This window comes from Periplaneta americana, chromosome 16 (assembly GCF_040183065.1).
Source record: "Periplaneta americana isolate PAMFEO1 chromosome 16, P.americana_PAMFEO1_priV1, whole genome shotgun sequence".
NCBI classification, from domain to species: domain Eukaryota; kingdom Metazoa; phylum Arthropoda; class Insecta; order Blattodea; family Blattidae; genus Periplaneta; species Periplaneta americana.
In genome coordinates, this window is record NC_091132.1 from 166235462 (window position 1) to 166296409 (window position 60948).

At 35.3% G+C, this 60948-nt stretch overlaps 3 non-coding genes across 3 annotated transcripts; 2 read left to right on the forward strand and 1 right to left on the reverse strand.

Moving 5' to 3' along the window:
- The first annotated feature begins 38047 nt into the window (after positions 1 to 38047).
- TRNAC-GCA (transfer RNA cysteine (anticodon GCA)) lies at positions 38048 to 38119 on the forward strand. Its single transcript has one exon. It is a non-coding gene; the product is annotated as a tRNA-Cys (tRNA).
- A 311-nt stretch (positions 38120 to 38430) lies between these two features.
- On the forward strand, positions 38431 to 38502 carry TRNAC-GCA (transfer RNA cysteine (anticodon GCA)). Its single transcript has one exon. It is a non-coding gene; the product is annotated as a tRNA-Cys (tRNA).
- A 3388-nt stretch (positions 38503 to 41890) lies between these two features.
- Positions 41891 to 42053, reverse strand: LOC138692307 (U1 spliceosomal RNA). Its single transcript, XR_011330059.1, has one exon. It is a non-coding gene; the product is annotated as a U1 spliceosomal RNA (small nuclear RNA).
- Positions 42054 to 60948: the final 18895 nt, after the last annotated feature.

Below are 60948 nucleotides of genomic sequence, written 5' to 3' on the forward strand. Positions count from 1 at the left end.
ATTCTGATTGGTTGTACTGTACAAACTTGTGACGTCACATACTAGAAATGCTACGGCGCATATAGAAGCTAACCGCCTTCCGAAATGCCGCCTAGTCTAGTCGAAGAAAATAGTTGGTGTCTGACTTTGACCCTATTCATTATCCAGTTTAATAAATTCTGAGAGGCCAGGAGAATGGCCTACAAGGAGTCTGCTGTTTTTTATTCGAGCTAGGAATAACAGATCTATATCATTATGATGACAACAAATAATTTGTACGCTGCAAACAGGTAATTATTTTAATTTGTTGTATACAATATTAAATATACAAAAAATTAAATTTACCTTAATATTACGTACATTAGAAAGAATGACGAACACGTTGACAGCAGTACACTTCATCAACAATGTCCTTATGCTAACAGTGTATAGGGCGAAACCAACAACCAGTACTACCAATACCGCATAAGGGAAAGAGAATATCATTATACGCAGACTGCCCTGATGCTAATTCCTGAATGTCTACAAAACCACCATTATCTTCATCGGAATAATTACATAAATGCACTGAAGATGTCCTGCAATCTGACAGCAGTAAGGTCGGTGCCTGGTTGAACTTCCAGCATAACCTGTTGTCGCCAAATCGGCTGCAAAGAGACAGAAACCCTTGGACATGTGCTGGGGTTCTGCCGAAGCACCGAACTGCTGCGAAACAATTGTCACCAGAGTGCTGCATTGCAGTTAAATCGCTCGCTTGAACTCGGTCGAGTAAAGCACTCTCGAGTGAGATACGATCGGTCGTGATACGCTCGTAATAAATAGAAGTACAGTACAAGGTCATCTCACCGACATGTCTTATCTTGTATGGAAGGCGACAGATAAGATACACATATGTTTTGCTCACACGGTAAAAATAAGGCTTTATACTCTGCGTTTATGACAAACGTTTAATGGAACAGTCAATGGAACGTACCAAAACAGGAACATGAAGTTATAAAGAAAATAGTATGAAAAACTTCGATATACAGTTATTATTGCTAATTAATAATTATTCAATATTTGATTTACAACATATATAATATGATAGGTCCATACATAGTGTTCAGCCTATACATATACTGCGACAATGTAGAAACGTTTCACAAAATATTATTGATATAGCAGTAGATTAATAACAATATTAGTATAGAGATAACGTCACAGTAAATATAATAAAACGAATAATCATGCTGCACAACTGTTACAGACGCAAAGATTGATACACTAATTATTATTATTATTATTATTATTATTATTATTATTACTAGAAAACTTGATACAGTTCTTGCATTATCGTGATTGTCTTCTCCGTTTATAATAATTACATTTACATCCAATAACATCTATCAGATGTGGCAAAAACAAAATCACTCCTGTGTGGGGAAAAAAAAACATTTACCTACAACATTTATATTACATTTTAAAGCAAGTTTTGTAGTTGTACTATGGAGAGGTTAGTTAAGCACTGCAAAGTTTTGAAATGATAAACATCTAACATGGATGTATATACAGTGGGCGATCAAATTATTAGGGACACTTGGTAAAAGTAGGAATTTTATCTTCAAATTCACATAAAACACAAGTAATTCGGATTTTCTCAGCTGGAAAAGCTTTATTACTCTAAAAAGTGTTTTATAAACAATATTATTACATATTTAATGGTATAATAATGAATATGGAATGTTTATTTTATTTGTTTATTTTAGTAGGTTATTTTACGACGCTTTATCAACAGCTTAGGTTATGTAGCGTCTCAATGAGATGAAGGTGATAATGCCGGTGAAATGTGTCCGGGGTCCAACACCGAAAGTTACCCAGCATTTGCTCATATTGGGTTGAGGGAAACCCCCAGAAAAAACCTCAACCAGGTAATTTACCCCAACCGGGAATCGAACCCGGGCCACCTGGTTTCGCAGCTAAACGCGCTAACCGTTACTCCACAGGTGTGGACGAATATGGAATGAAATAAACAAGAAAACCAATATTTTGTCACACATCCCTTTTCAGCAATTATAGTTTTAATTCTCTTTGGCATACTAGAAATGCATTGAAGACAATTGTTTTTAATTTCTTGGCTGTGATGCCACACTTTGATCAGTTTTTCTATTAAAGATGGTTTATTTATAATAATTTCAGAATGAACTTACCTCTTCATTAGCTCCCTAATTTTGTTGTCACCTTATTTGCCTTGTGACAGGGCGCAGAGTCGTGCATGAACCCAAAATAACTATCTGGAAACCATTCACGGACTTTGAAAGAAGCCGTTCCTTCAGAACCTTTATGTATTGATATTGTCTCATCATTCCCTGAACAAAATACAGCCGACCAGTTCCATGACCACTAATCACAGACCACACCATGAGGCTTAGAGAATGTTTGACTGATTAATGTGTGGCATCACAGCGAAGAAATTAAAAACAATTGTATCCAATGCATTTCTAGTGTGTCAAATAGAGTTAAAGCTGTAATTGCTGCAAAGGGATGTGTGACAAAATATTATTTTCTTGTTTATTTCCTTCCATATTCCTTATTAAACAATTAAATATGTAATAATATTGTTTATAAAACACTATTTAGAGTAATAAAGCTTTTCCAGTTGAGAAAATCCGAATTACTTGTGTTTTATGTGGATTTGAAGATGAAATTCCTACTTTTACCAAGTGTTCCTAATAATTCAATCACCCACTGTATTTATCCATGCATCTATGGTGTTACTATACAGTTCATCGTAACAAGAACGAATGTCTAATGCTCGGCTTATACCGTTCGTGACAATTTTATCCATCATACATGTGCGCTACCTATCGGAATATGCTATGAACTACTTGGCGCTCGAGCGAAAACGTCCGATGCAGATCTCTGATTGTCACCATCGAGTCAGGGCATCTACAGCTCAAATCCTGCAAGAACATGGATGGGAAGTGCATGAGGAAGTTCATTCTCTTTCTGTAGAAGATTCCAATCGGAGAGCTGACATCATAGCACTTAAAAGGAATGAAAATATAGCATTGGTTTTAGATCTCATCATTCGTTTCGAAAGGAACACCACCCAGGCGGAGGAAGTAAATATTGAGAAACAGGATATCTACGAATCCTGCCTGCCATTCCTGTCAGAAAAATATAAAATTCCAATTAATCAATGGATTGTGAGAGGCCTCTTGTTTGGAGCAAGAGGTACCCTACCAAAATTCACCGGTGATGTCCTTAAAAGCAGGGGCGGCCCGTCCTTATGTGCTACAGTGCTACAGCACAATGACAATTTTTGCTCAAATAAAGTATTTGCAATACCATAGTATTTAATCTGTCATTTGACAATTTCTCATAGTTATGTTCATGACGCGTTATAGAGTGTTTCGTCTTCTCTCTTCGGTGCCTCAGGGGGTTCGTTGTGCTACTCAGAACTCCACATGAGAATGTAGACAGTTAATGCGCATGTGCGAAGCTGAAATAACTGCTCTGATTGGCTATTTTTACGCGGGGAAGTGTTGTAGTCAGCTTCAGCACAACATAGCTTGGAGATTGCAAAAGTAAAGCGTAACGAAAGAATGCTTGTTTGTGGAAGAATTCGGAACTATTTACATTGTATTTGGTAATTCAAATGTTCGACTGCTGCTGCCATCTACCAGTTTTTTTAGGTTCCTCCTGAATCAGTAGGCTAGCGACGGAAAATTGAATCCGAGAAAATTGATGCCAAGGAGGTATGTGACCGTATAATTCAGGAAACTACTCATCGTTTCCAATCTTTAAGCTACCTAGACGCAACAAAATTGTCAAACAGCGAATTTTTGACAATTTTTTGCTTAATTTTCCTGAACGCGGACTTGAAGTTGCTGTCAACAGCTATACTGTACTGAACAAAAGAATGTTAAAGACACAATTCTATACGGAAGACCCGACTTCCGAAATATAGATGGAGCTGTTTAATTGTTACAATACAGTCTCCAAGAATTCACAGGATCCATTCTGTGAAGTAACGAAGTTGTTAAATACTTTGACTACAACACCAATGACCACTGCTGAGCCAGAAATATGTTTTTCTTGCTTGAAACGCATAAAAACGTTTTTAAGGAACACTATGTCCCAGGATCGCCTCACTGCTCTTGCAATACTGTCAACAGAAAAGAGTATAATGTCCAGGATGGAGGGGTTTAACGTTTAACTCCAGGGTAATTGACAAGTTCTGCAGTAGGAAGGAACTCCATATTTCGTCACTAGGCGAGTCTCAAATTAAGATAAATACATATAAGTGTATATAGTAGGCAGATATAGAGATTGTAGCACACTCATTATTTTGACCACTGCTACTGCTTAAAAGTCTAAAAATTAATTTCTATGAAATTCTAATTGAAATTCTTAGAAATTCTCTCCAAATAATAAATTACCACTTATATGTTAAGTTAAATTAATTTTTCTTTCAGTGTTAACACTGTATTAATTTTAATTTTGATCTTCAATTTTGTAAATTCATAATTGCATTATTGCCTTCTGGATCCTTGTGGTCACCCTCAGTGGAAGGCAGACGATTTTTTTTTTTTTTCAAATATTTCTCTCTCTAAGATACAAAATAATGTTTCGTATTTTAAGGTGCTGCCATCTCTTACTTAACTCAGAAATTTCTTATTGCTAAAACAAACTCGCGCCAGGAGAATGACTGATTCAACTGGGAACAAATTTTACAACATAAAAAATTGTGTAAACATGGAGAAATTTATACATTGAATGATCCCAATGTAGAAACAGTTTATCAATAATTATGCTACAATAAATCTAATACAATTATTATATTCTATTCCCGGAACCATAAAATGTAAAGCAATCTGTGGACAGGGACAGCCAAAAGAATGACTTTCAAAGTGTTCCAGGTTTAATTCTTAGTAAACTGGAATACACTTATTAATTGCAACTATATTCTTACTCATAAACACACTTTAACTCACATTTTTAATATAAGTGAACAGCATAATTAGCATTTTTAGCAAATGGTTGTCTTGAGACCTCATTTTGACAAGTTACGTACAGTAACTGTAACCCATAATGTACTTTGAAAAATAGTGTTCTCCACTGTAAAGGATATTCAATAAAATAATAATAACAATCAGTGCTTTTTTTCTGGAAAAAAGTTTACCGGAACTCTATCACTCGATCACATTATACAATAAAAACCTAGGTTTAAAAATATTAGGCCTACATACCTTAAATTACAATAAGTTCCAAACGGAGCTCATCGATTTTAAGTATAACGTAAATTTTGCGATTTCGAGCTATAATTTCAGGATCAATAACGGAAGATGGCAGCACTAGATTGCATGAGTTACTTTTGCACCAACGTCAATAATGAGAAAATGTAAACTCTTGGACCTGGCAGTGGCGGCAATTTTAATTTTCAATTATTTCGCTTATAAAATATATCTCGTTGGAATTTGTAATGGAAAAAAGTTTACCGGAACGTGTTCCGGACCGTTCCGGGTGAAAAAAGCGCTGATAATAATAATAATAATAATAATAATAATAATAATAATAATAATAAGGAATTATTTACATTTGTATTTATTTATTTTATATTATTTACTTAATCATGTCACTTATTTGGTTCAATTACTTATATTTTATTTTCTCTTATTTAATTACCTAATTTACTTATCGGTAATTTGTTTTATTACCTGTGCATTGATTTGTTTTTAGTTATTTCTTCATTTATTCTATTTAATTGCTTTATTTTATTTTTAATTTATTTAAATTGTTGTAATTATTTATTTGAATGTTTATTTCTCAGTTAGTCTGTTATAGCGTAGCTGATTTATTTTCTGGTTTATTATTTGCACCTAAGGCCTATTTGTTTGATTTATTTATTTAACTTATTTATCTTATATAATAATAAGTCATTTATCTACTTATTTTATATTCCTTGAATATTTATTTGCTATTTCTATATTTCATTTTGTATTATAGTCATGTTTTGTTTTATTTATTTATTTATTTATTTATTTTATTCGTATACGTAATATATATTTACTTTATTGTATGCTTTTATTCATTTATGTATTTAATTGATTTAGTTTGTTTGAATTTGTAATAAATGTATTTATACATTATTATATTCGTTTTGTAGTTCATTTTATTTATTTTTTAGTTATTCATATTGTCATTTTAGATCTTTCATTTTATGTTACTTATTTTTTATATATGCTTAATTAGATAGTAGCAACGGGAAGCTACCGCATTTATCTTTCCCAAGAAAAACTGCAAATATGGCATGATGAGTCTTTCCACGGTAAAAGACCACAGAGAAAGCATTGATGATGTTATCAAGTCGATCTGACGAAGCATATCAGGTTCGTGGCAAAGAAATATATGCAAACTTATTCATTGTTGAAACAAAATTGATTTGTGAAAGGCAGGCTGTGGTTTATTTTTAGGCATTGGTTTTGCTGGTGGTATAATTATTACGAGTACTTCTTACTTCGATAGGAAGTATAAAGTAAATTGAAATATAAACTCCATCTTTTTGCGGAATAAACCTTTCATATCGAATTATATATTGCACATGCTGGAAAGTGATTACTGTCTTCGCGCTACGAGTTGGCGCGGAGAGTAGATAGGCGGGACGGGGGAATTTTACGCTACATTCTGACCTGAAAACTTCGGTCCGCTTACTTGGCTACAAGGGAACGGAGTCAGACATGAAAGATTCCGTATCTTCGGTGTTGTCGCTATGACTATCATCACATTTTTCAAAATTGCTAGAGTATGATCTGTCCATGACAATCGTCTGTTTATGTTCCAGCCGTGTATATTAATTCGAATCTCTCAACAAAGCCATTAGCCCCACCGCCCCCATCCTGATGGACAACAATGAGGGTTCTGGACACATTTATGGTAGTCAAAACTCCCGTAACATTTTTATCGTGCCAGCACTTGGGAAACGTTAAATTGGTAGACCTATCTATCCGCATTTCGTCCAGATACAAAATCGGTTTTTCCACTTTCCTAAGCTTTCTTATTTGCCGTAGATATCTTCACGTATTCTAATTTACAGTGTTTTCCTATTTTTTTTTCCTGCACACTTCTTCCACCTGAAATCCTTTTTCTTCAATATTCGTCTTAATGTCTTTCATTTCAAATCAATTTTCTCTTGTAAAAGGGTAGAAGTTTGTTGCAGCTTGGTGCTATTTTTTTTACTTGTTATTTAACGACACTGTAATAGCTACTAGCTTCTTCAGTGTCGATTGAATTGATGATGGCGAGATGGTATTTGGCGAAATGAAACCAAGGATTCGCCATAGATTATCTGACATTCGCTTGGGAAAACCTCGGAAAAAACCCAACCAGGTAGTCAGCGCAAGCGGGAATCGAACTCACTCCCGAGCGCAACTGCAGATCAGCAGGCATACGCGCTACCTCCTAAGCTACGCCGGTGGCCCTCTTTCTTTTTCAAATAAAAATTCTCAATTATATCTTTTTTGTCAATCTCCCGTCGAAGTCATCTCCATTTGCGTTTCGCTAGTCTGGACGTTTCCGTTTTTTTTTTCTCCCTCAGGTGTCGACAACGCACTTTCTTCTGTGCAGTCTTTCATTTCATTCCTTATACGCTGTATTGTTCTTGTGGATAGATTAGAGTACTTTTCTACCTTTGCTGTAGTTTTCGTAAGAGGAATGCAAAGGCACTGTTGTTCTTTTTCTTCATCGCAGAATTATTTTGTACTTCTAATAATATTCCTTTCTTCGCTATAGATTGGCAATCCTTGTTTTCTCTTTGTCGACATATTTACAATAAACAAAAAACTGCTATAAACCTAAATAACAGTATACAATAACATAAATTCTATTAACTATATTATTATCAACACTATTAACACGAAAAGCAAAGGATAACTAAAGCAATACAAGATCTGTGGTATACTGAAAACAATTGTCTTGTTGAAACTAATAAAACACTACAGTAACAACCCCACTATTATTTTCACAAAGTCGCAAAGACTCATAGACACGTGCAGTAGATGTTTGTGAAACAGGAATATTGCAGTGAACAGCGCGGTGCGCATGCGCGACTGTTTCCCCTCCGCCCCGTCTAAGTACTTCAGCCGCCTTCTCCTGGCGTGACAACAGTAAATAGTATTGTTGACGATATATGAGGCGTTCAGAAATAAAATGTATCAAGTCACAAATTTTCATAAATTGAGTTTAATTAATTTTCAGATTATTATCTGAAGTTCGATCTTTTCCGTACAGTAATGGATCGTCTTAATTCCAAGCATTTGCCGGTAGGTGACACCAGCCACTTTTGGCTCAGATTATTTGTTCACGATGTTCTGAGCCATAGTGGATCAAGTCACCAAAGCATTGCATCAATTAACATCACAATATTTTATAAATCTAGAATTTGAGAATGGAGCAATAAAATTATTGCTAGTGAAATTAGATAATCCACTAGAGCAAGTTATGGAATGGAATTTAACTGAGGGGGGCATAGATGGCCCAGCACTGCGACCTATTGCGCTAACCATCGATATGGAATGAGTTGCATGCCACAGATCTCCTACACGCACCGCCCTAACCCTTAACGACCGGTCCCTACAGCCGGCAGAATCCATATACTATTCCTGCTTCGGCAAATTCCCCCAAGGCCCCCTGTCGGTCCGAGGCGAAACTCCTCCCCGTAACTTTAAGTTCTATTATCTCAAAACTACGTCTCATGGACTTGATCCACTTTAGCTCTGAACGCCTCATACTGGAAATGTAACTGAGTTGTGGTTACTATTCATAGCGATAAATATAGTAGCGACGCCGTTATTTCCGGCGTGACTCCTTCTCTTTGCTTACGTCTTAGGAAGTGAAGGCTCTATAAAGTCTAGGTAGGTGGTATCGTTCGCCATTTTTGTTCTTTCGTTGCCGAGCTACCCTACGAGAAATCTATTTGCCACCGTTAAACATTATCACGTCGTAGCTCCTATGATAATAAATCAAACGCACTGTAATTCAGAAAATAATTGAGCGGCAAACAACGTCTTCGTGTGCTTTCTGCGAACGGCAACGAAAGAGGCAAAATGGCAGGCGATTATATTAAGTATTTATCCAGCCTTAAGAAATGAATCACGTCTTCATAAGCGAATCGCAAGACGCACACGTTTAAATGTAGCCGACCTGCAACGCGATTGGCTGCCGGAAATTAGAGCGACGGGACTATAATAAACACAATCCAGTCTGATTTTCAACAATGCATTCTTGTTTATACAAGCAGTTAAATTTAAGCAGTTTCATAAGCTATAATAACGTGATAACATACCGGCATTACAGTATAATTTATTATGCAGCTGCACACTTTCCTTTTACTTTCGCCGCTACCGGCAATGCGATAACAAAACAATATTCGACTTCCTCAAGGTGTTCAAGAACAAACAATAGAAAAGATTTACCAACAAGTGTTTTAAAAACAAATTTCACTGCAAAGTGAAAAAAAAAAGGAAGAGAGCGAGAGAGAAAATGCCGCCCCCGCCCCCCGGAAATTGCCGCCCTAGACAACTGTCTAGGTAAATCAAGACAGGATACGAGTGTTCGAACACAAGTGCACAATAGGTATAACAAAATTACACTTCCATTTTATTTTTAATAAAGTAACGGGTTACATCAGTTTCTTGTCTATGCGGATGACGTGAATATGTTAGGAGAAAATCCACAAAGATTAGGGAAAACGCGGAAATTCTAGTTGAAGCAAGTAAAGCGATAGGGTTGGAAGTAAATCCCGAAAAGACTAAGTATATGATTACCTCTCGTGACCAGAATATTGTACGACATGGAATTATAAAAATTGGAAATTAATCCTTCGAAGAGGTGGAAAAATTGAAATATCTTGGAGCAACAGTAACAAATATAAATGACACTCAGGAGGAAAGTAAACGCAGAATAAATATGGAAAATGCCTGTTATTATTCGGTTGAGAAGCTTTTGTCATCTAGTCTTCTGTCAAAAAATTTGAAAGTTAGAATTTATAAAACAGTTATATTGCCGGTTGTTCTGTATGGTTGTGAAACTTGGACTCTCACTTTGAGAGAGGAACAGAGATTAAGGGTGTTTGAGAATAAGGTTCTTAGAAAAATATATGGGACTAAGAGGGCTGTAGTTACAGGAGAATGGAAAAAGTTACACAACGCAGAGCTGCACGCATTGTATACTTCACCTGAAATAATTAGGAACATTAAATCCAGACGTTTGAGATGGGCAGGGCATGCAGCACGTATGGGCGAATCCAGAAATTCATATAGAGTGTTAGTTGGGAGGCCGAAGGGAAAAAGACCTTTGGGGAGGCCGAGACGTAGATGGGAAGATAATATTAAAATGGATTTGAGGGAGGTGGGATATGATAGTAGAGACTGGATTAATCTTGCTCAGGATAGGGACCAATGGCGGGCTTATGTGAGGGCGGTAATGAACCTCCGGGTTCCTTAAAAGCCAGTAAGTAAGTAATATAATAATTGCACAATAGTTCAAAACAATACAAAATTGTGTCGTAATAATGTAATTTCATATTGGAGAAGTGTCTTTCAAGCGCCTGGTGGATAAATAGATATCTTTAGATCTTATTTCTTCTCTTGATCACAGTAACATTGTAAACAGTGCTTGCCCATGAATAACTTCATTGCCTTTACGATCCGCCATAAGCACAGTGGACATACATAGAGTTCCATCCACACTAGTCCGAGACCATGCTGTAGTTCTGGTGTTCTATACGCCATCCTGATAGTTCACATTCCGTCCGCGGATTCATTCACCTCGGTGTGAATATTTCATTACGTCATTTTTTATTTACACACGACAATCGTGTCGATACCCCAACACCCAAAGGTACAGCATGAATATAATACTACCAAGAAGCCTTGTTTGACAGTTTTCCAGGATTCATCGGCATAAGTTTATTCACTTACCTTGCAAAAACAAGCCATAACACCCATACTTGAATATCCAAAACTACCATAACACAATAAAAAATAAATTATCACGTGTATCACAAACCACATATTGCGCGTAAAACACCACAGCCGCCAGCAGTATGCGAGTAAAATTCTCATATTATAGATGAAAATTTCCCACAGCCGGCCTAAAATTCCCACAATTAATAAGAGAAACTCGCACTCGAAATAGCACAGTTCAGAAATTTAATATTTGTATCTTATTCTATCCTAACATACCGTAAAATAATGGTCTATAAAGCGGGTATATTTATGTGCTATTGGCTACACTGACTGTTACCTTCGCCATCTATTCATAGAACTAAAGAAGACACATTTATACCAACAAATTATCGACCACTAGCGATTAGTTGGTGTCAGGTATCTTTGAACGCCAGCTCAGTCTAGTATATACAGTCACGAAGCTTGAGTTTACGAGGGAACTAGGAACAATAGACTGTGCCGGTACTATTTCGCATTGTCTGTAATGAGGCGATAGTAGCGGTCCTAGTGGTTAGCAACTATCTATGGATGCATATTTACTACGTATTTTATTTAATCAATCTTTGTTCACGTTATGGCGGATTAGATGTGTTCCAGTTCTTAATCCGCCATCACTCTCTATACAAACATTATAAGAACTATTGAACCTATGAGTATCTCTGTACACCATCATAATAAGTATAGCTTTTGTATTTAAACTCTTACTTTAACTTTCTCTCTTCTATACTCAATCTCTTAAAAATTATTCTGTTAACTTCATTGGCTACTTTTCGTAGTTTCCTATAGTGTCCGACTACTCAACATTTATAATTCCATCTCCGTTAGAGCTTTGACTTTCTCTTCCCATCTAATTTTAACTCTAAAAAGAAATTTTCCTAATTTATGCAGACTGCTGGAGTTAAGTGGGCCATTAATTTTTTTATAAGCTACTATATCATTTATTTGTAGAAATTTTTTTATTCATCCAACTGTTTCTCAAATCATTCGTTGCCCGACACTTTAACGCAATATTCGTTTTCATATTTGTCATCAAACGTCTTTCAGGTAATGGCTTCCCTCATTTACTACGTATTGAGCTTCATGGACTGTGACGCCAGCGTACTATTTCAAAGATTTCTGGTCTATTCGGTTAAAATTTGGGATACAAGTTATTTTTTCATCAGCTTTAAACACAGAAAATCTCGAAATTAAGATTTTGCAATCCATAAATTTTTAATAATCAAGAAGGACAAAGAAATAAAAAGTTTCCAAACCATAAAACCTATTTTTTATGAGAAAGAACAAAATGAAATGAGAGGGAAGTGGAAAGTATTTATGAAATGGTAGTATCCCCCCAAAAAAAAATCCTCTGCAAAATCTGCTTTGTCCACCACAAATTCCATGACGACCTGGCCGAGAATCGAACCCTAGCCGCCTGCATGGAAGACGAGGATACTGGCAACTTGAGCCACAGACCCATCACCACTTAAGGAACTTAAGTAATTTCTTTTGGTGGGGAAGCCAAAAGGATTGTCAACTAGTACAACGTTAAGTGGCTGTGCAGTTAACCCAGTCGGCACGAGTACCCAACGTACAACGCAGACGTGGATATTACCCTTACTAACTGAAGTGGAATTGATCTTACACAAACCAAGATAATCCCGCATTTCGTAATAGAACAGGAATTGTCTCTCTTTAGTCGAAGCTAAATCCAGATTCTGGAAAATCTCCGAGGTTTATTTTCTACTAGACACAAACTCATCTACAAGTGAAATAACAAACATGAACTCCTTTATTATCTTCAAATTACAATGTTCACATTGTACATGTAAATATTACAGCATTTCAAGTAGTTACATTACAGTTGCTTGCGCAATGCAATCTTATGTAACATTATTTAATTCCACAGAGTGGAAAGTTTTCATCGCCACAATAAAGAAGTACCCTGTGGTATAATGCTGGGTCTTCTTTCCACATCACGTGAATAACGTACGTGCTCATAGAACTGTGAACCTCCTGAAGTTAAGGCTATTAACTCCTGGTCGTTTAGAACCAGCAGCATCGAAAGTTACCTGAAATGGAGTAATATCAGATTACTAATTCGATATATTTCAGCAGTCATTTTCAGATCAAGAAAATATTATATACTAACATAACCTACAGAAAAACAAATTGTTACATTACGAAATTTCCTACAGCCCTGGCAAGTCCCTTTCCATTGAACTCCACACACATTAGTCTCCAAATTTAGAGTTCAGAGGCAATTTGACTGTTCATGACTGTTGGTTGCTGTATTTAATTTAAAATTCAGTTTTAAAATCTGGAAACGCATTCGAAGACGCAGAAAAATCTACGCGATAAGGGAGCAATTTTAGAAAGGATATGAATATGAACTGCTTCCCATGTACAAGTGTGATATTGGTTAGCCCTGTGAATCAGCGTTACATAGATATGTATTTCATGCTGGAGACATGTATAGCAACGTCGAAACAAAAGGTACTAATTTTATTAATATTAAAATATTCCTCAAGGAAATAAAAAGGATTTGCCTTCAATTTAGTCATGAGCGATCTTTTAAATATATTTTGAAAGGAAGATTCCTTTATATAAGAAGGTTATCTGTTATAAAGACTTATTGCAACCGTAACAAAACGGTTTTGAGTCATACTAAGTTCATTCTTATTAGGATAAGTATTTTTATTACAGGTAGAAAAATCATGAAGGTAACATTTAGCGGTTTAATTTAAAACTTCTTTGATGTAAAGGAAGCAGCTCGAAACTTGAGTATATGAATAGTTCGCGGGAAAAACGATGAATGTCACAGTTTTCTTAAGGTTGATGTCATTATCTAATTCAATGGATCACTGCGAAATTTAACGTTCTTATGAAAAATGGTAGAAAGAATTATCACCACGAATAATAATAATAATAATAATAATAATAATAATAATAACAACAATAATAATAACAATAATAACAATAATCTTTATTGTCATTGAATGAAAAACTTCACTATAGACATTGTCAAATGTTACAATCTTACTGCAGTACATTTCATAGATATACAAAATAAAAATTTAATTATAAAAACAATGTAGATATTTATCAAATTACATAATATAAAGTTAAAAGTACTATATTTATTAGATAAAAGACAGTATCAAGCACTAATTGTCATATGTTTAATAACTAATTAAGAATACTAACAAACAGAGGCTAATAATAAACTTTAAAAATGCAACATGAGGTAGTGCAATTTGCTCTGTTCATTAATACATTAAAATTTAAATTTAAATTGATTTACCACTAGGTTTCATTTAAAATCTCATTATTAAAAAAATTAAGAAACAACAACCATAACATTTAAAACTGCATTAATCCTTTCCTTTATTTTCTACAGAAACAGCACTACATCTTGCAGTTATAGACTCAATTAGATCATTATCTAATCATTAACAGAAATTGAGATTCATCGTTTTTCCCGCGAACACTTCATATCCAACCAGATAAAGTGGTTTACAATGCAATCTAAAAGGAGATCCACATATGATCCTTACAGCTCTTCTGCAAAATAAGTTCCTCAAGCAATGGTTCCCCATAACAGGGTCCCATAACTAAGGTGACTGAATAAAAGCATAGTGAATCGTCAATAAAAAGTTGAACCAAGACAGTGACTTAATGATCTTAAAATGAAAATACCTTTACTAATATTTTTAGCAATAGAATTTATGTGCGTACGCCATCCGAAATCAGGATCAATATGAATGCCGAGAAACTTAAAATATTTATCAAAATCATACCCTGGGCGATTAATGTTAAATTTAATATCAAAGGTTTTCTCATTTAATCCTAATGTATTAACATTGCACCACTGCAATATTTTACCAGTAGTTTCATCATGTTAGTGATATACCAGGTCTTTATAAAGAAATTCCTTATTCGCACTTCCTAAATTAAAAGTCGTCAATTTAAACACGATTAATGGAATTTTTTCTCATTTATTGATGCACTTTACAGATAAGTATCCTTACACGAGTTAAGCGTTAGGATAAATGGTAATCAAATATTGCATATAGAGCGAACAACTGCAGAGAAATTAACACGGCAACGTAGCCTCTCGGTAGGCCTATCGTAGACTACAGTTAGGCACTGCTTATCACCGCTAGCCAAGCAGCCTACCGACTACGAAGTGACGATCACACGAGTCTCCTTGGACCTAAGAAGCTTCACTTTTGCAATCTGTCTAATCTTACAATTTAGCTTAAAACACAAGATAGAGCAATGAACTGATACCACAGTCTACTATATACAATCACGAAGCTTGAGTTTTGAGGGTGCTAGAAACAATAGACTGTACCGGTATTATTTCGCATTGTCTGTAATGAGGCGATATTAGCGATCCTAGTGGTGAGCAACTATCTAATGTTTGCATATTTACTACGTATTGAGCTTCATGACTATATACTAGACTGTGCTGATACGCTGTTTGTGTAATGCGATTCCCGCAGCTAGACTTCGCAAGATATCAAATTGTCATGTTAGAAGTATTACGTTCTATGGCACGAATAAATTTTGCTAACGAACTTTGAAGATAAATGCAAAAGACTTTCTAAGCTCAACTAGTAAAATTAGACAGCTTGGAAATTCCCTAAACATTCGAGTCCTTTTCAGACAATGGATACGACCGTTCCAGGAATATGTTTTTGTCGTAACCAGAGAAATTTACAGTTTGTCAGGGATCAGAAATACAAAATAATTAAAAAATATAAATACAATTGATACTCTATATAAAACTCTAGTTAGGAGTAAGCTAGAGTCTGCGTCTGTAATATGATCTCGGTTCCAGTCCCATCAGATAAATAGAAAAGATACAGAAAAGATTTTTATGTTATTTATATTTAAAAAAAAACATCACGTGCAGTCTTATGACAAGCAAATTTCATATAATCAGTTACTTTTTAAATTTAATTATAATACTTTAAAATCTCGACGATTAATAAATACTCAAATTTTACTTTATAAGACTTAACGGTAATGATGAAAGAGTAATGGAACGGAGAAAAACTCTCCGGCGCCGGGATTTGAACCCGGGTTCAGCTCTACATGCTGATGCTTTATCCACTAAGCCACACCGGATACCCATACCGGCGTCTGACAAGCGTCTCAGATTAAGTTCCAATTCTTGGGTTCCCTCTAGTGGCCGCCCTCTGCACTACGTCATAGATGTCTATGAACGCAGGAATGAAGTCCACACATGTGCTGAGGTGCACTCGTTATGAATGAGTAGTTGGCCGGGATCCGACGGAATAAGCGCTGTCTTAAATCACGAAGTGGACAGTAAAATATATGTTAACGGTAAATTGAATAACTGATTTTCTTAAATTGCTTGAGTTCAATGTAAAAAAAAATAGAATTACGCCATAGGTAACCTTTTGTTACTCCCATTCCTAGAACTGTTTTCTTTAAGAACTCTCCATTGTTATGTGTAATACTTACAAAACTCTGTCTTTAAACTGTGATTCTCAATTAGATTTCAGTTTAACAGTTGAAAAATTTCATACAATATTAAAAAGAATTTTATTTCCTTAGATATTTAAATTATGAAGAAGTGTATTATAATGTTTTTACTCTAGATTTTAAATAATTTTGCATCATTATATTGATATTTGGCACTATATTAACTGCAATATTATATTCTAGCATCTATTACCGTTATGTATTTTTTTCCCTTTCGTTTGTGTTTTTTTTCTTAAGTATTTTGTGTATGTATCTGTGTAAGCTAACTGTAATTGGAAGCCTGCTTCTGTTGGTGGTGGATTTAAATTTACAATCGACTGACAAAAGTAATGAATTTTGTCAATTTATTTTGAATGCAGTGCATGATAAAAAATAACAGATGCGACAAACGTTAGGAACAAGGCAAACCGTTTCATATCTCAATTTTGCTGAAGTATGTCTACTCATGTTAGCTTATACTTAATGCTGTTGGTTTGCTGTGCGTCAAATTAGGGATATTGCATAGCTTGCCAGTTCTGTGTAACCGGAGATTACGAGCCACTCTACTGAAGGGTAAGTTTCTACGGTGCTGCTTCTACTATTCAATCTCTTAAAGGGAAGCTTTTATTAAAGATTTCAAACTACAAACGAAGAGGAGCTGCAAATGTGGGGATTTGAGCCTATTTCCTATACAAGACACTCATGTCAATCGTTCAGTTAAAAATTTATGGCTGAACCAGAGAAGTGGAGAAATATATTCCCCTAAAACTGGATCCATTGTAAGTGGAACCGTTTGAATTTAGCTTCATCCTGTCTACTTCACGAAATTTTTCCCCACTTGCAAGGAAATTTAAATTCAAGTTAATGAACTCAATGAGAGAGCATTTATCTTAGGTTGCTGCACAAATGTTACACTACCAATGAAGAGGGGATCAATCCAGTATGTGTGTATATAAGTCTGTTCAATTCCTTTAATTCTTACGTACTTTAAGAAACTTGAAAAATGTATTCCTTCATATAACGAACAAAAACGATACTGCTAATAGGAACCGAGAAAGCAAAATTGACTTAATTTAATAAAAAAAATTGTTTGACAAATTATCTATCAACGAAAATAAAACCGTAGTAATTCCATTCTCATTATCTGAAAAATGCAACAAACCTACATCTATATTAAGTATTAAATTACATAATTCTGATTGTCTTATACAGTGTAAATGTCCGATTATTAAAGAGTCTTCTGAAGTATTTAGGCATAATTTTCGATAACAATTTAAAATGGAACCAACACATTAATTACTTTTGTAATGTATGTAAAATAGTATATTATTTTGTTTTATTGAGAAATTACTTGTCAAGTTTATTACGTACAATATATTTAACTTTATTTCAATCGGTAATTATGTATGGAATTATAGGATGGGTTAGCTCATTTAAATCCAATTTTAATCCACTTTATTTATTACTGAAGAAAATAATTAAAATATGTCTTCATAAACCTATTGATTTTCCATCTCAAAATTTGTTTCTAGACTTTTAATGTACTTAACGTAAGACAAATTTATTGCATTGTATTAATAAAATTCATGCATAAAAATCTAAATAATTTTGAATTGTATTCTCACAGTTTTGAAACACAAGGTATGAATTCTTTAAGATTGTTTGAACCAAAATGCAACACTGTTACAGTATTTAATCAGTAATTTAGGCGCAAGAATATATATTTAAATATCCTAATCTCGTCAATTCTAATAGTTCTAGTATTAAATTTAAAAAGTTATGTATGGATTTTATAAAAATTGATAAACTGTAAATTTAAGTTTATATATTATAATTGCACAGTAGACATAAGACAAATTGTATTGTATAATTATTAATTTCAATTCAGGAATCCGCCCCTGAGCACGAGTTCTACTCTTTCAGGGGCGAGTTAGTGTTTCTGTATATATTATATTTTATGTTACAATTACTAGCGAAATAATAACTAAATAAAAATAAATAAACAGTATAGTAGTAGTGCAAGCCCTCTGAATTTGTGGAATGACGTAGTAGAAGCAGCTATATCGCACAATTGGAAGGACGAACAATGCCATAAACCAAGAGACAATTTTTAAAAAATTCGAATTCCCGAAGCACTAAGACTACTCTGTTGCAATGATTCAGAATTGAAAAATAAGGACATTGGTTTAAGCTAAGAATGCTGCATAAATAGGTACGTAGAGTTTCTTCACAACGCTGCGTTATTAGATGATTAATTATCGTTCGTCACTTCGAGTGTGCTTGTAAATGCGCATTTAAGTTTGCGAATTTAAAAAATTTTTGTATTTGTGGGTACGACTGAGTGCAATATGGAAAAAATGAACACTTCCAACGTATTTTACTGTGAGCTTAATAAATAACGGCAGCTAGAGAAGTTTTTGCCCTGAACAGAAAGAATCCCATCGAAAAGGATTGCAAGGAAATGGTTTTAAAACTACTTCGTGGAGTTACTGAACTCTTTGTTGCCTTTTAAGTGCATCAGTGAAAATATAACAGGTTTTCGTCATTTTTTTATCCTTAGAATACTTTTCGCTTTATTATTTTTTCAGTGTTAATCAGTGGCGTAGCGTCAATGTAAGCTAAAAAGCTTAGCTTCCCCAGTTATTAATAATTTCATAATAAACCTGCACTTTATGAAGAAAATTATTTATCAATTTTAATAGAATTTATATTTACGCATTAAATATTGTGATGCGGCAGCTCAGGATGATTTGTGATGCAGCAGTAAACAAGAAGCCTGCACACACCAGCTTCCAAGCAGACCGGTTTCTTCTGTGTAATCCACCCCGCAGATTTTCCATCCCTTCCTAAGCTACCCTAGTCGCAAGTCTCGCAAAGCTAGCTTTAACATTTAAAATAAGTAGTTTCCGAGTTATCCCTATTCGTCAGTTGTGTTCAGTTGAAGTGTTAGTGTGCATTGTGGCTGATATAATAAATAATGAGTGAAATAACAGTTCCTGACACTAATTTACTTGAATTTTTTAGGACAATTGTATTATCAAGACTGACTTACGAACAAAAGCGTGATTTAAAAAACAAATGACCGACTCCCTTGCTGTCAATGAAGGACACAACCAAAAGACAGAAGCATACTTACGTAATGATACTAATATTGTGATTTCTCTAAGTATGACAGGGAGTGAGCTAATGTTATACGTATACGTGTCTATTTGTTAAGAGATATGTGTAAACCGTGAAATCATATTTTATTAAGTATCATTTGAGATCATGCCTTATTGGTGTTACTTACGATGTTCCAACCAATCTTCGACTGCTGACTTGAAATTGACTACTATTTATTTTAAGACTGTACTTTTGTAATACGTTTTCTCATATTGCATGAAAGACAACTTGAGTTAGCTTCCCCTACTCAAAATTTCATGCTACGCCACTGGTGTTAATAGAAACTTTTGACACTAGATGGAAGTAACACTAAAGACAACAATTAGGGGGCTTTCACATTAAAATGCTGTGTTAATTTTATAAATCCCTGCTACTTTACACTATTGCCTAAGGAACATTCAGTAAACATATTGACGGTTAAATAATTTGCAATAATTAATTTGCAAGTTGTGCTACAGGGGATATTATTATTCAAACCTAAATCCGTGATCATCAGGGCCTAAACATAGTAATTGTAAACAAGAAGAACCATAATTCTGGTAACATATCCTGATTTTGGTATTTATGGGCTAAAGATGCAATGCAAAATGGAAAAAATGAACAGTTTCAACGTATTTTTCTATGAGCTTAATAAAGAAAGGCAGGTAGAAAAGTTTTTGCCCTGAACAGGAAGAATTCCATCGGAAAGGACTGCAAGAAAATGATTTTGCGTGGCTCTACTACTTTAACGTCAAACCAGTTGATTTTTTCAATCTGCCAAACTACCCAAGCGTTGGCAGAGTTATAGATAATGCTGAATAATATATTACCGATTAATTTCGGTCTCTTCATCTGGTAAATATTGTCGTTGCAAAAAAAAAAAACATAGGAACTTTTGCATCGACCAAATACATTAATAGTAGTCAACTCTTAGCTAAATGAATTTGGTGAATGAAGTGAACTACTAGATCGTGTCGGTATGAAACATTTTGATATAATAGCGTCTGAAGGAAAAACATTGCAAATGGGCAGTTGTAGTGCCTGAAATTAGATTTTTACAATGGGTCACACGTTCCAACCCAAAAAACGAGAAGCAAAGCCGAATACAAACAAGTGAAAAAGATTGCTTTCACTAGCATTGCATTGTAAACCACTTCAACTCGTTTGCTTACCTTCAATCATCGAGGATTAGTGAAGTCATTAGGAATGTTATTCAGTACTTAGGACAACAAATGTCAAATCACGATGTCCAGTACTCTCAAGCGGAGACTCCTGGGTAGAAATTTCATCTGCAAGTCATCCAAGTCGTTCAAGCAACACCGGTAACCGTCTTAGACACGGCCTGAAAAAAGGAACAATACAGATTAAAAATTAAGAAATTAATTCCAGTTTTGCAAATTCAAATCAAACTCAATTAGAAGGTGCTTAACCACGGACTAGACTACTACCATTTTAATGGTTCATTTTCCTGATCTATTGGCCATGCGCAGTAATCATTTAAACTGCAGTTTGTAATTTTTTTTTCACTATTCAAACAATCACGCTTCAAAAACTTTCTCGGGAAGCGTAATAATTCCTCTCGAAATGGATTACTAAATCTGAATGTCGTTATGAAAGTCAATTTGAATAACCTGTTCTTCAATAACACGGAGAGGAAAATTACTATATCAGAGTTTCTCAAACTAAGGTCCTTCAAAAAGGACAGAAGAAAAAATAAAATTCAAACGAATTGCGTATCACACTATAGCTGAAAATCTCAGAGTTTGGAAATGGCACATGGCAATCGCCTTTCACTTTTTCTCCCAGTACTGACATTTTATGAAATTTATTACCCTACCTGTCTACCTACTTCACACTCTACTCTCAGCAACAAAAGAGGGATTTAAAGCACTATGAACGTGTTTCTCGCCATCTTTTCCTTGCACATCAGCTGATGACATGTGGCTAAGTACATTGGCACATCTTTCAGATGTATTCTCACAAGTAAACTAACTAAATCTCTCTACAAGACAATTCTTTCACTGTTCTCAATGCGCATGAGAAAATAAAGATGTTCGAGAGGAAACTTGGTTTGCTGGTCAGTTCCGTAGGACAGAGCATTTTCTTCACTATTTCCAACCCTAGAATCCTTTTTTGGTTGAAAATGGTTTCGTTATTGTAAAATAATTGTGCAATGACACAAGTTCGCATCTCGAAACTCTGAGGTCACAATTTGAAACTTATTTTCCAAGTAAATACGACAAATTTTCATGGGTTCGTGATTGCGATATTGAAAATAAACTTTCATTTGAGTGAAAGAACAGTTAATTGAACTCTCGAATGACACCGGACTTAAAAAATGAAATTCCAAGCGGAAAGTATGGTTAATTTCTGGACCTCGTCACACGTGAAAAGAGTTTAGTGAATTGTACAATGGTGCTTTACAAGTTATAATTCAGTTTGCTTTTACGTATCTGTGTGAGAGTTTTCATCACTAACTAATAAAAACAAAGTAGGCTACCGAAATCTACTCTATGTATGTGACGATCTCCTATTTAAGCTTACCAGCATACGACCAAATATAGAACTGTGCAAGAATCGGCAGGCTCATCCATATCATTAATGTGAGTACTAACATTTATTTTGTTTAGTTAATAAGTTAAAGATTATCCAAACTCTAATAGCCTTGATTTATTAAAAACCGAAAATGATTTTTTTCCATTAACACTAACTTACTAGTTAATACTAATATAATGAACTAATAGTACATTATGCAACGAGCCTATAATGATAGTAATTAAGAAGCGAGGAGGTTTATGAAACGACCGCAAGCGAGTTTCATAATTTTCATACGAGCGTCTTAATTACAATTATCGGCAAGTTTCATACGACCTTTTATGCTAACTTGAAATTATTCATAAGTATTCATGTTATTCTTATGTGACTGGGGAGCGAACTGACCTTGTGCAATCTCGTAAATTGTGAGATGTGCGCAGACGCGAAAGTATTGATTTTTTCCGGGCAACGAATGTCGACGACTTTGATATAATCTAGAGAGTAAGATCAACGTTAAACTTGATATAACCTTGAAATTGAATTAGACATTGAAAAACGAGATGACAAATTGAATTTATTTGAATAATATTTACAATTAACGCTATTTATTATAGTAACAGAACACAACCTTCTGAGACAGTATTGGATTTCCAGCCTGCGTGACGTTTTGCTAGTTGTCTTTCGATTGCATATCCGAGAATAATCGAAAACCTGAACTTTAATGAATAGGTGTACTTTAATGACAAGCATTAAAGGACTGCTACCAGATGTATAAATACTACAATTCGGCATGGTCGAGCATAAAAGTTATTTTTCATGGTTTATGAATGTGATTACTTCGAGTCCCCAAAGTTGATCTACTGGAGGAGCTTTTTACGCTACCTCATATTTTTATAGGAACTTAATTAGAAGTTGGTCATTGCCCAGTTCATGCTTACATTTTGAGTGGTTTTCATGCGTGTCTAATGTTCCACAGCATTCTTCAGCTCAAGCTGTCTTCAATCTCGAACAAGACTCCAACACCTGAAATATCCAAATAAGACAAATTACCAATAAAATTCCGCAATGGTTAGACAGATCCTGTTTCGCCAAGAAAATGTGCCTCAGAACACGAACTTGAGAAGGTGAGTTGGTTGTACACAACCAGAATAAGGGGGTAACATTTTTCTTTAACAATTTCATACTGGGAATATTTCAAAGTACTAAGCACGTGGTTTTACTTACAGGCGCCCAAAATTTCCACAAAATAGCGCAGTAATATTCACCTTTTGTATTTAGTAATGAATGGATGTAACGCCGCCATATTGTAAGTTTTTCCTGTATTCAAATTTTCTGGACACTAATGTGACCTTACTTTTTTTTTAATTACCCTGTACAATACTTTGTTCCTTTATTTATAATTTGGCGCTGGGTTATAGTAAAATATTGCACAACAGTTCCTATTAATTTTGTTATTTTATCGCTGCGATTTTGATTTTGAAAATATTTTGACGTTTGTACTAATATTTCCCGACTCCTGTTTCATACTGAGTATATCATCGCCGCGGTCTCATACTTAACATGTCGGCACCATACAATAACGTGCGGTGTGCTTTTAAAACAATTTTGTCGACCGGTTGTTGCTCTGTAGGTTTCACTCTAAGCGTCACGTTGTCACGTCTACTTCCTCGATAAGAATAAGCACTAGTTTGTTACATCGTTAAATTATTATTATTATTATTATTATTATTATTATTATTATTATTATTATTATTATTATTACGTAAGGGCGAATCCAGAAATTCATATAGAGTGTTAGTTGGGAGGCCAGAGGGAAAAAGACCTTCAGGGAGGCCGAGATGTAGATGGGAAGATATTAAAATGGATTTGTGGGAGGTGGTATATGATAGAGCATAGGGACCGATGGCGGGCTTATGTGAGGGCATCATCATCATTATTATTATCATTATTATTATTATCATTATTATCATTATTATCATTATTATCATTATTATCATTATTATCATTATTATCATTATTATTATTATTATTAAAGGCTTTACAAACAACCAAAAATGTATTTAAAAATAGGCTTAAGGACTTTACTAATAGACGGTAATTATACACAGTACTTAAAGGGTGTAATTGATATTTTGTTATTGAAGTGTTGTATCGATGAAGAATTATGTTATGTCAGTGAAGTGTGCTGTGTAAGTGAAACGTGTTCCTGTCAGTGAAGCTTTATAGTTTATAGTGGCAGTGCAAAGTATCTGAACAGTGAAATGTTTTTGAAGTGTTAGTGAAATCAGGATAGAATCAGTGAAATGTGTTGTAGTTCCAGTGCAGTGAGTCAGTTGACAGCGAAATTAGTGCTGAAAGGTACTTGTGCAGATATGAACATATCATACTCGTGTGTTTTAGTTCGAACTTAGGTTTAAGATACAAATTAGATTTATTTAAATGTTATTTTAAGTGATCGTGCTTCATTTAATTTAGGATGTTCCCTATTAATATTATTATTATTATTATTATTATTATTATGAAAAAAATAAAATAATCCGTGGCGCTACAGCCCGTGAAGGGCCCAGAACGACCAGCCGGCTGCTGGCCTCACGCCCACATGTCGAAGCAGAGGTGGACGATCATCCAACCAGAATGCAGGTATCTTGTGGTTAGCACGATGATTCCCCTAGCCGTTATAGCTGGCATTCGCAACCGGATTTCGCTACCTATCGTAGCTCCCCAAGTGCATCACGATGCTGGGTGTGCACTGGTCCCATACACTGGCCGAAATTTCATGAGAAAATTTATTCCCCATGAGAACTCGAACCAGCGCGCATTCCGTAACAGAAAGTGACAGTATAGTACAATGGTTGTATGTGAAATCCTTTAATATGCAATTTTTCAAATGGAAATTGAGAAAGCATGAATCACTAAGAAATAGCATAAACATTGTCCAGAAATTTGTACCTCAACCTCTAACGAATTAAAGTACTTCATTCCAACCCTTCCAGCAAGTGCAATAAAATTATATAGGCAATACATCCATTCGTTATTACGTGCAAAAGGAGTATTTCTACGTTATTGTAGTCTAACGTTTTTGGTTCAAGAAAAAGGAAACTACTTTATCATACGCAATTGATAAAAATCACTGCATTCTTTGGTTTAGTTCTTTACATAGGGTTAACATATCTATTAAGGCCCTATTGTATAAAACTCCCCGACTAAAGATCTACTTTGATCGAAGATCGAAAAGTGAACAGAGTTCAGACACTTCTATTGTATAAAACTTTTCTGCGATCAAATTACCTTGGTTCAAATGCAATCTAAGTTCACGTGAAAAGGATTTGGCAACATCGCATAAACAGATGAAATACGTGATGCGCCGGACCATGTTATACAGGTTTGTTTAGTGTTGCCAATCTAGCGATTTTAACTCTTTTTCAACAACAATTTGTTTTAACTTTTATATTGCTTAAATAGGGATTTAGTGACTTTTTTTTTTTTAGCACCCTATAGTGACAAAATTTAATCTTTCTTTGTTGATAATGAGAAATCTAGCGACTTTACAACTACTTTTTCGCGACTTTCCGTATTACACTCTGTTGGAGACATTGTTTTTTTTTTTTCAATGTAAATAATGGCGGACAATAAGAAGGTAGACTGTTCTCCAAGTTGTTATGTTATGGTGTTTGATACTGCTAAACATAATAAAGCTTTATAAAACGACAATTTGCGTTTAGTAATACAGTTAATTGAACATTTATGAATGTACCTATCATATCCATTAATAATTAACGATTGTTATAAACATAATATAATTATAGGATATGTTATTTGATACTGCTGAACACGATAGAGCCTTATAAAATATAAGAATGTTTTTGTATTAAGGCAAGAAATTGAAAGAAATGTATATAAATGTACCTAACATGTCTATTAATATTAATAATAATGGATATTTTATTTGCACAATCTGTTACTCGTATATTTCAAACAGAAAAATAACTGAACTTGGATCATCTAACTTAATCGGAGAAATTTCTTCAGTCAAAGTTAACTTTAGTTTGAGACAAATTAATTTCAGATTAGACTTTATACAACACAAAATTCCAAGTTCAGCTGAAACAAGGATCAATTTAACCTCTGACCTAAGATTAAATGGTTTATACACTCGGGCCTAAACGCGTTCTTGCTGGTGCGTTCAAGCCCTCCAAAAACATTGTCCAGAAATTTGTACCTCAACCTCCAACGAATTAAAGTACTTAATTACAAACTTTCCAGCAAGTGCAATTAAATAGGCAATACATCCATTCGTTATTACGTGCAAAAGGAGTATTTCTACGTTATTGTAGTCTAACGTTTTTAGTTCAAGAAAAAGGAAACCACTTTATCATACACAATTTATAAAAATCACCGAATCCTTTGGTTTAGTTCTTTACATAGAGTTAACATCTCTATTAAGGCCCAATTGTATAAAACTCCCTGACTAAAGATCAACTTTGATCGAAGATCGAAAAGTGAACCGAGTTCAGACACTTCTATTGTATAAAACTTTTCTGCGATCAAATTACCTTGGTTCAAATGCAATCTAAGTTCACGTGAAAAGGATTTGACAACATCGCATAAACAGGTGAAATATGTGATGCGCGGACCATGTTATACAGGTTTGTTCAGTGTTGCCAATCTAGCGACTTTAACTCTTTTTCAACAACAATTTCTTTTAACTTTTATATTGCTTAAATAGGGATTTAATGACCTTTTTAACACCCCATAGTGACAATTTAATCTTTCTTTGTTGATAATGAGAAACTACTTTACAACTACTTTTTGGAGACTTTCCGTACACTCTGTTGGAGACACGGTTTTTTTGTGCAATGTAAATAATGGCGGACAATAAGAAGAAGGTTGACTGTTCTCAGAGTTATCATGTTATGGTGTTTGATACTGCTAAACATAATAAAGCTTTATAAAACGACAATTTTCGTTTAGTAATACAGTTAATTGAACAATTATGAATGTACCTATCATATCCATTAATAATTAATGGTTGTTATAAAGAATGTAAGTATAGGTTATGTTATTTGATACTGCTGAACACGATAGAGCCTTATAAAATATAAGATTGTTTATGTTTTAAGGCAAGAAATTCAAAGAAATATATATAAATGTACCTAACATATCTATTAATATTAATAATAATGGATATTTTATTTGCACAATCTGTCACTCGTATATTTCAAATAGAAAAGAAATAACTGAACTTTGATCATCTAACTTAATCGGAGAAATTTCTTCAGTTAAAGTTGACTTTAGTTTGAGACAAATTAATCTCAGATTAGACTTTATACAACACAAAATTCCAAGTTCAGCTGAAACAAGGATCAATTTAACCTCTGATCTAAGATTAAATGGTTTATACTTTTACCACATTCATTTTATAATCTCAGGAGTATGTTATAGTACACCCTAGAAGGAAAATTTAATAGCTTTATTCAATTTGATTTGACGTCATTTTCATGAAATCCTTTCAGAAATGATTACACGCATCGTTAAGCGCACATTTAAATTCGTAATTCCGGCACATTTCCTTGTTGCCACCCCTTCGACACGCTGAGTCACAGGATCATGAAGGGGAAAGTTAACAATGGCCCGCCACTAATTTCTAGTAATGTTTTAAATTTGGAAGAAATTGGCAATGATGGCTCACGTAGCATCTCCTCACACCTGAACAAGCATCTGCGCACGCCTTCTAACTCTACCTACGGGGGCTGGTTAGCTATGCGAGAGTCGAAGAACGCGATACAGGCGCGAACACACACATCTCCAGGCCGGAAGATAACTCCGCTCACCGCCCGGCTGCCAGCACACCGGCGAGATCCACAGCAACAGAGCAAGCTGACACGATCGTAAACATAATGTGCACCAGCAATTATCAAACATTGCTTTCTTCATTATTATCAATACTTAATAAAACTACTGCATTACTTTAACATTATAATTGAATTATCTATTTATGAATTCTCAGTTACTTCATTACATTAACATATGAATATTTATTATATTATTTAAGTATGAGTATACTGCAAATCTCTATTCAAATGAAAGCTTCAATAATTACATTTACTATTCATCATACACTTTACATTTAATTATGCTCCAATATGTTTACGATCGAAATTTTGCTGCTTCTCTACAAATTGAAGGGGACGAATCCATTGCATGCGTCAATTACACTGTACGGATACCTTCTGTGAATTAATAATTTCATACCACACATGCCAAGTATTTGTCAGGAGATGCTGATTAATTAGTGTGTAAATTAACCAGATCAATTCTAAGTGTACGTGAAGAGAATTTTGTTTTCAGAAGATATCCAGCTACTCTTAAATGAACTAGTTAGGTTAGAGTTAAGTGCCATACTCATCACTCGAGGTCGAATGAAGTGCTTCAGCACCAACCCTATCCCTGACGCATGCCGATAGATTCAGTGAAGAGGTCTTCTTTATAGTTTTGCTATTAATTTTGTCTTTATTCATGACAAAGTGCTCTTTCATTAACGATTTATTGCATCTTAATGCATTTATTTTATATTACGTCAGTGCACTTAATTATATAACAAGTGCAAAGTTTTATTCAAGTAACTGAAATTGACATGAAATAAAAATTTGGAATAAAGTAATGACCTCACAATGCATTTAATGATATACTAAAAAGTGCCGAGTTTGAGTCTGAAAAAATCAAATTTAAATCAAATTTAAAAAATTTGGAATAGATTACTGTAGACCTCTTCACTCGATTGCCTTATGTCCGCCTCTGGCTGAACCCGTTGCCAAGTCTCATACAGCCTGCCGATGCGCTGCTCTACCAATGCAACCCAGCACATTGGCACGTCTTACAAGTAACACCCTGAAACACCCTCAAATATTCGCGAGCCTAACAACCTGACCAACGACGAGAACATCAAACAAAATCACAACAATGCACTACGTCCTTAATTATGCAGCGACATCTCGAATCAGGCCAACAACTTGACGCTTACAAACTAAATCCTACAACGGAACTACAACCACTTTGCCTGGAGTGGTTCGCGGAGATCTGAGCGATTCAGCCAGTGACCCTTACTGAGCATAAGGCAATCAAAAGTGACAACATGTGCAATCCTACTATTCGTGGAGAACTCTGGAACTGCTGTGGAAACTTCGGGTGAAGTCCAACTTGGGGATGGCATGTGAAGCTGACCCACCAGGCGTTCCTCCGGGTTTGGAGCGACTTTTGAATCTGCAAATAAGGCCATGGATACTTTATTCAACAATATCATCCCACGTTTCCTTTGAATGTTACAGATTTGGGGCACTAGTGCTGATGGGAGTTTGTACTTCTCGCTTGCAAAGTAAAGGTAAAAATAGCCTATCTTCAATTAGTCCTAAATATAATACCACTAATGTGTCTCTCCACATCTAGCCTTAGAGTAAGAATGGTTATTCTAGAGTAAGCATTTCCCCTTATAAATCTATATTTTTAAACTTGTAGCAATTTTATATATTCATATACCTGATTAGATGCACTTTTCACTTATTATAGCACACTGAATTAAAATTATAGCCACTCACTCCTTGTGGAGTACTGAAACCCTACCATAATTATTAATGTATCTGATAAGGGCTTAGGGCTTGTAATAATCTTCAGTCATATTTTTCTTTTTGACGGGGGAGATTGGTATAAACGCTATCTCCATAATATTGCTGATACATTAATAATTTTGGTAGGGTGTCTTAGTAATCATGAGCGGTTTAGTGGCAATAACTTCAATTCAACGGTGCAACTAATCACGCATGTATGAATATATAAAAAAAATTAAAGTTTAAATTTAAAAAAATATTTTAAGTACGATTATAGCCACTCACTGCTTGTGGGTAACCATTCATTTTAAAATTTAATATGTACACGCATACTGGAATGGCGAATCACATAGTATTACATTTAGGATTACTTTAATATAGGCCAATTTACCATTATTTTACACGCGACAGGTACCAAATCCTCTAATGTTCTGTACTATTGGAATTTGTATACAGCATTAATTTAACCGGATAATATTTCAAAGAAATTATTTTAGAAGGACGTATAAATTAAGATGCTTTAAGCTTCAATAAAGTTGTGTTATAGAAAGTAGAACCCAACTCAGTTCAGGAATCCTCTTCAGAGTTCAGGATGTGTAATAAAGGCTCCATGGAAGTTGAAATATCTCGTCTTCAGGAAAGACGACTTCCCCACATCCAGAGTCTGTTGTCAGTTTTCTGAAAAATACGATCACAAGTTAATGAAAAAAATTCATTGGGGGCAAACTTCCATATCTCCCCACAGTACACACGGGATTGAAGTCTGATTTATCTTTTGTTATAGGCGAGTTTGGTTAAAGGAGGCTATAGCTGAATAACGAAGCCGAGGTATGTGGAAAGGTTCAGTCTCCCATGTGTAATGTGCGGTGATACGGAGGTTTAACCACTTCATTGTTCTGGTTTTGACAAACTCTGTTTTAGTGACTACTTATATCTTACCTAAATATTGTGATCTTCTGTTCGATAGCCTCGAGCTTCGGAACTTGCTATGTTCAAACTGCAGGGAGTTCATGGATATATTTGCCGTTCGGATTTATGAACACGAGATATGGAAGTGCTAAGGCCGCAATTTTTTTTTTTTTTTTAATTTCAGACGATGCATCCTGTGCTAATAGTTGTGAATATATACTATATATAACTATTAAAAGTAAGAAATGTTAAGTTCACCTTCATAAATTTATATTCCAGAGAACTTACGTTGGTAGTAAGGTTCCAATAATTTCAATTTAACGTTCCTTAGAAACCTTACGTAAATTCAACACCGATAAATTTACGTATTTTCTCCAATATACTTTTGAAATTTCCACATTTTATCGACTTAGACGCATCTTAACTTTCAGTTACTGCGTAGGTCTACGTGTCGTGTACAAATGTTTGATTCATTTTTGAAATGGATTCATTCTGTTGAAATTTTGTCAAACTTGTCGCTAATTAAAAGCAAAAAATTCACATTTAGGACAATTTGACCAATATTTAAATGAAAGTCTACGGTTTTAAAAAGAAATATGTACGAATGAAAAATGTATTATTGTAAATATTACCCGTATGAAAGTACGACTTATACATCAAGTAGTTCCCTACTTAACCTACTTTGTATTCAGGTGTAGGTTTGCTATATGAACAGACTCCAATATTTCGAAATTCAGACAGCCGAAAGTACTAGATAAAAATTCAGGCTTTTTGAGACTGCTAGACTAAAAGAGTCTACAGAAATAATGGAATTAATTTTAAATATATCACGGTCAATGTTCAATACTTCGTCTGTTCAAAATGTCCACCACCAAGTATTGTGCGGGTTAAATGCCGTGTATAATTGAAAACAGATCAACCATTCACCTCAAACTATGCAACTACAGGCTAACAAAAAACTAAAAAACTACGAACTACTAGACTATAACCAGAGCTACAACACATGGAAGATAGAATTAGTTGTTAGTCTGTGTAAAGTAGTGTCCTTCGTTGAAGTATGAACATTAAATGTGATTTATGTATTTCACGACTGAAGAATTTCGAGTGGAAAGAAAGTTGACTAACGTCATGACCACTAATCGTCTCATTCAGAGAAACAGTTTCAAATATAAACTGGAAATGTCGATGATTCCTGAAGACAATGCTGAAACCAGCAAAAATTCATTAATAGAAAATTCTTATTGAACGAATTTAATCCTTCGTGAGTTAATTATGAACAAAGTTTCGTTTTTAGTTTCAGTTACACATTCACTGAATAAGAACTATACGTACCGGCTTCTGGTATAATACCTGGAATTTATACTCCAGTTTATAGGCTATTACTGTCGATTATATTACGTCAAGTAATTGCAAGCAATCTATACTTCGCTTTCACAGAGCGTATTTTAGAGTTAAATTTGAACTATTTACGATTTTGTAACTTTCAATTATTTTTTGATTTCGAGACAATTTCAGAAATATTAGTTTTAAATTCCATTAGTTAAATCGAAACTAAGTAAAAATATAAGCATTCATAGTATTTTAACTTAATGATTCATCACATCAAAAAGAACAGAATAAAAAACCTGTAAAGAACAAATATTTAATAATCTCTGAATAGTTTTGTATCGTATCACGGAAATTTTGACGTTGCCTATATGAAGTTCACTTTTGTATAGTTTTAAAAGAATACACAAATACCCAGACAGCAAATATATCTCACTTTGCAGTCCCCACACACTGCCGGATTCTTCGTTACGCTACTCCTCGCTGTCGAACTGAACCCTCCAAGCTCGAGACCTCAAATAACCGTAACACACCGACGGCACTGTCCACCTGGACGTTATTCGGATCCCGATGTTCAACTTTCATTACGTCACATGACTTTCCACCAATCAATCTTAAAGTTTCATTGCTTATATAAATTATTTGTAATATCTGATTTTATGTTTAATAATATTGTAAATTAAACTCATCAATTATATCAATTATAAATATTAAATATCTGATATCTAGATTTATATAATATATCTTCATAAATGTATAAAACATCGCGACAGCAATGCCCTCTGAAGTTACTACGGTACACTACAAATTTTTTCCTTCGTTTAATTAATATCATGGTACTGCTGTTCATAAATTGAGAAGATTGCAGTGTTTTAAGCGAATTTGACAATTTTGAGAGAGAGTGTCGTATGAATTTCCACTAATACAATTAATTAAGCCGATGTAAATAAAATAAACGTCGGTAATATAACATAACACACAAATATCAACAACATAAGAATTAGACGTAATAATCTATTTTAAATACGGGATGAATAAAAAATATGGAACCATATAAATATCTTCCTTGTGCTTTATTTTCGATTACTATAGGTGTTACCAGTATTTGTAAGACCAAATGCTCTACCAGTGACACATTCGATTCTAGCCCTCAGCTATCTCAAAAGCCGCCATTTTGAATACAACTTTGACATTTTAAATGTAAAGAGGGTCATGTAGGTATTCAAAATGATGTGAAATTTTCTGACAAAGACAATGGTGCAATCCGTTTTGTGATATCTCGAATCGTTTTCAAATTATTTAAAGATAACTATAATAATGGCACAAACATTAGTTACTTCATCTACAGATATTAACGCTATAGACGGTTTCACCGCGGTCTGTCTTTTTTTCATCATTTACAGTATCGTTTTTGACCTTGTAATTTTTGTTTGTCATATTATGGTAAAACACTTTCGAACTATGTTCCTACTTTTATGTTTCTAAAAGTTAGGAATGTCCAAAATGAAGCCACGATCTGCTATATGCATTGCTCAAAGTCAGCGCTTGTGGTTTAATGAATGGGCCCATTTGACTCCATATTTACAAGAATGAATGCAAACGGAAGACTCGGGAAGATATTTCGGATGAGTTGGATAAAACTATAATGGCCGTGTGCACCATTCTCGATCATCTAGCCCGTTTATCAGCAATCACGGAAACATGGTTAATTCTTGACAGTGATCAAGTTACAGGTGCGGTGCACCGACATTTTCCCTCGATCAACTCAGTACCGTCAGCTGACGGGTCGCTCGCTTGAGAAGAATCATCTGAGCGCTAGGTTACCCCGTATGAAACAGCGAACGAACGCACTCTGTCAATTATCGCTTCGTTTTTGTTTGTCGGACTGTTTCAAACGTCCTCGCACTTTTCAAATAACAAGTTTCAATAATCATGGAAGAAAAAAAAAAAAAAAAAAAAAAGAAAAGAGCACCGAACTTCTCACAGTTCGAAGTGGGAATTCTTTTAGAACTCGTCAGCAATTCTGCATCCATATTAGAGAATAAAAGTACTGACGGAAGTTCTCTAAGAGAAAAGCAGGCTACCTGGTTGGATTTAACCTCACAATTCAACATGAGTTATACATAATTCCACATAATTTGTAACGTAATTTATACAGTGATTATTTCATATTATTGATAATAATTGGGAAAATTTCAGTATACGGATACCTCACTGACAATTATCTTGAAATAGGCTACTAAAAAGAGCAGATTTGTATGTGTTTGTCGAATGCTCATCATCTTGCTTACGAAAAGACACATTTCAGTGCCAATAATTTATTTGGGAAAATTTCAGTATACGGAAACCTCGGTAACAATTATTTTAAAATAAAGAAAAAGCAATTCGTCTGTGTATATCGAATACGCATCATCATGCATACGAAAAGGAAGTTTTTAGTGCCAATTTATTTTGTGTGCACAAGGTTGGAATTTTGGAGTAAGAGGAAAAGGAAAGTATCCTTGTTCTGAATTTTATCCATTTATTTTGTGTTCACAAGGTTGGAATTTTGGACTAATAGGGAAAAGAATGTATCCGTGTAATTTCTCTTAATTCAAGCGTAAATAGCCTAATTGTCCAAAACGTCATGTAGGTTCTAATAGTTTCCAACGGCAAATCTATAGCTAATAAGTGATAATCTCGCATTCTACAAAATGGTCATTTAGTTTTGCTATAGGCTATTATTACTGGCATAGAATAACTACTTTATTACTATGTTAACAAAATTGGACAGTTAGGCCTTTATAAAATTTTGTCCTCAAGAAAAGTCCCGATCTTCCAAAGCAGAAACATATATAAATCATTAGTCTATTTTGAGGAAATAAAAAACATTTTTATATTCATCTACAAACTTACTCTTTCTACAATAACACCAATTCTGTTATTTCCGCAGCGATTTGCGTGTTCAAGATACATCATTTCATCTTCTATTCCATCAAGTACGTCAAATCGTGCCGCCATTTTGGTTTTCTCGACTTGACCATGTTCAATTCAAGATAATCGGTCCCACACCCGTGATCAAATTTGATCATCATCAACTCGCTTGTTTAACTTTGATCGAGATTGATACTCCGCAAATTGGCGTTGAAGATGGTCAAGTGCCGACTTAACCTTGGTCAAATTTTAATCGAGAATGGTGCACACGGGCATAAGACTAGTTTTAGAAGTATGTAGGGAGGAATAAGATGAAGCATACGAGCAGCTAGACTTAAACAGCTACCTGCAATTTACTTCATTATCCTATATTCATGTAGGTAGATCTTGATTCCTTCGTTTTGGGAAAAAGAAAAGATTAGTTATTACTTTGACGTACAGGACATGACGTCACAAAAATTTTGCTCCACTTTTTTCTCGCTTTATTTCTTACATCGTCTGCCTTACATCCACATTTTAATGCTGAGTTACTGTACTATGTCGTTGAAATGGTAACTTATTGCTCTGGATCGATATTAGAGACCGGCTCAAACAACTAGCCTCTCTGGTCGTGTGGTCAGCACGGCATAAGACCAGAGCTGAGTTAACACTGGACAGCATATGGGAAGGGACAAATACGGACGGAAGAATAATCTCTTCCTTTCGCTACGTCATGGATCAAACGACGGACTACTTTGAACGCGAAGACGTGTACCTTATCATCAGATCAAAAACGATGGACTACTTCTCTTTCTGCCATACGTAATTTATTTTTTATTACATTTTAGCATTTCTAGTAGAGCACAAGAAGAACTTTCACATTACACAAAAATTCCTTCCATACTGAAGTCGAAATCGAAAACTTAATGCAGTATGAGAATATTATGATCCTAAAATGCACTACGACGTTATAAATTACGATGAATATCCTTAAGATAGGGAAGACGAATATATCTGAAAGGAACTAAAATATTAGTACAATGGTAAGAACCAGAGATCGTTTCCTACTACTTGATCCATATGAAAACACTCTATAAAAATGGCAGGGATACAGTTACTTGGATCGTTTAAATGATTGGTGCACCTGTGTTTTGAAATAATCGTTCGTTACTTGTTTTTAATCACCTTAGCATAATGAAACAAGGAATTTTAACTTCTTTTAATGAATATCGTAACCATTTCAAGAACACAAGTACGTATAGCATTTGCTGCTCAAGCGATGTGATACATACAGCATATTATGAGTGTGCGAACGCAATGACGACTGTGTCGTGTACAGCCAGGGGAATGGGAGGGGAGTATGCAGCTACACGTTGCCTCAAAATGTATACATTCAGTTACAGGAGGGCACAAAATAAGTGTTCACACTTACAGATATAATACAGTACACAGATTGCATTTCTAGCACAGAAACGAAATGCCTAAGAACATTTTCTGTGTTTGAAAATAAAAGAAAAAGGTAGCCTATACAGTACATAAAATAAATTTCTTCACAATTTATTGCATCGATTTACAAGATACATTCGCAATGTAGCAAAAGAATGGAATGTCCTATTTTCACTCAAAATAAGTTTGTGTTTACAGAAACTTCATTCGGCGTCACAAGACGTTAGAGGTACATGAAGACAGAATGGGATATCATATGAATTTATTTTTATGGATTTGCATTCACGATTTCAAGACTTGAACGTATGGAGTCAGATTTTAAGGTGTCATAGCATAATATTGTGAAAAGTGTTCTTTCCGGATCTTTTCCGAGTGCTCCGGTTCCAAGAACAGTTCCGAAATAACAGCAAGCATCCAGAAACGTAATAATCACCAAAACTTTATATTGTTTCGGAACTAGTTCCGTTTCCAAAAACCTTAGGCCATAATGCAATTCGAACCACGACAGCTGTTATAGAAAGGTGTAAGCACAGTAATTTATACAAACTATAAAACATCGCAATGATTTGATCATTTCTTCTGCTAAATAAAAAAATATTACCACAGCACTACGTGATATTAGTCTCTATTAAAGCTTAGCTATTTTATTTGTAAAAAAAACATTGAGGTTAGTTGGGCTACATTTTCACTGTTTTGTTACCATATACAAATTTTATAACAATACAATACGCTATATAAATCTATATAATTCTTTCTTATTTGGATGTAATAAGGCATAGATTTTGGAAAAATAATAATAGACACAATCTTACAATTTGAAATTTAATTTATTTTTGTTGCTATATTAATAACAAACAATGTAAACGAAGCTGATTAGCAAATCAGACTGAATGTTTAATAATCAAATGCGCCCTGCAAATTCATTTGAGTTGAAAATTTCGCGCTCCCCCCATCATACTCATCTGTACATCCAACGACATGTCCTTGGTTGGGCCGTTATGGTTGGTGGCTGAAAAAAGGATTAAAAATCCCGAACAATCGCTACCGTTTTTTTAGTAAACTTCTATTCGTATTTCACAAACAGTGACAATATTTATTATTACTCTGTTTCTGTCATAAACAATTTATAGCTTCTCATTTCAATTATTTATCTCATTTCAAACCTAAGATAGTACCATTCTTTATGTTCATGGTTTCGTTAATGCAAATTTATATATGTACTGTCTTCCTCCGACGAGTTTAGCGCTGGGACCTGAGGTATTCTTGCCATCGGTGCGGGGGGGTTGCAGGTAGATTCTTTTGTTGCTACAGCCAAGGCGAGCCGAGTGGGAAGTATTAATCGTCCAAAAATATGCAGTCTTCAGTCTTCTCCCTGATGTTAGCTATGTTAATATTATATGAATTACTCATTAAATATTTCATCGTTACAAGTCATTTTTGAGGAAACATGCTGTGGAAAATTTTTGGTTTTATTCTATTGGAATTTTAGAATATATGTGATTGGTATCGTGAAAAACAGATTCCTATAATGTCATCCGAAAATCATTTGTTGGTGATATCTTAAAACACAAAATCAATATATATTATTTTAATGTACCGAAGTACATATGATATTTCCATGCAGATATTCTGAGTCATCATACGATGAAAGAGTAATGCAACGGAGAAAAATTCTCTCCGGCGCCGGGATTTGAACCCGGAACCCAAGAGTTGGAACTTAAAAAAACTGAGACGATTCTGTCCGACGCCGGGGTGGAATCCGGTGTGGCTTAGTGGATAAAGCGTCAGCACGCAGAGCTGAAAACCCGGGTTCAAATCCCGGCGCCGGAGAGAATTTTTCTCCGTTCCATTACTCTTTCATCGTATGATGACGCAGAATATCTGCATGGAAATATCATATGTACTTCGGTACATTAAAATAATATATATGATATGCGTAAATCACTCCGTGATTTAAGACGGCGCTTATTCCGTCGGATCCCGGCCAACTAGTCACTCATCACGAGTGCACCTCAGCACATGTGTGAACTTCGGTCCTAGGTTCATAGATATCTATGACGTAGTGCAGAGGGCGGCCACTAGAGGGAACCCAAGAGTTGGAACTTAAAAAACAGACGATTCTGCCCGACGCCGGGGTGGAATCCGGTGTGGCTTAGTGGATAAAGCGTCAGCACGCAGAGCTGAAAACCCGGGTTCAAATCCCGGCGCCGGAGAGAATTTTTCTCCTTTCCATTACTCTTTCATCGCACAAAATCAATAGTTATACTTCTCAAGTGAGTTCAGCAGTACAATATATTTAAATTTATTACTTTACAAATTTAATTCAATTCTACTAATCACTAAATTTTATAGTATGATTCTTCTTTTCATTTATATTATTGTAGTTGTATTATGATTTTTCTTTTTATTTATTTTATTGCATTAGTATTTCTGGTGGTGTGATGGCCTTAACTTCACCAGAATAAATAATAAATAAGTAGTAAATAAATAAATGAATAATAAATAAATAAATAGATAAATAAATAAATAAATAAATAAATAAATAAATAAATAAATAAAATTTCCTACAATACTTTCCTTCTCTGAACACGTAAGTACGAATGGTTGTATCTCTATCTCGCCAAAAATACGTTAGAAAACTAATAGGCATACTGCTCTCGTAAATTGGGCGAATGTTTTCAGTATGATTGTACTTCCTTCCAGACTGCCGCTGTCACTGTTCCCTCCCACTCCAGTACCGCGCTAGACTAGTCGGAACCGCATTCCTCTCAGCACTAAACTCCTCAGAGGATGACAGTAGTGGCAATCAGTGTTTAATTTAGAAATAAATACCAGGTTTTTATTAATTTGAATATTAACTATTTAATTGAAATTGTGTCAGTAATATGGATCAATTGTGCTGTTGCTATTATTTCATGTCTTATTGTCTTTGAATATGTAACATAAAATAATATTGTAATGTAATAATAAAGATAATGTTCATTTATTCAAATCATGTGCAATGTCTTGCTCATTAAAAACAGACACACCGCCACTGCACGGACCTCTGCTCCATCACCGCACACTCTCTGGCTCGGGCAAGTCAACGAGCTAGGGAGATACACCGCACAGTGCAAATCAGTTGACGACCACTGCTTCACAACGTTCAGTGCGAGCTGCAACGTTCATCGCTCAGGATTGAATTGGCTTCATATTGACAGCAATGATCGCGTTCAATAATTAGAAAACAAACGAATAACGACATCACAATATGCCTGCAAAACATCGTTAGTTAGCATTTCCTCAGAAATATGTAAATTATGAAATTTTAATTATATTTCGAATCATCCTGAATTGTAAAACTTAAAAAAAAAATAGATACACGATAAAAAGCAAATGTTGTGGAAAAAAGTTGGCGGAATTGTAGGTAAGATTCGTAAAGTACTGTATTTCAAGACAGGTTAATTCTATGCATATTCCAATATATTAGAAAAACAAAAAAAACTAAATTATTATCTATTTTTAAAGACGATGTTTATTAAAAAACAAAGCATGGACCGACATCAATGCTAGATTAGCAACACCATCATACTTAGGAAGGGCTGATCATATTCGGAAGTTTAAATGTAGAAAACAAAGAACGGACGTGGCAAAATTTTCATTTGTTAACCGCACAATAGTAGACTGGAACAGCTTACCTGCGGCAATCTTTCAGGGTGGTCCTCTTAAAATCAATACATATAAGGAAAGGTTGAGGAGATTAGACTGAAAATGTAATTGGAGGTCCAGTGTAATTATTTAAGTTGTGTCATGTACTTATTTGAATTGATATATAATTAATTAAGTTGATATGTAATAATTAAGTTGATATGTAAAATAATTAAGTTGATATGTAACTAATTAAGATGATATGTAGTATAGTTGATATGTAAATAAAGTAAGGTGATATGTAATTAATTAAAATGATATGTAATTAGGTTGGTATGTAATTAATTAAGGTGACATGTAATTATTTAAATTGGTAATAGTTGGGCGAAATAGAAGTACTTATAAGTTAGATTTACTTTTGCTTATCGTAGGCGTTATTTATGGAATAGTTTTTAATTATAATCCTAGGTTTATTGCATCTACTATTTATAGATTTACGTTTATTTTTCTTTATTTCATTTAGGTTTATTTTATTTTATTTCATGTAATTGTAATTACTGTATATTATAATCTGCCATCGGGTGTATACCCAATTGTAGTGTTAATAAATACATAGATACAAAATATAATTAATTAAATATGAATATAGTTATAAAAACAAAATGTAATATTTAAGCACCGTTGATAATCAATTATAAAATAAAATCTTAGAAAATCTTATTGTTGTTGGAGCAAGAGCAAAAACATATTATACGTGGTACAGTCATTAAGTTCTGACACTGACGCCTGAAGGGTAGGCACCCACAAGAATCTGGATGTCTCAGAAGATGCCGCGTGATACGGCGTACACTTAAACAGATCGGCATCCTCCCTCAATATAGTCGCCGTTGGCCGCTATGCACGTCTGCCAACGTTGGTGTAGCTGCTGGAAGCACCGCTGAAAGATGTTGGCAGGAAGATGCCGTACGGCTTCTCTTGTGGCAGTCATGTCCTTATCGGCCGCATAAAAATTACGCCCTCGTAGTATTGATTTCATGAGGGGGAAAGAGAAAAAAAATCGCATGGTGCGAGATCAGGTGAGTACGGAGGGTGTGGCAAAACAGCGACCTGTTGCCTTGCAAGTTCCTCTTGGACAAGGATGGAGCGATGTGCAGGGGCGTTGTCGTGTAGCAACAGCCAATTCTTCCTATGCCAAAGCTCAGGACGCTTACGACGAATTGAATTGCTTAAACGGCCAAGAATCTCTTTGTAGAGGATCTTGTCTACAGTTGCACCTTGTGGGATGAATTCTATGTGAACAATTCCATTTGAATTAAAAAAACTGTTAAAGCATCACCTTGCCTTTTGACCTGTCTTGTTGCGGATTTTTCTGCCGTGGAAATAATGGCGTTTTCCAGGTGGCGGATTGTCGCTTCAGTTGCGGATCGTAAAGGAAACACCATGTTTCGTCTCCAGTTAAGATCGGTTATAGCAATTTCGCCTAATTTCTGACAGAACGTGACGTTTGCCCGTTGCTCAAACTGCAACATACTCGAGTTCCGACGCGCGCATTCAAATCACCGTCACAACAAAGACCGTAGTTCTGCTTACAGTGCATGCACTCAACTGTCTTTTGTTGGGTCGAGAGACTGACAAGGTATCATACCATGGCGCCACCTATGCACTATAGTGCACCACAACGCCACTATGCGCTCAGTATTAGAACTTAATGACTGTACGACGTATACAGAATGTAGGGACGGGGCTCAGCGTCACACCGGAAGCGGAATTTCTTCACCGATAGCGCATGCGCAATAAAGGGAGCCGAGGGTGACTTTTATCGTCTCGTAATGTAGGGGACATAGGTGCACGGTTATAAACTACGCTATCACACGAAGGAACTTAAACAAAAATTCACTACTAAAAAAGGAAAAAACCGATCAATTTCATTTTGATGAATACACAATACAAAACAATACCAAATTATACACTAATACCGGGACAGCGCGAACGCAGTCCCGACTACCAAAAATTACGCGCCCGAGTTACTCACATTTGGAGCAATCGCAGGGGTCAACCCAACCGCAGTGCAATGGAAGGGTCTCACCCTGGGGAAACCGCCTTCATGATCACGGTAACCCCTACGCCAGGTAAGTATGCCGAGGTTTCCTCACTCAGCCCTCTTATGTCTACCCTACGTGTAACTGCTCACTGGATATCTGTTTACAATTCATTGATATTTAATTAACTGTTATAAATGTAACCGAAAACCCTACATAAAAGCGTTGTATAAAGTGTAGTTATTGGTTAACGCAATGTAGCTTGTCATAATATTTACGCAGAGTTCGCAATAAAATGGTTTTATGTACACTTCTGTATTATTAGTATACATTAAATAGACACTGCCATCTGGCGGCCAAATACTAACCTAGTTTCGAGTTCTACCGTTGGATGTAAAGTTGCGTTTTGAAGTTGGTCCTGCGAGGACCGCCCCAGTATTTATCCATTAATCAGAGACCAATGAGCTCTATACTACAATAGTATAGTATAGAGCTCACTGCCAGAGACAGACCATATGTCTACATCCTGAAATTTTCCAATTCACGTTGGGCTCTAAGCTTCTGACATTATTATTATTATTATTATTATTATTATTATTATTATTATTATTATTTATTTTTTAATAATATATTTTCGGAACTAGTTTTTATTGTCGCTGATCGACAATTTTCCCGGAGGATAGACTGCCAAGACAGATGTTGGAATGGATCTCTGAAGGCAGGGGAAGAGGAGAAGGCCACGGATTATATGGATGGAGGAGATGCATAAGGATTGATAGAAGGAGACTGGCAAGATAGAGCACAATGGAAAACAAAAATTTCGGCACAGGAAGATGCTTAAGCGTTGTTAACCTGTTATGTACAGAGTGTAAGGGGTGTAAGTGCCATTATTATTTTAACTGATGATTATTCATGTCATAAGCAAGAAAAAATGTCCTCACAATTTTTTTTTCTAATTGCAATATTTAACTAATTATAAATGTTCACAATATTAGACGTTTTGCAACGTTGCTGAATAGGGAGGAGGGGGTTTGCAAGTACACGTCGGTCTCGGTAGCGTAGTCGGTATAGCGCTGGCCTTCTGTGCTCAAGGTTGCGGGTTCGACCCCAGCCCAGGTCGATGGCATTTAAGTATGCTTAAATATGACAGGCTCATGCCAGTAGATTTATTGGCATGTAAAAGAACTCTTGAGGAACAAAATACCGGCACAACGACTATGCTGATATAACCTCTGCAGTTGGGAGCGTCGTTAAATAAACCACAATTTTACAAGTACAAAGTACAGCTCAAGTGGGTTCACACATACCGGTAGGCCTACAAAACAGATGCAGGGGCGGACCATGACAATACTGTTGTTTACATAAAATGAGCAGCAAATACAAACTTTCAATCTCATTAATAGAACATTATGTTACATTTACATTTTATTTAACAATATTCTTCCATTGCTAATTGTACGTCTAAAAATAAACAATAGTTGTTTACTACACAAAATCACAAGAACTCTTTTTTTTCTAATGCAACATTATAATCTCCCGCTTCCGTAAAGCAGTATCATTTTTAAATAATTTTCTTGTTGTGTAATTTTCGAAACGGGGTAAGAGACTCCTGGTTTCTAATAATATAGTCGACAAACTGCTAAAAGTTTCACCGATTAGGTAACTGCAGTCGGCAGCATGATTCCTGCTAAACATGTTGTCACGTCTCTCACGCCAGAATATTAACAAATTTAAGCATGCATTATTAATTAATTGCACGAAAACTAATAAAACACACAAATATTCATTCAAACTAATATTAACTCTTTGCTAGATAACCCACTGATGTAATTGTTCTCGTAATTTTACTAACGATATAAACAGTATACTTACTTACTTACTTACTGGCTTTTAAGGAACTCGGAGGTTCATTGCCGCCCTCACATAAGCCCGCCATTGGTCCCTATCCTGAGCAAGATTAATCCAGTCTCTATCATCATATTCCACCTCCCTCAAATCCATTTTAATATTATCTTCCTATCTACGTCTCGGCCTTTTTCCCTCCGGCCTCCCAACTAACACTCTGTATACATTTCTGGATTCGCCCATACGTCCAACATGCCCTGCCCATCTCAAACGTCTGCATTTAATGTTCCTAATATTTTCAGGTGAAGAATACAATGCTTGCAGTTCTGTGGTGTGTAACTTTCTCCATTCTCCTGTAACTTCATCCCTCTTAGCCCAAAATACTTTCCGAAGCACCTTATTCTCAAACATCCTCAACCTATGTTCCTCTCTCAAAGTGAGAGTCCAAGTTTCACAACCATAAAGAACAACCGGTAATATAATTTTTTATAAATTCTAACTTTCAGAATTTTTGACAGCAGACTAGATAACAAAAGCTTCTCAACGGAATAATAACAGGCATTTCCCATATTTATTCTGCGTTTAATTTCCTCCCGAGTATCATTTATATTTGTTACTGTTGCTCCCAGGTATTTGAATTTTTCCACCTCTTCAAAGAACACATTTCCAATTTTTATATTTCCATTTCGTACAATATTCTCGTCACGAGACATAATCATATACTTTGTCTTTTCGGGATTGACTTGCAAAGCTATTTCTTTACTTGCTTCAAGTAAAATTCCCGTATTTTCTCTAATCGTTTGTGGATTTTCTCCTAACATATTTACGTCATCCGCATAGACAAGTAGCTGATGTAACCCGTTCAATTCCAAACCCTCTCTGTTATCCTGGACTTTCCTAATGGCATACTCTAAAGCAAAGTTGAGAAGTAAAGGTGATAGTGCATCTCCTTGCTTCAGCCCACAGTGAATTGGAACCGCATCTGACAAAAACTGACCTATACTGACTCTGCTGTACGTTTCACATAGGCTAAACAGTATAACGCAAATAAAATGAGATAAGATTTTTTTTCTGGGTAAAGTATAAGGTTTTGTTCACATGCTGTACGGTCATTTTTTGATCCTGTAGACCAGGGATCGGAAAAATGTCATCATGATCACTAGCAATAGTGATGTCGCAGGGGTAGCGCAGTAAACTATCTTTGCTTCATCCTCTCCCTTCCGTCCAACTCCCCTAAACTCCAGTACATTTGGATCTATCAGTGGCGGGTTACTTGATTAGAGTTAGATTGTTTATTCCTCAAAACCTTCAACGTCTGTTCGGAAACGTGTGTTTAAGGAAAAATGGGAAGAGCAGTATTTGTTGTATATGGTGACAATGTAGGCGCCTCTTGTGTTCAAAAATTCTAATAGGCACTTATAATCAAACATCTAGCGACATTACGACACGTCATAAGATTATCACGAAATCATTGGGAAGCATGAACATATCGCTGTAATTGTAAACGGAAATGTATACATTAGAAAATAAGAATAAACATACATTTCTTTTCGTAGGTCTGGACGGGGAGAAGCAATTAAAACTTAAAACGTAAATAAAATCAAATAAGAGTAGCTGTACTAAAATGTGATGAAACAAGTTGTGAGTTAAAGAGAACTCAATGCAAGTTATGTTACTGTTTTGGAAATCGCAATATCATTGAAGTTCTATAATGAAGGACAGTTCATTTGTCCCGAATAATCTGAAGTTTTTAACAGTACGAAATTACCCACACGAACCATACAAAGATGGATAAGGGATATTGAAACACTAGCTGGACGAGAAATAAAATCAAAGATGCATAAACAGTGGTCTAATCTCTCGCTTTAGATGGAAACGCACAGATATTGATACAGTAGAATTGGTAATGTTCACTCGCGGAGTTACGAAGGATCTCTCTGTATAAGAATATTTGATCGATGTCATTTGCATTTAAAGGAAATAAACAGGAGAGAAGTTATTCCAAATATGAAGAAAATATAGAAGAAATGAATCTGAACATAAAGCAACTTGTATTTGTAGTAACATACGGGACTCGAAATACGACTTTAAAAATGTCTGCTAGGTGGAGTAACGTTTTATTAAGAGAACTGGAAATAAGTAAGGAGATAAAACGTTGTCATTGTATAACACACCAGACTGGCTTAGAATTATTTAAAGTGCTCTCCGTAGAAAATATGTGTAGTCCTATCATAGGTTGCCTGCCGCTACCCTACATACACTTCATTCGCTGTCTCTTCTGTTTCGAGTTCTCCACACTTCTACTCCAAATTATCTTCGTTCCCGGTTTAACTACTTATCCTCCAATCACAATCTAAACACCAGGTCACAGGAAAGCCAAATCCTAGCAATTCCTGCCCACAGAACATCCCACTATTCATCCTCTTTTACTGTCTCAGTTCCCCGTGAATGGAATTCTCTACCTCAGAAGATTAGGGGCTGCCAGACAATAACCACTTTCAAGAAAAGGCTAAACGATTTCTTACGGACGCAGTCAAATTGAAGTTTTATTTATTTATTTATCTAAACGATAACAGCTCCCTGTATTAACAGGCTGCCACAGAGACAGAGCATATTGTGCAATAGGCAGTTGGAAGTATAAATAATATACATACGTTTAAGTTGAAGGGAGTCTTACAACAATGACAAGAAATGACTGAATAAATAATTAGGTATTAATTAATTAGTTGAAGATCATTGTTGACCGTAGAGATGGTTGCGGAGTATAAATATTGATCCTCTCAGAGCTGCAAGAACGATGTCATCAATTGCCTTCCTCTGTAGGCCGAAACGTTGCCAGGTCTGGAAGAAGAAACCGGGAATAGTTCCGCGCGCTCCAACCATAAGGCCTGTTACTTCAATTTGTTGTAAACCGTATTTGTCCATGAAATATGGAACGGTATGTACATAGATGTCGTTTTTTCCCTATTTACATCTTCAGGTTGGCTCTTTTATTTTTAAAATCTAACGGTGGGATCGATGATGTAGCCATTGTTGTTATTTGGCGGGATGGCAATCATGTCTATTCTTCTTGTACTGCCATTGTCTGCCAGTCCGTGAACTTCTTCGAACACTTGAAAATTTATTGATCTAAACTGTTCGGCGATCATCGAACGAATTCTATGGTGTCGTGAGTTACGGAGTACTTCACCGTGCGGACAAGAGCCCAGGACATGTGCAAGTGTTTCTGGCTCTCTGTGGCATCGCCGACAGAGGATGTTGTCCCGAGTCCTGCCCGGAAGGGAACGTGCGGAAGACACGTGTGCAGTCATTTTAATAGCTTCGCGCCACTCGCTAGAGGTTAGGCCTTCACGATGTCGTATCCAGGAATTCGCCGGAATAAACCCGCTGTATAGCTCTACGCCAAGACCTTTCTGAGGTAGCTTAGCCCACGCCTCTAATTCCTTTTCTCGCAGTTTTTTCGTCATACGTCGAGCGTCATACCATCGCCGGCTGCTATATACTCCGCCTTCCCATTTAGCAAGCAGCCTGTGTTAAATAACGAACCTAGCGTAGTGCATGATTTTGCCACTACAGCGCTGAGAGAGTGATACTGTGGACCAGGGGGTAAAGTTAAGTAATTTCAGCGAGCTACTTTATTGGAATGTGCAAATTATCGAATGCGTCAAATTAACACATTATTAAACTCTGAAAAGAAGAAGTTACATCCTATAATAATATTATTTATCAGTGAAAGTAGCAATCGGTGATGCCGCATACAGTAAAGGTTGACGCTCACTGGCACGAACCGACCGGAACGGAACGAACCGGAAATATTCTGCGAGAGACGTATGCATGTATTTTAAACGGCAAACGCTCACTTGTCCGAACGGAAGCAACCGGCTGCCGGTCCTGACGGACAGGGTTCTCGCGACACGACCCTAGCGGAATTTCCGATGGCAATCGTGAGCATTCGTATGTCTTCGCTGGTCTTCGGAGAAAAGTGTGTTGGCTGTTCTCAGTACTTTCCCACTCAACGTGTGCTGGTGCGTTGTCCAGACAGATTATTCTTAAAATGGGTGATGAAAAGTTAATTTTAACAGAGCTAATCGCGCTTCTGTGCTGATTGGCCTTCGAAATGTGATGTTTCCCTTCATTATTTCAGATGCTAATAACAGATGAAGTTTTAAACATTTTTCTTCGCTCATACGAAAGTACTAAAAAAACCATTACTCGATCTTTACACAAATGTAGGCAAAGATGGTTAAATTAATCAAAACACTTTTTTTATATTGTTATGACTAGAGCCCGGATTGTATGTAATTACATATTCCGTTCCTACATATGTAGCTATAAGGAAAGCTAAAAGTCCGCGAATCATATTAAATTTAAATTTAAACTTAAATATACAGAATAAAGAATATAATTACAAACAAACAAGACAAATGGAAATAAAATAATACAATCAATATAAAAAAGGAGATACAGTAGTATTAACAAAATTTGAGACCGAATGAGCTGCGCTCGTGTTCGGTCGCAGTTAAGATATAATATTAATAGGCCTATACGAGAATATGAAATAAAATAGGAAATAAAATTAAAATTACAGTTATAGGAACTATATAATACAATATTAATATAAGAGAAATATAGAAAAAAATAATAAAAATAAATAAGTAAAATAAAATAGGAACTAAAATTTAAATTACAGCGGCAATGGAATTATATAATATAATATTAACACTAGAGAAGAATAATATCGCACGTGAAAAGTAGGACTATATATATATATATATATATATATGTATATATATTTCAAAATTATAGAATACAAATATAATATAGGTTGATTAATTCATACACATAGACTATAAATTTATTTAATCAAATTGAAGATATTAACACGTTTCTAATTTTCTTGTTATATGTTAGTGGGTTACATGTTAGAAGTTCTGGGTGTAATTTAGTTAAAGCATTGTACAACCGAGGGCCAAAATTAATGCTATGCTTTAGACCAGCAGATGTGAGATATTTAGGTTCTATCAATGTTGAATTAATATTTCGTCTTGTGTCATAATTATGTGTCTGTAATACAAACTTATTACGATTTTTATGATAAAATTTTAACAGCGTATACTTATAAATTTGTTCAATATTAAATACATTAAATTCAGAATAAATTAATTTAGTTGGATAATCGAAACGTTTCTTCAAACAAATTTTAATTATTCGCTTTTGTAGTAAATTTAACGAACTAAGATTAATGTTTGTACTTCCACCCCAAACAATTAGGCCTATACCATATTGAATGGTAGACTGAATAATGGCAAAATAAACATTTCGTAGAACTCTAATGGGTAAGTAGCATCGAGGATTAACGAAAGGGATCATTAATCCGAAGTTTTAAATGTTTTTTTTACATATTTTGGTGCATAATAAATACTTTGGCATATATTATATATTTTTAAATATTTTGAAGGATATTGCATATTTTGAAAGAATATATATACCTTTTTTCACTAATTTTCTCTCTACGTAATGCTTAAGTTATTTTTTAAAATTGTTTATAAAGCTTATCCCTTCGTCTCTAGTGCATAAATATAATTTGATAATTGAAAATAATAACGTATTCTGTCAAAAAATGGACATCTCTTTGCAATGCTAATAGTTTGTAGGCTATATCCCTTGAGAAGTAACGGTAAAGTAGGTACAAATACCAATGCGAATGGTAGTAGTGAAGGAAAGAATGAAAATTACACTATGGGTATGACCGTTTCGCACAAACACCCCCAATCAGTTGCTCTAAAAGAAAACAATAGTTTTTTCTGTTTTTTTTTAAGAAACTTATTTTGACATCAGGTAATACAAGTAGCAAGCCTACTGCCATTCGCATCCAAGTTAAAAGACTGGATTTCAATTGACGATTCCTTTACTAAAATGGTAAAATCGTGCAGTCCAAAGTGTGTGACAAACGCATTGGGTGCTCCATGAAGTCACAATTAGAATAGCATTTAAAAATTGGACTTCATGTGAGAAATAAAAAACGTACTCCGTCGAAAAGAAAAAGTTCTTCTTACACAAGTGGTGCTGAAACATTCGTCTTCTACAAGTGAATTTAATAAAAATTTGTGCATGGCAATGGTTGCTGCAAACATACAGTGGTATAAACTTGGAGATCCAAAGTTCCAAGCATTCCTACGCAAATACTGCAACTTCAATATTTCGCATGAATCAACACTCCGGAAAAAATATTTGAACTCCTGCTATACTGACACAATGAAAACGATTAGAGATGGACTTGATGATTCCTACGTATGGGTTGCCGTTGACGAGACGATCAATAACCGCAGAAAATATGTAAAAATATATAATTATTAATTGCGCCTCCAAACAATGAGGTTCAATCACATGTGCACCTGTAATTTTTTATTAGTGTGCAAAAATACATCTAATAAAGCTTAGATTTTAAATTACCAACGTTTTTTTATTTATTACATATTTATCTACATACTTCGTCATTTTTAGCTTCATATTTATGTAGTCTACATCGTTCTCATTTTCACATTACATAAAATCCTGGCTCTAGTTATGGACCCATATTTTCTTTTTTTCTTCCTCATCAGCTAAAGACTCAGTAAAATAAAATAATCTTCGGAACTACTATCCCACTCCATGTTTAAACCAGACTGCCTGTCGACTGTACCGGAATATTCCGAGCAGTGAGCGTCAGAGCTTCCGCGGAAGACGGACTGCTGTAGATTTCCGTTCCGGTCGGTTCGTGCCAGTGAGCGTCAACCTTAAGTTAACTGTTCTTTTCCCGCTCTTATATTCTCCTAACACATAACAATATACTTTCGAATTGAGCATATCTCATAACGTCATTATATTTTAAGGGAATTGCATATAGCTTATTTTTATTGTAAAAATACCTTAATATTTCTCTCTCATTACTTATAGGTTTTATGAAATTTCTACAATTGTTTATTATTGCGTCCCTTTCTGTAAAAGTGACAGTAGGAAAGTTAGTTATAGAGGTCTCATTCCACGAGTTCCCTAGCCAAGATGAACTTAAAGAAAAATGGCTTAAAGCAGTATCGAGCAGATTTTACTCTCAATTTTAATTCACGTTCATCAGTAGTATGTACAGTAGTATGTGATCTTCATTTCCGTGAGACAGATTATCATCCTGGATTAAAAAGGAAACAGTTGCTAAAGAACGTGATTCCTTCAGTTTTTGCGTCTTATCCGTCTTACAAAGTTTCAGAAAACAAACAAGAGAGAAGGCAGATAACAAAACACCCCATCTTGCCCCCTAACAATAAAAGGAAACGTAGTTCAGGCACTTCGGATGACCCTGAAGTTTTTAGAAATAATGCAGACACCGATTCTCATAAAAAATCTTTGTTGTATCGGTATTCAGACGTAAAGTCGTATGGATGACAAATTCCTCCAAGCACAGAAAGAGAAAAATAAATTAAAACTTAAATTGTGGCGCGCGAATAATAAGATTCGTCAGTTAGAAAGGCAATTGCAACAAACACAAGATAAATTGAAAAATTTCGATAACTACTATTACTATTCGCATTCGCAAATAATTACAAGTAATGAAAATAACCATTCCGATGCGAGATATTAGTTTCCTTTTGGAACAAATGCTTGAATTTGAGGAAACGTCACCCAGCTGAAGAGAATACACCATCGAAGAATGCACAATGTGGGAATTTATATCTCCCAAAGGATATCGGCATGTTAGGGACAATATTTTGAAATTGCCGTCTATCCCGATATTTAGGCAACACGTGTTGTGAAACTGGAGTTACAGATCTCGTGAAAGAAAGGTTAATCACTGAATGTCAACAACTGAATCAAGCTGAGCGAGTTTGTTCATTAATAGTCGACGAGATGGCAATAGAACAGCAACTACGGTATGACAAAGAATTGGACACATTTTTCGGGCAAAAGAACAGTTTTACTCCAGAATCAAGCAATGCAGAAAGATATGCCATGATACCCATGGAAGAAAAAGTAAATTATGATATTTTAGCTAATAATTTTCTTTGTTTTTTTTTTTTTATTTGTGGCTTTTCTTCAAAATTGAAAATACCAGCTGCCTACTTTTTTACAAAGAGGATTTGCATAAACTTACTCTTTCTGTTATAAAGGAAGTGGAAGTCTGTAGAATTGACATATTACGTTTGGTTTCAGACAATCACAAAACCGATGTAAATATAATGAAACGACTTTGTAATGGCAAGTCTCTAATATCAGAAGTCGTTCATCCTAACGATCAAAACAGATCCCTGTTTGTTGCTTTTGATCAATACCACATTTTAAAAAGTGTGAGGAATACCTTCCTAGAAAAAACAATGCATGACGGTGATAAAGAAATAAGTGGACAGCATGTAAAAGATCTGTATGAGTTGCAGTCAACTCAGGTAATTAAACATGTTCCATTCCTCACTCGTAAGCATGTATGCCCTAGCAACCTGGAGAAAATGAATGTAAAACGTGCAAAAAGTATATTTTCTTCATCTGTAATTACAGCTCTTTAATATCTTAAAGAAAACTATGGACTAGAAAAGGCATATACTTTTAAAGAGTGCGGAGGACCAATTCACTTTATGAAAAGCATTCAGTAGTGTTTTAATATCCATGATATATGTAGCTTTAACAATTAGCTCGATAAGGACAAAGTTCATTTTTTATGTCACTGATGAAAGATTAATCTGGCTAAAAATGATTTTCCAGCCTATCTTAGGAAAATGAAGAAAGAAAATGAAGAACGCGGCTCAGGCTTCTTAAACAATGAGACATACGAAAAAAATACTTTAACTACGGCATCGACTGCAAAATGCATCAAATATCTGTTCTCAGCAGGGTTTGACTTTGTATTAACAAGATGCTTCAACAGTGATTCAATTGAAATGTTTTTTTTTCAGTAAGCTAAGAAGAACTTCCGGTAATAATGATATACTGGATTCAAGGGCTGTAATATTCTCCTTGAATAGGATACTCAAGATTACATCCCTCTCTTGTAAAAGAATTATAGCTCAACATAGTGTTATAACAGCTACAAGCGCAACCTCAAACCAAGCTCTTGTAAGTTTTCCAGACGCTGGCGCTGTAAGAAATATAGGCCTACTGGAAAAATTGAACAATGCGCCATGTAAGAACGAATACATAACATGTATAGTAAAAATGCCATACTATTATAAATGCACGCTTAAATTTGTTCTTTAAATAATTGGTTACCGTACCTATATTATTATTATTATTATTATTATTATTATTATTATTATTATTATTATTATTATTATTTGTAGTGGTTAGTTTGTCTGAGAGCTAATCTAGTGGTCCCGGCTACGGATTTAATTTTTCAAGCTAGCTATTGCTATTTTATTGATATTAATAAAACTTTTTATTGTTATTAGTATTATCGTAGATAATTAAATTTTAGTCTGAATTATTTACTTTCTTCGTTTTCAGCATCAATAAAACTTGCTTCATTGGCTTATATTGGTGGATTCATAGTGAAACGTGTTGTGAAGGAAGTGGTTTGTGAATCTTGTCCTGATCTGTTGCAACACACTACATTCAGTTCTGCTCTGCTGGACATAATTTTCAAGCAAGATGATTTTGACACATTATATTATCCGTCTGAGTTGTTAGTATAGTGAGTAATATTATTGAGCAGTTTGTTTGCGAAGCCGTAAAATTTGTAAACAGTAAAGTGTGTGAAACATTAATACAGACAATACTTCCTCTTATAAAGAAATCAGTTGTACTAAAATCCCACCAATCTAACGATTCAATTCATATTGAAAATTTGGGACACATTATCTTGAAAACTGCAATTCCAATATTCCTGAAGAATGTTGGTATTGAAAGAACGGAACGTTTTGAGAGGTGAAATACCTTAATTCAAAACCAATAAGCAGGAAAATCTTGCGTATCTTCTGGCAGATTTGTGTTCCCGCGGCAACAGTGTACCACTCTGTCAGCGCCTCCGTGGAGAAGGTGAGTACTAACAGCAGTTCGCATGTTTCCTTCAATTGGGAGGGCTGAGCATATAGCAGCCGGCGATGGTCAAACAGACTGGTTCGTGGGACTTTAATTACGTCGGACGTCTCGGTTAACTCCAAAGATTTGACGCATTCGGTGCTTTCAGTGAAGAGATCTCGAGTGGCTGTGTCGTAGGGATTGGCTGACAGTGCGAGGACGCGACAAGTATCGGCGTGCTGAAGATGGGCTTCCCACTCTGCTTTGAAGAGACCAAGACCTTTACACTTCATATCTGAATAAATCATATGGTCTGGCGTGTCCGTTGGGAGCTGTAGAATTTGTTTGAGGGCACTTCTGATAAGTTTATCACTGTCTTGAAGAAACTTAATTGGGATTTTGTTCGGCTCCGCGGTCTGGAAGGGATAAATCAACGATGTACAAATAGATGTGTTTAAAACCAGAAATTTTTGTTCACATTTCAATAAGGGTGTAGAAGCCAGTAAATCGAGTATTTTGTGTAGATTCTGAATTGTACCTTTAGAGTCAAAGTTTAGGGAATCATTAAACGTGACGCCGAGATACTTAATTGATTCTCCTTTTTTCAATGCTCTTATGCGACAATTAACATCTAGATCCAAGGATTCTTCTACAAGTTCCCCTTTCTCAATATGAATGCCAACACATTTTCTTGGGTTTACTTCGAGGCCTATCTCATTAAATTTCTGCATAGCTATGCGTGTTAATTCTATAGCTGCTTCTTTACTTTTGCCAATGATTGCGGTGTCGTCGGCAAAACCCAAAACTGTAAGAGGTGGCAGGTCTGGGCTCAGTGTTTTGCCATAATGTTTACAAATGTTATCTTCAGTTAATTCGTCGAGGATATGGTTAGTTGCGATATTATATAATATTGGCGATAACGGTGACTCCTGCATGACGCCTCGTAAAAATGATCGAGTTTAATAATTTCATTTAATTTCGGTATGACTATTATTATTATTATTATTTTTATTATTATTATTATTATTACATAATTATTTTATTGGTGTTGTGAAGGTGACAAGAATTGTCATTGTATTATATTAATTATGTATTATATTGTCTTGTATTGCTTTGAATTGTATTGTATTGTATTAATTATGTTATATTCATAGCATTGTAGTAATTTTCTATCATACTGGTTGAGTGAAAGAGAAGGCCGAATGGCCTTAACTCTGCCAGTTAAAATAAACCATTATTATTATTATTATTATTATTATTATTATTATTATTATTATTATTATTATTACATACTGTAGCTGCTATGTTTGGCTCTATATTCAATATATTTCGCAACACTTCTTTCCTGAACGAAAACTTGTAATAGGCCTATCTGAACAAAGATCGTGACTATCAGACGCAAATTGACGAGTTGTATTAAGAGTGGCAATTTGTGACGTATTTTCCTAGGTTATTATAGCATAGTAAAAATGAAGGTGAAATAAAATATATTCTATTCATCCATCCATCCATCTATAAATCAATATTGTGTAGTCTACGTCAGATGCTTGTGTCCGTCACTGAGATCAGAACGAAGTGCTCTATACTCCTCGATTGATATTACATCTTATGTATTGCGGCTTGCGTTCAGTGATGTCATCGTGAGTACAAATTTGCCGACGGTTGCTGTAGACCGTCCCCGACGACTGTGAAAAGGGCGGCACTTAAACCCCTTCCACTCTGTATAGCGATGAGAACTTACAGTATGTCTAAATAAAGTTAATTACTGTGCAATATAACTACAGTATAAGATCTAAGGTATAAATGCACATATATACTTCTTCATCGCCTCTATCATTACAGCGATTAGATGAGTCATGATTTTTTTAAATTAAGTAAACTTTATTGGGGTTGGGGACAACAGGCCACAGAGGCAACTCGCCACATAATTGAAATTCGTATCAAAGAGAATTAGCCACACATTAAAATTCAAGGCAATACTCAAATTCGCAAGAATTTAGAATAGATTTCTATGGTAACACAAGACAAATCCAGAAGCTGTAAACTAATTAGGAACTATGGCGGAAGAAATTCGCTTCACTAAATCAGAAAGAGGTTTGACAAATTAATACGAGTATATCTTGGCTTCATGTACACGAGACTTAGAGAAAATAAGAATGGAGTTGTTTGGCGCTGTGACATGCGTGGCTGGTGTAATGCAACAGTCAAGTTATCAGAAGATGGAAGCAGTGTCGTCAAAGAACCGTCTGAACACAAGAATCATTCTGCAGACTAGGGAAGGATTAAGGCAAAGGAATGTGTAGAGAACATGAAGGCAAGGGCGGGGACTTCCCGAGAACCAACGTCTGTCATTGTTCAAAATGAGTTACAGCGTATTGCAAGCGAAGCCAATGTAAATCTACCGAAGAAACCATCTATTAAAAAAACTGTGCTGTGCCAGGAAGCTGCACCTACCACCTGAACCAAGGAATATTGACCAACTGAACGTTATAGCCGACAGATACACTAAGACCGTACAAGGAGAAAGGTAGTTGTTTTATTTTGAACCGGAGGACAGCGTGAAAGTTATCATATTTGCCACTAATTCACATTTAAATAAATTGTTACGGTCCCATTTTTGGATAATGGGCGGTATGGCAAATTGTCTATCTTTGGAAAATTGTCTATTTGTGGCAAATTGTCTATCTGTGGCGGATTGTCCCTATTACCAATTTTCTGTGGCCAATTGTCCGGAACCGACTTTATTGTACATAAATAAATACATAACAGGAACAGAGAAAAGAAAAAAAAAAAAAAAAAAAAAGAAAATAACTTGACACTTGTGTATGGGTATTGCCCACTGACAATCCCAAAAGTACTCTATAGCCTCATATCACTATGCCGTTTTCTTTTTAGTCTTCTATGTGCTGGATATTGTGGTGGATTAGTGACAATTACTTGAAGTAGCGGATTAATGTGGTTTAGGAAGGAGTTGAACAGTCTGATGTAGCTCTGTCTTAGGACCTGCATCACCTCAGGAATACAGAGATCATCGTGCAGGTTCTTGTTGCTGATATACCAAGGTGCACCAGACATCAGCCTCAAATAGCGATTTTGCATGACCTGTATTCTTCTTATTTGTGATGCAGAAGCAGATCCCCAAATTGAACATCCATATTGCCATACAGGGCGCACAATTGAAATATAGACAAATCTCTTGTAGTGTAGAGGCAATGGAGATTTGTCTTGAATAATGTGTTTTAGCAGGTACATTCTGTGTCTAATTCAAATGAGTCATGATGTTTAGAAACTTAGAAAATGGGTTCGTGATCAATTCAGATTATACGTAAGTAATATGAAATTCATATAAACAAACTTTAGGCTACAAATTCCTACTTCATATAGTGAGACCAAGCGTTCAACAGCATCGGGACAGCGCTGAGGTAGCGCTGAAATAGCGACAGCACTGAACGCCTTGCTGGCCGACGGCGCTCAAATAGCGGGCGCCATTTTTCGTAGAATTTTTTTTTTCGCTGCAAGGCTGCTGCTAGCCAGCGAAAGTGGAGGGGGTAGGCAACAACCAATGGTATCATATATTCCGAAGTAGACGGAACAATAGCAGCGTGTTTCTTTGTAAACACAGCGGACATTTTGGAATGGTCGTTCAGGAACTCACAGCTGCTGTAACTCAGCAAAAATGAATAGCTGAATTAGCGCTGTCCCGGCTGAACGAAGCCAATGGTCTTACGTCATTGTCGACAATCGCAGAGCGCATTATGGCATCAGGTCTGCCAACCTATGGGACATAAAATTCGGGAAACTGGGAATTCAATAGGGAAGTAATAATAATAATAACACTGGTCAACAATGATTTTGTTAAAAAAATAATTTCGCGTGTTTCTTATGTATTGCCATCTATTGATTCCAAAATTGAAGTCAGAAATTTTCCATCACCCACTATTTTTTTTTTAATTTTGAAAATAAATTTGTTCCTGTTTATTAGCATTTCTGGTATATAACATGCTGATTAGAAGGCGTATTTTACATTTATATTTCATTACATTGTATTAACAATTGACTTGTAACGTTGGTATTGTTGTCTGTGAATTCACGAATAACAACAATGACATTTCCCTCACAAAGCTGTGATTGTAAGGTAAATTTCCCAGGTGAATAAAAGCTTTCTTTAAAGAAAGAAGTTAATCCTGTGCTCTCTTCCATTGTCAATTGAATTGTGATAGAAGTACATAATATCGTACCTAATAGTGCATCGTAAGGCGTAGTGTATAAGTGTATAATGTATAAGAAACATGTCTTCAAAGTGTCTTATTGATAGAAACGACTTGTGTTAAGTGTGTGGTGAACTCACTTTAAAATCGCAGAGGCCAAATTTTACTCCTCTAGTTAGAAAAGCTAATGACTTATTTTATCAACAAAATAGACCAGAACAAGACATGGGCCCCGGAAATCTGTTGTACCAAATGTGGAACACTATTAACTGGCTGGTTAAAAGGATCCCGTCATATGTCTTTTGCAGTCCCTATGATATGACGCGTACCAAAAGATCATTTGACAGACTGCTACTTTTGCTTGACAAATCTATCTGGAATAAGTTCGAAGTCCAGACATGTTAAATATCAATCTTTAGTTTCTGCAATTCGGCCGGTGCTTCATGGTCCAGGACTTCCCATACCAATTCCACCAGATGATATAACATTGACTGAAGTAATTCAAAGTGTTCCTGATGTTCAGAATGGATTACGGAATGATCCAGATTTTGTGGAAGATGATATTATAAATGAACCTCACTTTCTAACACAGGAGGATTTAAATGATTTGGTTCGGGATCTTAGTTTAAGTAAAGGCAAGGCAGCATTACTCGCCTCATGATTGAAAGGCTGGAAGCTGCTGCAGGTAACACCAAAATAAGTTTCTTTCGCCAACGCCAAAAAGAATTTGAGCATTTGTTTTCTAAAGAGGAGGATCTAGTTTTCTGCAATGATGTTGAGAATTTGTTCGAGTCACTGGGTGTTGAGCATAAACCTGAGGATTGGCTTTTGTTCATAGACTCCTCGAAAACAAGTTTGAAAAGAGCGTTACTACGTAATGGAAACAAATATAAATCCAGTGCCTTAGCCCATGCAGTTGGTATGATGGAAAATTACGAGAATATGAAGCTTTTACTATCCACTAACAAGTATGGCAATTTTTCTTGGCAGATATGTGGAGATTTGAAAGTAATAGCTATGTCACTTGGGTTACAGCTTGGCTGTAAGTTAGATAGCAGAGATAAAAGTAATCATTATATAAAAAAGAACTGGACAAAGAGAGAGTCACTTTAATCCAGGACAAGATAATGTTCTCCACCAACCACTTGTAAGTTCTAAAAATCTTATTGCCTTCACTACATATCAAACTAGGTTTGATTAAGAATTTTGTGAAAGCAATGGATCGTGATGACAGTGCATTTCTCTTCCTGAAAAATAAGTTCCCAAGAATCGGTAAAGCTAAACTAAAAGAAGGAATATTTGTTGATCTCAAATAAGGGAACTGATGAAAGATACGCAATTTGAAAACCAGTTAAATATGCAAAAAGCAGCTGCATGGTTGTTTTTCAAAAATGTTGTCAAGAACTTTTTAGGAAACTTCAGGTCTGAGAACTAAGAGAACTTGTCAGTGAGATGATTGAGAACTACAAGATCGTGAGATGTAATATCTCGTAAAAAATACACTTTCTGCATCCCATCTCGATGTCTTTCCTGAAAACCTAGGGCTGTGAGCGACGAACACGGGGAGTGTTTCCACCAGGACATCGTGGAAATGGAAAGGCACTACCAGGGTAAATGATGTCCAAATATGTTGGCAGACTATTGTTGCATACTGAAGAGAGATGTTCCTCAAGTAAAGTACAGCCGAAAATATGTTTTACATAAATTTTAGATCAATAAATGTAATTTCAGCTAAGATATCGTAATATTATAATGTATAGATACGAAAAATGTGTTTCATCTTATTACTCTAAAACCCTGGGTGATGGAAAAGTTCTGTAAAAAGATTTGAAATCAGCACAAAAAAGTCACTTAGAATCACGCATTGCTTCCCTTTTAACAGACAAAAGTTTAAATTTTGTTGACCAGTGTAATTATAGCAATTAGACGAAAACATTACGCTTAACGCGTTGATTACCAGAAAGGATACCGTGTTTCTACAAGCATTCAGGACTAAAATAGACTACATAAAACACGATGGCAGTCAACGATAGTGATCGATAATTTGTTGGTTTAAGTGTGGCTTCTTTAGTTATTACTTGAATGAATAGATGGCGAAGGTAATAGTGTAGTCAATCCGACATAAATTAACGGCATTATAGAATTCAGTATTACATCCCCCTCTACTGATTGTAAAACAACACTGGATTTAGTTGGGAACCGCTGATATTGTCAATTATGAGGTTAATTTATGCTTAATCAATATCATCATTTCCCATCACTCCCCCAACACATTTTAACCGTCTCACTAATGATGCTACCTATTGAGAACAAGCGCAACACTTTCAAAGTTTGTCAATTTTTTATATCTTTGGATCTGACATCCGGTGGTTAGAAAGTTCGTTTACAATATCAAAAAGGTGTAGGTCAGATATCTTTGAACGCCAATGTCCAAACGCAGGACTCTAGTTACGAAATCACCTCTGAATTCCAGAGATCATCGTCTTGTACTGGATAGAGGAAGTCGTGAGGTAATTGAATGAATCGCGCAATACGCAGGGAAGTTGGTACATCTGTAATTTAACCACGAACTAGTTGGAACGAACCCACAGCAGGAAAATATTCTATTCTAACACAACGATAGAATATTGTATAATAACTATTTTTTTTATGCTGGATCCTTATGGAGACCGTTGTTTTTGTTTTATTTATTTTTTTATATCAAGTAAAGCAATTTTAGACAAAATATAGAGTATAAGGAGTATAAGTGCCGTTCTTTTCACAGTCGTCGGGGACGGTCTACAGGATCAAAAAATGTCCACACAACATAGGGTCAAGGTTGTCGCTGCTAAGGTATCTGAATTTTTGCTTTTGTAATGTCATAGACTTGTTGTAAGTGAACGTTGGTAACTGTTTTTCGGGTAGGTAGTTTGTATGAATTATTTAGTAATCTTGAGTACTTTCTAAATGAAGGATTTTTCAT